General features: G+C 31.2%; 5 protein-coding genes across 12 annotated transcripts; 2 read left to right on the top strand and 3 right to left on the bottom strand.

The window, feature by feature from the left end:
• Window positions 1–8,186: 8,186 nt before the first annotated feature.
• Window positions 8,187–12,354, bottom strand: LOC133674751 (nucleosome assembly protein 1;2-like). Of its 4 annotated transcripts, none has more exons than XM_062095971.1 (13): window positions 12,116–12,354; window positions 11,944–11,987; window positions 11,545–11,640; window positions 10,242–10,334; window positions 10,053–10,137; window positions 9,906–9,967; window positions 9,630–9,814; window positions 9,329–9,506; window positions 9,179–9,222; window positions 8,888–9,014; window positions 8,798–8,836; window positions 8,662–8,679; window positions 8,187–8,560 (listed from the first exon to the last, which is right to left on the bottom strand). In XM_062095971.1, exons 1-13 carry the CDS (start codon window positions 12,159–12,161, stop codon window positions 8,489–8,491), a joined length of 1,089 nt encoding a protein of 362 aa, XP_061951955.1. In that variant the 5' UTR covers window positions 12,162–12,354; the 3' UTR covers window positions 8,187–8,488. The 4 variants fall into 4 exon arrangements, with proteins under 4 accessions (XP_061951955.1, XP_061951956.1, XP_061951953.1 ...); XM_062095972.1 differs by having other exon boundaries at window positions 8,187–8,557; XM_062095969.1 differs by having other exon boundaries at window positions 8,798–9,014.
• An 8,517-nt stretch (window positions 12,355–20,871) lies between these two features.
• LOC133673953 (protein NDL1-like) lies at window positions 20,872–24,750 on the bottom strand. Of its 4 annotated transcripts, none has more exons than XM_062094897.1 (11): window positions 24,309–24,750; window positions 23,300–23,399; window positions 22,993–23,090; window positions 22,761–22,849; window positions 22,556–22,625; window positions 22,393–22,479; window positions 22,228–22,305; window positions 22,066–22,122; window positions 21,869–21,942; window positions 21,640–21,775; window positions 20,872–21,384 (listed from the first exon to the last, which is right to left on the bottom strand). In XM_062094897.1, exons 1-11 carry the CDS (start codon window positions 24,366–24,368, stop codon window positions 21,163–21,165), a joined length of 1,071 nt encoding a protein of 356 aa, XP_061950881.1. In that variant the 5' UTR covers window positions 24,369–24,750; the 3' UTR covers window positions 20,872–21,162. The 4 variants fall into 4 exon arrangements, with proteins under 4 accessions (XP_061950881.1, XP_061950883.1, XP_061950882.1 ...); XM_062094899.1 differs by having other exon boundaries at window positions 21,887–21,942; window positions 24,309–24,748; XM_062094898.1 differs by having other exon boundaries at window positions 22,556–22,616; window positions 24,309–24,748.
• Window positions 24,751–34,121: 9,371 nt separating this feature from the next.
• Window positions 34,122–38,446, top strand: LOC133673822 (pentatricopeptide repeat-containing protein At2g03880, mitochondrial-like). Its single transcript, XM_062094723.1, has 3 exons — window positions 34,122–37,437; window positions 37,533–37,642; window positions 37,777–38,446. The coding sequence occupies exon 1, from the start codon at window positions 34,314–34,316 to the stop codon at window positions 37,368–37,370; it is 3,057 nt and encodes a 1,018-aa protein (XP_061950707.1). The 5' UTR covers window positions 34,122–34,313; the 3' UTR covers window positions 37,371–37,437; window positions 37,533–37,642; window positions 37,777–38,446.
• Window positions 38,447–43,967: 5,521 nt separating this feature from the next.
• LOC133674868 (uncharacterized) lies at window positions 43,968–47,560 on the top strand. Its single transcript, XM_062096152.1, has 7 exons — window positions 43,968–44,322; window positions 44,451–44,561; window positions 44,768–44,836; window positions 45,031–45,162; window positions 46,713–46,790; window positions 46,867–46,989; window positions 47,075–47,560. Exons 1-7 carry the CDS (start codon window positions 44,110–44,112, stop codon window positions 47,264–47,266), a joined length of 918 nt encoding a protein of 305 aa, XP_061952136.1. The 5' UTR covers window positions 43,968–44,109; the 3' UTR covers window positions 47,267–47,560.
• A 5,427-nt stretch (window positions 47,561–52,987) lies between these two features.
• On the bottom strand, window positions 52,988–56,770 carry LOC133673716 (probable protein arginine N-methyltransferase 1). Of its 2 annotated transcripts, XM_062094589.1 has the most exons (9): window positions 56,423–56,770; window positions 56,186–56,196; window positions 55,661–55,816; window positions 55,499–55,562; window positions 55,260–55,402; window positions 54,520–54,607; window positions 54,161–54,276; window positions 53,868–54,018; window positions 52,988–53,451 (listed from the first exon to the last, which is right to left on the bottom strand). In XM_062094589.1, the coding sequence occupies exons 1-9, from the start codon at window positions 56,640–56,642 to the stop codon at window positions 53,246–53,248; spliced, it is 1,155 nt and encodes a 384-aa protein (XP_061950573.1). In that variant the 5' UTR covers window positions 56,643–56,770; the 3' UTR covers window positions 52,988–53,245. The 2 variants fall into 2 exon arrangements, with proteins under 2 accessions (XP_061950573.1, XP_061950574.1); XM_062094590.1 differs by lacking the exon at window positions 56,186–56,196 and having other exon boundaries at window positions 56,423–56,766.
• Window positions 56,771–72,089: the final 15,319 nt, after the last annotated feature.

The raw sequence follows: 72,089 nt of genomic DNA, 5'->3' as shown, positions 1-72,089 counted from the left end.
CATCCATAATTCCTTAGATTTCGACTATTAAGGTGGCTGGAAAAACAGGGTTCTTGTTTTCTTCACCCCGAAACCATTTTTAATCTATTATTTTACCCTAAACACCTAGAAAACACCTTTGAAATCTTGTTCAACCAATTCTTAGTCTCAAAAAACACAAAAAACTCACCCAAAAACCAACAATAAACTTGAAATAAAAAATCTTTTCAAGCTCAAATATGATTTTTAAGCGCTTTCAAGGTAAAAAAAAAACATTTAATCTTAACTCTCATTATCATATGGAGTTATTTGATACAAAAGTTAATCGTTTTAGTGGCTGAAATCATCACCAGTGGAAAATTTCTCTATCTACACCAGAATTCGATAACCCCCTCTCTCTCCTCTACCAAAAAAGGAATGAAAAAAAAAATAAAGTGTGATACCAAAATTAAATTTTTGAAATTTAGGGGGACCAGTTACCTAATAGCTAAAAAAGATAGGGGTGTAAAGTGTACTTTTAAAATAAATTTCAAAGCAACCATCTATTTTACCCATCCTTTTCATTTAAATCATTTATCTTTCAACTCAACCTTCCCTCCAAATAAAACATGCAATTCGATGCTAATTTGGGTTCAAAAGAGCTCAATTATCCAAAATAAAATTTCAAGGATCAAATTGAATTTTTTAAAAGAATTAACTATTGAAATTCAGTGTGATATATGAGAGGATAAATAGTAAAATAACCACAGTAAAACCTCTATCTCTTTTAGGTTATATTATAACTAGATATGGGTATGCATGCTATGTTGCTAGTTTGTATTTTTCTTTGAAAAAAAAAACAATGTCTAAATACTGGAAGCGGGCTTTAAAAAAATAAAAAAAAATAAATGACTCAAGTTATAGGCCCCACTAGCTTTAATAGGTACATTTTATTTTAATTTGATGAAAAACAATTTGACAATGATAGTAAAGAAGAAGAAGCATGATAAACTAGAAAAAACCATTAAAAGTATGTAATTGGATTAGTCTGCAAAACTCATGGTCCAAGTTATGAGATCAAGTTAACCCAATAGAAAAGAAATTAAAGAAAACCACAAAACCTATTTTTATTTAAAAAAAAAACTAATGTTGAACGATGAAATTGCAAAAAAAATAATAAGGAAAAAAAGAAGAGAATGTCAGGCCACATCAACTTTTCAAACTCATAACACGGGTCATTAAACCAAGTTATTCGATCCAATAAAGGGTTAAATAAGGAGATTCAAATTCTAGCGTAATTAAATCGAGCTTTACAACAATAATCATAGTGCTCAATACGATAATTGGATACGACTAAAAATTTACCCAGAGTTTCCCATAATATTATTCTATATTGGGGTAAGATTTCAAGTCAATCAAAGTTCGGGAAGAACTTGCGATATAGGTCAGAACATGCTATATTAATTGTAGCTTTCCTGAACTCCGGTTGACCTAAAATTTTACCTCAACATAGAAAACTATATTGGAAAAGTCTGGGTAAGTTTTCAGCCTGATCGAATAGGTAGATTGAGAATTATTATTGTTGATTTAAAATTGGACAATAGGCATAATTACACTAGAATTCAAATTTTCTTATTTAACCATTTCTTAGATCGTATCACCAGAAGTATCATAAATGAAACAATAGTGAAATTCAATCCACAACAAATCTAACACTGAAGGATGAACTGTTGTTGTTGTTGTTATTGTTGTTGTTGTTGTTATTGTTGTTACTGCTATTAGCACCGCCACCATCATCATCACATGTGTGGCAACTGTTGATTTATCTATTTTATAAGGATTTCAAGTCAAATAAGGAGATGTTATTACCACCACCACCACCACCACATGTGTGGCAACTATTTCTTTACCTATTTTACAAGGATTCCATGTCAAACAAAGAGATATTTATGGCAATAACTATTATCTATAGTTTGCAAGAATTTGTTTTATGATTTGTTTAATTTATTTTAGTGTTGAATAGTATTAGCTTTGGACTTTATTCTAAATTGGGTTTGGTTTGGCCTATTAAACATTGTATTAGGGTTTGTTTCAGCACTAGACATGTAATAGGAGGTTACTATATATGGCTCATTCGCTTGAAACCCAAAAGAGGTTCATTATAGTTATTTAGAATGGACTAATATCACTTTTATGACTGTAATTTTCGGCAACTATGATGATTTAAATAAACAAGATTTTCCTTTTATTTTGCATGTTGCAAAAAAAAAAATTTCCAGGGATAAAAATTGTACACCAACTCATTAAAGATTAACTACTTTTGTGACATCATTTATATACTTCAGGTTCTTAAGTACAAGGTTATCTTTAGGTCCAAGTTTTTTTTTCCAATACCTTTGGTTTGCAGGTATAGGATTTCTAATTTCATTGTGGGTTGCATGACCACTTGATGACGAGGTTTGCATAAAAAACTATCATCACTAATACCATCATTACTATTTTTATAATTATTACCATTAATATCACAACTATTACTACTACTACTACTACTACTATTAAAATTATTATCAATAAAGAATAACAAACAAACATATATTAGGTATTATAACTTGAACTATATAAAGATATTTGAGTAATCAAGAGATGGTTCATCACCCCAAGTAAATTAGAAAAAACTCTTTACATATTCTCAAATAGTAGTGATTGTGAAATTCTTACACAAAGTGAAATGAGATTTGAAAAAAGTTTCAAAATTTACCTAAAGGATTAATGACTATATTGTTGAGAACAAACATGATTCAACAAAGTAGATACACTTCATGTTATAATATCTAAATCAAAACATTCTTGATGAATGAATAATAACTACATTGAGAAACTACTCATTAAAAGGTTAAGTCAAACTACAGATGACTTTTCTAATATTTAAGGGATCATGATACGTTGCTAGAAGGTACATTTTATCTTCAAATATAGATCAATTAAATGTTAAATTAATAATAAATTAAATTGTTTAATTTATTTAATCCTAGTTTATTTAGGATTATGATTTATATTTTGGTCAACTTATTAGAAACTCAATGGGTCACACACATTAAAAATCATTGGTAAAAATTTAAATTAGGATAATTAATCAAATGTGAGTTGATTGTGAATAAGTTTTAGAAATTGAAGAATAAAATGTAATTAATACAAGGGATTACAATTCTAGACCTAGAAAAATCAAGTAGGAACTTGATTGAATAAATTTTTAAAATTATTCTGAAATAATATATATGATATTATTCAGGTGGCAAATTGATATTTTATTTTTTACAGAGTTATTAGATTGTTTTATAAATAGGATGTTATGAATAATATTTTTTGTATAGAAAAAAAATTATTTGAGTTATAGAACATAACACAAAAGAAAGAGCTAATACTCAAATATAAAATGACCTTTCTCTTCTAAAATGGGTTTTAAGAGATTTTTCACTATTGATTCATGTGGATTACTATTAAAGGCTATACACATAGACGACTTGTAATTTGCAACAACCCAGCTTTAAAGAAGCTGATTAGACATTAAGAAGATCTAATATTCAATAATCTACATTTAAACATTGAACAATCCTAGATTGTGTAATAGGATCCTTAGAACTACCAAAAAGATTTTTAAATTATCATTTTTTTTGTGTTTACATGTTTAAAAAAACTCATTAGTAGAAAAGTCCAAATCCAATTTGAGGTTTTTTCAACTTCATTAGTAACACTATCTATGGGTACCTAAATAGAAGATAGTTCAATCTCATTTCTTACATCATTAAAAGTGTTTTTTTTTTATAGCTAACAACTTAGAAATGCTAAGACACGGGAGAGTAACCAACCTTTTCATAATAAGTATACTAGCTCCTCTAGATTTTTAACAAATCGTACATTAAATGAAAGTGTTAACTAAAGTTTTTCTTGTTACACAAGAAACGAGTGACACAATAACTAGCTCTAATGCATGCACTTTAAGTACATGTAAACAACTCTATTTTCTTGAAAAAAATAAGGTACAACAACATACAGGAAAGCAAACATGGGAACACTTGTACTCTAACCCTCTGAATAAGTTCCTTTTTTCAATAAAGAGCTTTCTCAAATTGGATGCTTTATACTTGAACTTTAAAGATCTAAAAGTAAAGCGGCAATAAGTCTTATCTACAAGAATGGTTACCATTATCAATCTCCCTTCAAATCTTGCTCTTGTACCTTTTATGTATGAAACAACTTGGAGCTTGTAACATAAAACAATGATGATATAAGTAAAATCCTTGACTTTAACGATTTGCTTAGGCATGACACCATAGCTTAAAGCCTAACTCTATCCTTGACTTTAACAATATCTGAGCCAAACTCATATCTCACTTCAACACAAATGTATTATCTAAAAAGAAAACAATTAAGCTCTTTGTCATCATATAATGAGAAGATGATAGCCCAAATCATATATTTAAAAGCTTAATGAGAAAATGATAAATGTGGAAAGTCTACTTAAACTTATTACCACTAAAACCCTAATTAGTAGAGTTTACAACTATTCTCTATAGAAATAACTATACATTTTTCCTAACCAAACTCTCCTCAAAGTGAAATAGGCAATGAAAAACATTATTTGAGTAGAATAAGAGAGCCTGACCAAGCAAAGACACCTTCAATTCTCCCCCAAACATCATCGATTTTCTAGCAGTTCTAATATATCTAAAAACAACACAAATGAATATGTTCTTGATCAACTGGTGTTTCTTGAGCTCGTGACTATAACTTTGATCATCACTTGCACCGAGGTGTTGGCTTTCAATGGAATTTATACAATATCTGCCTCCCATAAAAAAACATTGTAAGCACACAAAACCCTAATAAAATTTGTTTCTTTCATCATAACAATTATCATGATATATTATGCCCTAAAAAAAGATAAAAAGGTTGATCACCGAGGGTTACCTCCAACAATTTATAAAAAAAGAAATGCAACCTGAACAAAAAAGAAAATAAGTTGGTATATCTTATAATGTGCTACCCGGGATAAAAAAAATATTTAAACTTTTCAATTAAAAAAGGAATATTTTCTATTTAAATAGTCTTTGTATATTCTTTTTCAATGGTATTGCTTATCTCCATGTCTCCAAGTAAAATCTCCATGTCTCCAAGTAAAATTTTCATGTCTTTCTAAATAAAATCTTCAAGCAAAATCTTCATGTCTCTAATAAGATCTTCACGTCTTTTTATAATGATCTCCACAAACATTCATCATGTAAATTTCTATATTGATTCTTCATTGTCATTTGCACAATCATTATGACTTTTGTGATCATGAAACATTTTTTACCTCACCTGAAAATGGTCTTCTCTACCTAAATAAACTCTTTATTCAGCTTAAATGTTAAAACTAGTTGTGGCAACCCGAAAGTTCTCCACTTTCATAAGCATTCTTTTAGCTACCTTTTAAAACAAGGAGGGCCAATTAAAGAAGTGTATTATATCCTATACTATCTTGACTTGACTCTTACAACATATGTTTTTATGTGCCTAGTTGTTATAACATGCTACATTGTTAAGCTTGATGAAAAAATTCATGAGTCATTAGATTTACATATAATTTCAAAGACTAAATAGGGAAATAAATGGGCCAAAAGGCTCGAAACCCTTTTTAAAAAAGACCGAATAATATTGTTCGGTCAATCTAATAGCTAAAGACCATGCAACTATTGTCTGGACTTCTAGTTTGGGCCAAAGGCCCAACTACCTAATTGACTAAAAAAAGCATGGTCAATAAGGGAGAAGAGTTAGCTAAAATAGCCCAATGAAGAATGGCTCGCTACAGTAATAGAAAAAAAAGAAAAAAAAGAAGATCTCTTAGCAAAAAAGACCAAGTAGATGAAGGAAAAATAAGATCGACTTATTTTTCAATGAGGAGAGAGGAAAAAAAAGAAAAAAAGAGAGAGAAAGAAGCCATTAAAACACCGTCATACCTCTACCATGTACACGTGCCCTACCACCAGAAAGAGCTCGAAGAATAAGTCCAATGACACCAAAGAACACCACCATCAAAGGTGGAAAGAAGCCACATACGTCTTCTAAAGACAACAAGTTATCCCGCGTGCTAGCTCATATAATAGACATGCTAGACAATTTTCCCTTCTCCTATAGTTCAATCCTTAGTTCTTCTAAAATTTTTCATTTCAATCCTCTAAGTTATTTTTCCGAACAACATGCAAATGAAGGGGGAAGAAAGGAAAAGAACAAAAAATAATGAGCTCAAAAGCCAAACAACTACTCATGCACTTGTAGAAGTTACGGGTGCACACCATGTTAGTATAATGTCATACCGCCACCTATGAATGCTTGCTTGTCTCGCCAATAGATGCCTATCTTTCTCACTAATACCCAGTACGACATTACCATATCCAGTACATCCCTTACACCTAATGACTTGTTTTACAAGTTACTTACACGTTAAAGGGTATTATTTTTCATGATCACTCTTACATAGTATGTCTAAAACTCCATGCTCCATTAGGTAATTTCATGTGAACAAAGTATATAAATACCTTATGTCACCAAGTAATAATAAACGCATGGGGCCACATGACATATAACAACACACGACAATCATAACATAAACTCTCTCATGCTCTCATTTTAGTCCTCTTAACTAGACATTATTTTCTTCAAATGATTTACTTAAACATCAAAGGGTCTTCTATTATGATAAGAAGTTTGTTTTGGCAGGAGTTTATGGACTAGCCTGGTCCAACTTAATAAAAATACCTTCAAAACCCCATCATATTAGGCGTGGAAATACCCAATTCAATTTAAAGTTTTTTCTAACTTCACTATCCAAACTAAAAGAACACTATCCCATTTCTAAAAGTTGTATTGGGTAAAAAAAAAACTAATCTTGTACTTGCATAAAAAAAAAACTAATCTTGCACTTGCATTACAGGGATATGTTAAGAGCTAATGCAAAATGGAGAGGCTCAAGCCAACACAGTGCAATATCATACTTGAATCCCTAAATCGATCAGATGAGACTAATTTATTTGTCTGCACTTTCATTGTGAGTTAGACACAAATTTCTTAAATTGTAAAAAAAAAAAAAAAACACATTTAGATTGCTAAAAACTTTCTGGCATTGTCATTAAACTTGGTACAACAGTTAAACTTGAAAAATCTCAACCCAACTTTTTTATTTATATTTAGGTAGTCTGTTAACCCTGCAACCTGGAACCCAACTTTTTTATTTATATTTAGTTAGTATGTTAACCCTGCAACCTGTGTTATGGAATCCACTAGGTCAAATTATTTTTTTTATTTTATTATATGATAGAAAACACCAAGATTAATTATCATTAACTCAATATTAAATTATAAAAATCAATAAAAATCTCATATTAAATGATAGAATTGGCAAAAAAAACATATAAAATAAAGTTTGAAAAAATCTCAATCTAACTCTTTGATTAATATTTTATCTACTCGTCAAATTCATGATTCAGGTTATAAACTCCACTTGATCGATTTAATTTTTTTTATTATATAATAAAAAAATATAAAGAGTAATTCATCATGGATCTAATATAAAAAGATAGAATTTAATAAAAATCTCACTTTTAAGTGATAGTCTGAAAAACAAAATTAAAAAAAAATTATAGCTTAGAAAAAAAGCTTAGTCGCATTGTGCCAGCAAACCAAACACAAGAGGCCAACGTGCTTTACTTTTTTTAATTTTTGCTTTGTATAATGGTCATCCACCCTTTTTTTTTCAATAATAATAATAATAATAATAATAAAACAAAATATAGGTCACCTATGCAAATTACACAGCTGTAAGGGACTTAAAGTTGCGACCTTTCTTTTAACCCATGCTGCAACATGGTTTTAATATAAAATGTATAAAATAATATATTAACTTATTTCACTATATATATATATACTCGACGCAATTCACGGGTTATTTTTAATTGATCGTATATTTACATGTTAAAATGATAATATAAATATAAATGACGCATGCAAGTCCCAGCATGACTTGAAAAATAACAGAAAAAATAAAAATAAAACATCCAGACCACCGGCCTTCTCAGGATAGTGAATCAATAAAAAGCCCCGCCTGCTGCCAAAAATGGCTTTGGGCTGGGAAGAGGGCTCGCAATAACGGATCAACGAGAAAGGGCACCAAACAAATTGCAAAATTCAGAAAATAAAAGCAAGGGGAGAAGAGTTCATTTAATAGTAGAAGGAAATCCCACTAGGAAAACAAAATCAAAAGCATAAAAACCTCTTATAACCTATTTCACCACATTCCCCTCCAAACCACCAGGGGATAAATAGAAGTCCAGACCATTCGTTCAGAATATGGCATACTAATGTAAAAGTGAAAAAAAAAAAGAAATAAAAAAAAAAGAAAAGAAATGAATGAACATCCAAAAATTCAACGCCCCTTCCTATCTCCTCTTCCAAACATGGCATCAACACTTGACAAGTATGCTGCAGCAATCAAACTTCACTGCTGCTTGCATTCTGGAGGCCGCTCACCCTGCTGACCATCCCCAACTTGTCCCTTTCCACTTTTCTGCTGTAAAATCATAGGTGAAAAAATAAGTTAAATTCACCTAACTTGCAATTGGAAAAGTGAGATGATCGAATGCGAAAGAGTCTATTGAATAGAAGCAATACCTTGTTCCCAGCAGATGACTGCCGCAAAATTTCAGCCCAAATAAAAAAAAAAATTAGTATCGTACCACACTTCAAACAGATGAACAGGAGAAAAAAAATACAATGTGAACTCAAATTTCAAGACAATCAATCAAACCTTATTTTTGGTCTTGCTTTCATCAACCTCATCCTCATCCTCATCAATATCATCATCATCCTCGTCCTCGTCCTCCTCCTCATCCTCATCAATATCATCATCATCCTCGTCCTCCTCGTCCTCCTCATCATCATCCAATCCAAGCTCATCCCCCTGAACTGCCTCCCCAGTAAACCATGACACAGCATGGGGGATGATCTTATCTCGAATGGTTGACCTTGATCATAGACATGTATGAAAAAAGTTCAAGTAAAAATGAAAGGGAAACCGTGGCTAGCAGATTTGGGACTCTTTAACATTTAAAAATAAAGTTTAGCTGATTGCCACTTGGAAACCCAGTTCATGACGTGAAGTGAATAGTTGAAAAAAAAAAACCCTCACCCAATGTCATAATCTTGCTCCATCTGATTTTGAAGTTCCTCAGCCTGTTCAAGAAGATAACAAAAAAAACAACCAGAAACCAGAATTAAAAACAAGAAGCAATGAGTTATCATTAATCATTTCAATAGATGTAATAAAACTTGTCATTACAGTATCTTCATCAATATCTTCATCATCCTCAGGAACTTGTGGTGGACTGAAGAAGTTGAAAAAACTTTCACATTCTTCAGTTTTGGTAATTGGCTTGGCATTCTTCGATCCTTTCTTGGGCTTCTTCTTAAGAAGCTTCTGGGTCAAGCATTTCCCTGGATACCATTCAATCTCAGTCCTACAACACACCAGGTAACAAAAATATTTCAGTTCGAGACCAAGCCTTCTCCAATGTTGGTATTACAACAAAAGAAAATGGTCAGAGCTTGTCAGCATAATCATGAGACAAAATAGAACTTACCCTATTGCTTTCTCAAGAATGGGCTCATCTTCATCAATCATGTGGTATGTCTTTGTCAAAACATAGTTCTTGAAATAAGGGTTGGAATCAAAGAAAAACTCAAGCTTAAATCCCTTGGGATCCTCTATCCTATGCCACTTAATATCTTTAAGGTACTTGAGAGCTCCTTCATCACGCTCAGTAATCTGATGACAATACCATAAAAAAAAATTGAAACCATATCATCAGAAGCATTGAAATCAAGACATATGATACAAGCAAACAAAAAACACAAACCTCCTCAGCTAGCACTTCATTGTTCTTCATTGCGACAAGCCAAAAATCAGGAACGCCTTTCTCTACATCAGATGTATTTAAATATCAAGCTACACATACTTGTCAGTAAAAGAAATGACCAATGAAAAATAAGCAGAATGCCAGTACCTTCAGCAGCCTTTTCCCCCTCTTGGTCCATTGCCGCTTCATTTTTAGTTTCAAATTCAGCAACACCATTCACAATCTCATATCGCTGTAAGTAGGCAGAGAAGCAGAATTAAAAACATCCTTTCATAGGATAATTTAGATGACAAGTGTATTAGAACAAAACAATAATGGGCTCCAATTATATCTTACCTTAGTGTATAATGGTTGGTACAATTTCTGATACTTCGCTTCAAGGGTTGCTCTCTCCTCAAAGAATTTTGCCTCTAACTCATCATGTTGACTCTGAACATTGAAAAACTTCATAAATAAAAGACTAAAGCCACCAGTTAATCATGCAAGAATGAGAACAAAGATGAACATTAAGTAATTTAATGCAAAGACATGAAATAGAGAAAAACCACAGCTAACAAACTTTCCTCAACTACCCAAAATATTAAGGGGTGTTTGGCACAACTTCTACTTTCAGATGCTTTTCAAAATTGCTTTTGGTTTGAAAAGGCATTAAATTGATGCTTTTTTTAATTGTTTTTTATGGTTTTGATATGCTGATGTCAAAAATGAAAAACAAATCTGAAAAAAAAATTCATTTTGATGCATTTTCAAGCGAAAAGCTATTTTAAAAAGCACCTTGCACCACAATCCCAAACACCTCCTAAGCAGCATATTCAATTTTCCAAAGACTGAGAATGAAGCAAACACAAGGGCAAATTCAAGTCTCGAAAGTTGCAATTTCATGCCAAAATTGTTAAAAAGGGATGGGCTGCCTCAAAATTCTTCCATCCACAACCTCAAAGGTAGCTTTACAGAAAAATAACCTTTACGAGATGGTACAACTTCTGCTAGTCATCAAACCTCTCTGCATTCTTGCCATCTTACAGAAAGAAAATCTTAAAATATACCATCCAAAAGTTCTGTTTTAAGTATTTAATTTAACTCAATTAAATTCTATTTGGTCCAGTTACCATGTTTGGAAACCTCAGTGAAATAGAGCTCAACACATTCTCCCAAAGCTGACCTCATCCTCCGTTTCTTGTTTGCATAGAATTATCAAAGACGAGTAATGATATGGGAAAAAATAACTCAATTCCACACAGTAACTTCAACATAATTCTATCTTTTCAAATTTTATTCCAAGCACATAAATTTGAATTAAGTAAATCATCGTACAAATGAAAATTAATTCAATAAATTTCATTCCAATATAAAATTAATTCTGAACAGCTATCAGAAGAAACTATATCAAAGCTGGATTGATGGTAAGATTATTTACATTCCAATTCACGCAATCTAAAGTACAAAAACTGCATTATCACACAATGGCAACTTTCTGGAACAATAACAGAGACTTAGAAACAACACAACCTCATAAACAAAATCAATAAACTGCAAGCTGCCAACACACGAATATAGAAAATCAATAAACCACAGGCTAGAAGAGCACAGCTCTCTATTACACCACATAAAATCAGGTTTGACAACAAAAAGAACATGCCTGGATCCCTCTGAGATCCTCAACACGCTTCCTAACAGTTGGAGACAGGTTCTCGAGCAATTCAGAGTGCTGTCCAGTCAAACTCTGTAGCTTATTCTGGACAAAGAGCAAAAAAACTTCATCCAGTCAGCCATTACAATATCCTAAATCATAATAGGAAAAGTAAAACAGAAACAACATTGAGAGAGACAAAAACAAAAAGAAAGCATAGTCAAAGAGTGACCAGATAGAGGTTAATCAAAGTCCAACCACCAATCACAAACATAAAATTTAACGAGTGGCTACTCAAGGAAGAGAAACATCAAATATCCTTTTTTCATATTCTCCATAGTCGAACCATAAAAAGAACCCAACAAAATACAAGCCAACACAGAAATACAAAGTCAGTTACAAAACAACCTTGAGAGCATTAACAAGGCCAGCTCGATCCCCGTCATTAAGAGCTGCAGGAAAAAAAAAGAAAACGCAAAACAACTTTTATTATAAGAAGTCGAAAGCAATAGTGACGAAAATCAAAATCGAAAGAGAGTGGAAAGTGACAGAGAGGAAGAATTAGGGTTTTGGTAACCACCGGCGCTGAGATCAGCCATGTTGAAGTTATCCTTGTCGTTGCTCATGTTGAAAGAGTAAACAGAAAAGAGTGAGGGGTTTGAGAGAAGCGAAGAGCTAAAACCCTAGATGGGTTATGAGAAAGAGAGGGAAGAGGGTAAAGAAAAAAAAAAGAAAAAAAAAAGAAGCTGGTTGAGGCTTGAGAGAGAGTGGCGTGGCCTTGCGTTTCTAATCCTCTCTCTCCCTCTACTTGGAAAAACCTAATCGTGGGCTCGCTTTTTATATGTCGCCATGAGACCGTGAAGCTTAATTTATTGCCTGGACCAGCCCTATATTTTCAAAAACAATTTAAAAAAAAAATTTAAATTTTAAATTTTTTTATTTAAAATTAATATTTTTTATATTATTTTAATACATTGATGTTAAAAATAATTTTAAAAAAATAAAAAATATATTATTTTGATATATTTTTCAAGTGAAAAATATTTTAAAAAACAATCACAACAATACTTCCAAACACCCCCTAAGGATCTATTTGAGAATGTAGTTGGGTTGTTTTTTAAAGTGCTGCCGAAATGCATCAAAATGATATTTTTTTATTTTTAAAAAATTATTTTTGAGATCAGCACATCAAAACGATTCAAAACGTATAAAAAAATTAATTTTTAACAAAAAAAAATTTTGAATTTTTTAAAAACACTTCATAAATCACCAATAATCATTGTCCTCGATTTAAAAATAAACTAGGAAAAAGATTTAGGTCATCGAATTCAACTCTTAGTTTTTAATCAAATCAAGCTATTATTTTTATTAAAATAACAATGGTTTTTTCTTTTTATGTTAACTCACTCGAGTCATCACTGAGAAATTTAACCAAGCCAATTAAATTTTACCAAGTTAATTTTTTGCATGGTTTAACTAGAAACCTAACATAGATCGGGCTCTAGGTCTCAGTTTTTTTAGTTAATTTGTCAAGCAGAACTAGATTCTATAATTATATATGAGACCCTAATACAATTATTCATATGTAGTTATATTTGGTAACATATAGAAACGATAGTTTCACTTGAACCTGATGGATACCCGCTCAAACCGATTTGAATGAGTTAGATATTTTATAAATAATTATTTTTTAGGTTAGGTTCGGGTGAAAACTTGAAAGGATAAAGTCAAGTTCCAAATCGGTAATGAAAATCACTTTACCCAATCTGAAAATCATCCTATGTTCAATCTTAAATTTATTTGTTTACTATATATTTACGTTCATAAAGTTGACGAAAACTACAATCTTCTTTTAACTCATATGCAAAGTTTGTAAGAGACTGATTAGGTTAAAAAGAATATATTATCACCCTAAACATCCTATCTAAAATAAGTTGTGTTGCTATTATTGTCTTTTATTTCTAACAATTTATTATGTCTATCTATATGCAGTGGTCTATCTATATGGATAATAATGATTTTACTGCTATGAGTTAAACCTTGGGTGATTGGTTTAAGCCTAACCGTCCTAAGATCTAATTTATCTTTGCCACTCCCAGTTAAATAATAGTAGTATAGCAAGCTATGTCAATAAATAATCAATGAGTTTATGTTGGGCTCATTGAACCTAACCTAGATCCTAAGAAGGGTCAATGGATAATGCATTGTTTAGGTTAATTATTCTTATAGCACTCAAGATTCGCTCACAATATTTGCTAAATAAACAAAGATTGTATGCCCTAGTCCTACCCAAATAGTAACCATTATGAGTTTTGAAATAGGATATAATAACATGAGGGTCTCTTATGGATTAAATTTTGACAAATGACTATTTTGGGGTTCATTTGTGTTTAAGGTGTGTTATTTAATAATCACCTTCTTATGATTTAGTTTTTTATTGGTTGCCCCTCATTAGTGTTTGCACACATCAGTCTATGACTTGCGTATATACATTTATAGCAAGTGAACAATTTATTATCAACAGACATATATGAGAATTTATTAAAAAGATCAATACTCTCAATTGTTTAATGAATATTGGACTTAAACATTTCTAAAATTTATTTTTAAAATAAAAGAAATGAGCCATTCCTTTTATATGTAAAGCAATAGTTTATGTTGAGTCCATTTACCCTAAACACTAAGAGTGAATAGCAAAACATTTTGGATGTGATTTATGATTTTTTAAAATAAAAATGGATTTTTTTAAAAATTTTGAATGTCAGCTCATTAGGTCTTTTAATGTCGGTCAAAACCTAATGGACCTTGCCAATTTGTTCCAATGCCTAATGATGCAAGAATGAGTTACTTTGATATGTTTTTGAACTGAAACTAATAGCAAACAAATCAAAAAATTGGCACTATTTTTATGAAAATTCCATTTTAAATAGAAGCTTAATGTAGTAACAATATATAAATGACCAAAGACACACTAAATGCAATATGAAAAAAAATTTAATGAGTCCTGATGAAAAAATTGTCTTCAAAAAGCAAAAGAAAGCAATTTATAAAACATAGGACTCGAGAAATATATAGATCTTTTTAAAGATCTTGGTTGGCTTATACTAACTCTAAAGAATAAGAATAAAACTAGATTGAATCTACAATGTAAGAAATATCAATAGAAAAACCACAAGCTCCTCCACAATTGCATATAGTTAAAAACAAGAGATAAACAAACACAAAATAATCTTTCCAAGCAATATGTAATTCCAAGATACTTTTGAGCTCTTATTTTTTATTGTCGATAGACTTTATCATTCAATAGTTGTTCATCACAAGCAACTATTAAAACTAACATATACTTAATTCAAAATTTCTATTGTTATAAGTATGCACAAGGTGAATGAAACCATCCACATCAAAATAATAACTCATAATAGCTTAGAATCCAACTCAATAGTCCAAAAGTTTATAAACATTCTCTTCCAATCATATCGATGACATCTTTAGGATTCACAAACAAGGACAATCTCATATTATAATTTCAATGACATTATAAGATTCATGAACACAAATAACTTCACATCATAGTAGGCCACACAAACAATTATATATTACATTAGACATTATTACAAACATGCAAACTAAAACATTTAGAAAAAAGTAAATAAAAAAAAAGAGAAACACAAAGGAAATATACCTAAACTAGACGCAATTAATGGTTGAATCAAACTGAAATGTGAATTAGGACTCCTAGGTTTCTTGCTTTGAAACCTAAATTTCTCAATTTCCCACACTAAAATCTTCAAAACTCTCTAACCCCTAGAATCCTAGATTCACAAAGACCCAATCTTTTTTTTTAATTTAGTTTTTCATGTATTTCTCTATAAGAATTCCTCTCATATTGTCCTCTCTTAATTCTTAATCTCACTATGAATTCATCTATTTTTCTCTTCCACTATAAAAACTCTAGTCTATTTATTGTGTGATAAGGAGTAACTTAACCTAGGAGTCATAGAAAAAACACAACCCTATAGGATTATCCACAACCAAATATGGTCGTCCATAAAATAAAGATAAGAAAAGAACATACAAAGTTAACTAGGTCAATATGTGAGCAAAATACTCTTGGCCAAAACTAAAGTATAGCGATAAATCGTGACAAGGACACTAAAACCATAAACAGATGCACAACTTAGAGACTCACTCAATGTAAGAATAAACGATGCCATAGTTTAGAGAGGACAAATTTTAAATTGATCAAGGTGACATTTAAATTGAGAAAAATGATGCTAGCGATAAGGCTAGGTTCGGAATTAGATAAAAGGCGTAACTAGGGTTATACATGTTTTATTGAAAGAAGGCAAATAGATTAAGAGGCAGTTATATATGAGCTACCAAAAATAGCATTGTATAGGCATGATAAACTTCAAAACAAACCTTATTAATTAATGCCTTTTTAAAGTTAATATTCTTAAATTTGTATTTTTTTTAATGAGCCTATAATTGAAACCAAACAAAGAAAACATTTTGATTGGGTCCCTAATCTAATTTAAAAATAATGCTTTAATTTTTCTCACCTTTCAAAAAGGCCATTGGATTCCAAAACCATTTTAATTGAAGTCAGAACCAGTTATAAAGTAAAATGTTTATTCAATTAAGCCATTGATTGGATTAATAGAACCTCCTAAATCATGCCAAATTGAAAATCATAGTCATTAATCCTTTAATTCATTGATTGGTTATAATAATTGCCCTCTCATTATAATGCTTACAACATAAAGTGCTATGAAAAAAAGTACTTTCATAGGCTTTATGTAGTAAATTTGTAAATAAAGATCCAATTTGGTCCCTTCATCTCTTATTTATGCATGTAGATCATTCTTTAATATGTTATAGTTAACCAAGTCGCTTGTCATCCTGTTTTTTTTTCCAACCCTTTTCCCCTTTTGTTTTTTATTTTTATTTTTATTTAAAAGAAAATGATAGTTTCTAGGGAATCCAAATTTAGGTTATGACACCGACCATCCACACAAGGACTTATCACCATTATTAGGAGTGATTCATATATACAAAGCATCTTTCAATATACTATTCAATTTTCTCTTTTATTTCTTTTCCTTTTCTTTTCATTCAAACGATCTCTCCATTTCACAATTGATCATTAATCCAATCATTTCAAAAATCAATTCAAACTAAACCATCATTTATGGATATTCTCATCTCAAATTAATCCTTATGGATACCTATAAATCTAGTAATCCCTCATTGATGCCAATAACTCTAACTTACTCCTTTAGTTTCCAATTAATTTAGCAATTCCCTTACATAATGCTAATAACTCAGGCTACCCTTTTAATTTCCTTAATCTATCAATTTCCTTATGGAATGTTAATAACTTTGACTACCCTATTAGTTGCTAATCATTTTGGAATTTTCTTTACGGAATGTCAACAACTCAAGCTACTTTTTTGGTTGCCAATCTTTCTGGGAATTTCCTTACGGATTGCCAACAACTCTGACTACCCTTTAGGTTACCAATATTCCGTCCAATATTTAATTTCATTATTTTCTTGCTTTTTTTCCTTTTTACAATATTTTTATTATCCAAAATCAAACCATGCATAAAAAGACATTACAATTATAATATTTAAGACTTTAAATATGCAATGAGGTATTAAACACCTACCTGAAGCTTGTATGTCTGATGCTCATTGCTATTGTCTTATCCTGACTGGCATTCCAATGCCAACATGAATATATTCATTATAAGATATCAACTACCATAAGAATCTCATTCTAATTTCTATTCCATTCATATTTTTAAGTTAATTAACAAATAGATTGTTAGAGTTTCTTGAAAAATCAAACATATCAAAGTATTAATCATTTCTTAAGTTCCACCCCATCTTTCATTTAAGAATCTATTTGTCATGCTTACTCACATAATACTTTGCCCCTTTAAACACACAATTTTACCCAATTTCAAGCAAAGGATTAGAAATGGCAAAACTGGACGGTACTGGAATTACAACCCAAATTTGATTCCAGACCCAATTTCAAACACGTCATTTTTTCTTGCATGAATGAATTATTGAGCCTACCATATATTACTAGAAATGTACAAATGTCTACTTTCCAACCAAACTAGAAATGAAATGAAACTCCCTCTAAAGCTCGAGATATAAACCAAACAACATCCAAAGGTTCAATGTGATAGATTTGCCCATTTTTAACCCAAACCTTTGAACTTAGCCCATTTACTTCTTATTGGGTCCTCAACAATTTAGACCTTTTATTAAGCCCAATCAATGGTGTAAGTATAATCATATCATATCATTTATTTTATGTACAGACTTATTATCGTCTTCCAATATCATTATTTTTATTCCTCATTTTAACTTTAATATACCCTTAAATTTATTTATATAGTTTGTCCCTCCCATTATACATCACATTTATTTTTATTTCCCTCTTTTTTCTATCTCTTTTTATTTCGAGTTTTCCCTTACTTGTCGAGATCTTACTATCTTCAGTCCTATATTTATGTGGGGGTTTACAATAGTAGCCTTCTAGGATGATGTAATAACATATATATGTGTATGGGTGATGGATAAAAGTGACTCAATTGTAGTATAAGTCTTTTAACTATTTCATTTGGCGTAAGTATGTGGGAAATAAATACAAGTTGGTCCATGGTAATATATGCCCCTCATTTATTTCACTTCAATCATAATTAACCATAAGGTCCCAAGAACTCAATTGTTTCTTTAGACTATAGAGATTACAAGATTTGTTGTTCATGCTTCATCATGGTACTTGATCTTAGTTGTTTAATGGCTTACATTTAAGTAAAAGAGAATAGTTTTTATTTATTTATTTTCTTACTTGCAATTCTAGTGATGATGTGATCTATTTAGGAAAGATTTTAGTCTACATTGAATTGTTTTAAGTACTAACGCAATATAAACGGCCATGTAGTGTGCATTGGCTTAATACAATAAACCTAATAGAATAGAAATCTATATTCAAAATATTTACAATTCAAAAAACAAAATTCATTGTAAGAATGCCACCTAAAAATCTAAAAAGAGTTGCTAAGATGGACACAAAAATGTTGCAACAAGTAAAGGAACCAATCTTGTTGCAGCAACTACAAATCAAAATGCATAAATTTCTTGCATAGAAACTTGTTGAATGAACTAACATTCTGGTGGGGACATCAAACCTGAAACATTGTTTACGCAAGCATATAATCATAAACAATAGAGGATTATCTAAATTATTAAGAGATTGAGCTTTAGCTTATGTTTTAGGTTAATTTAAATGAACTATTAATTATACTTTATTTGTTGGGTTTAATTTAATTATTGTTCGGTATTTTATTTAATGGGTCATAAGTCCAATCACTTGTTCTAGTTAGAGTTTTAGTATTTATATCCTATTTTTCTAAATGTTATGTAGCTTTTGATGAATGAAATATGAATTGTAAAGTTACATATTTTTCAATCCCTCATTCTTTTCTCTCTTTGCTTTTAATTCTTAGCTTCTTCTCTAAAAGTTTTTTTATTTTCTTGCTTTAATTCTTTTTATTCATTGTTCCGCATTGCATTATATTCTTTTTGGACATACTTTGTCTTGATTTATTATTCATATCAGTAAAATATTTGGTAAAAAAAAAGAAATTAAATGTTTCTGCTCTAAGATAAACCTCTAGAAATCATCTTATAGATTTTAATAAAACCCATTAGTATACATGAAACGAAGCAACAGAGAGTGAGGATTAAGAAATACATGACAATTTAAAGGTGCAATTGTAAGACCTAGAATCTAACATGAAGATCTAGTTGTGTTTTTAGTGTTAAGATAGAGTTCAAAGATATTTTTGGGCTGGTACAGTGAGACTGTATAAACATGCAGATCTATAATCCATAGGACAAGAAGTGAGGATTAAGAATTAGTTCTAAGAATGCAAAATCCATAACAGCCACAAAACATGTCAGAAAACCAAAAGAAAGGTCTTTAAACCATGTGGTTACAATTGGAAAAAACCTTAAAAACCTGCTCTCGGCATAGTAAACTCTATCACCATGCAACTCAGAGTCAGATTATAAGTTCCCTCAAGTGGGAGATAGCTCGAAGCGTAGAAGACAAGAACTCCAACACAAACAAATAGAAAGAATATAAACCTTACGGTTGTGCACTTGTAATACGTTAAAAACCAGAAGCATAAACAAAGTAATTGAGTGTGTAAATGTAGTTATAGACTGGAATTTTACCTGTTCTTACGATGATGATGTTGTTAATTGCCTTTTTACTACTAGAGAATCTTCACTTAAAACTGTTGCAGAACCATGCAGTTAAGCTGGACTGTCTATGTTTGTCATGTCAAACAGGTCAGCAAAAGGGGGCACTAAGCCTATATAGATTCAAAAGAAGAAGAAAGGGGGTTATGTTGTTTGTTTGTGTAGGAATGCTAAGCGCAAATGTTACCAAAATTTAATTAATATATGATTCCCTCTTTCTTCTGAAGCTACATATTCTTGTCTTTAATTAGGATTGAAATTTAATAAAATAAAAGGAACTTGACCAACTTTTTTGTAGGTTTGTTTATAAGTTTGATAGTAATTTAGAACGATAAGGAAGAAAAAAAACGTGAACTCGTCCTGGACTATTACACCTGCAAAGGTTAGCCTTCATTATGTCGGAGTTTGATGGGCTATCAACTCTTTAGATAAAAACTATACATGTTTTTACGAGTAAAAACTTAATTAGAAGTGGCTATGCATGGTCTAGCAACGTCAGTGATATTGCTAAGAACATATATAAGACTGCTGGTAGAACCTATAATAACAGATGTGTTGGGCAAGAACTTCATGAGAACTATCTTCAAACACAGGATAATTTTAGAAAGCATGAATGTAATGATAATTTGTAAGGAGTTGGCTGAAATCACTTTCTAGGATATGATTATAGATGCTCTAAAGGTACTTTAAAAATCATTAAAAGCCCTCCTGCACCGGTATTGTCTTCAATTTGTTTATTCAAATCTATTCTGGGCATCACAAGAAAGCCATGCTTGCAGTCACTAGCAGGTGGAGCTCGAGAAAAATCTTGTTCGGTAGAGAATGAAAAGGAAGAACAAGTTCTGTCTCGTGAACAAACAGGCCGAGGATCTTCCCACGCTAGTTCTTGACCCTCTGAATTACCTGTTTGGTGATTGAAATTGAGTTTTGGAATGGAGGGAGTTTTTTTTCCATTTAAAATAAAAGGGAAAGTTTTCCATGGGATTTCTTAAAATTATAGATTAACAGATCATGGGATGGGCAAAAGGAAGAGAGGGGTGCTAAAATATGAGAGCATGTAACAGTCGAGTTTGTCTCTATTATTAAATCATCGTCAGCATAAAAAAAATGTCAGCCCTCTACAGAATTTACAGACAGCTCAAGGACTCTTTTATGACTGAAACCAAAAGAATGAATAAATGCAGGTCATCTTCCTATGCCATTGACAATTCTTCCTCTATCTACACCTCTTCCAACAGCTTCTACTCTTTAAGGAATATTCATAAAGAAACAAGAAATTATTGAGAAGCTTTTCAATCAAAAAGGTGAATAAATAAGTCGAATAATAATCCTCTCCAACTCAACCTTCAAGCGAAACACGGGTTTTTATTGGTTTAAGCTTCAAACCCATGCTTTCAGGAGAGAGAAGCTCTGGTGAGATACAAGAGGGGCTGAGTGGGCTCCTTGGACTGTCGCTGAGTTGGCATGGCCTGTACAACCCATACCCCATGAAGAAGTACTCCATAGGTATCAACATTGCATGTGGTTGTTCTTCTGTTACCATAGATCCACAAGCCTGGACCTGCGCAGCAAGCATGAAAACCATATTCACTTTCTTTCAAGCACCATCAAGTTTGTTTGTAACATGTAAAGCTAGTTTTGCACGTAGTGACTAGTTTCAAGCTCAACTGCTGCTGTCAACGCAATGACATGGAATGAAATTCACCAAATACTTGAGAAATATCATCGGTAGAATAGAGTAAACTTCTTTTGTTAGAGTAAACTTCTTTTGTCTACAAATTCTTATAGAACATTCTAAAGACTCTAAACCACGCACCTCGACCAATGCACTATATCTTCGATCCAACTTCGTGATCATGTGGAGAGCCTCGGAATGGAAAGGAGAGTTATCTCCGACAAATACAAGAGTGCGGCATCTTAGTTTCTTCAACCCACTAGTAATGTCGGGTCTCCTGCAGGTTTACAAACAAAGAATTTCAACTTCAAGTATCTAAATTGAAGTGCACAGGTAGAAAATTATGTGCAGAAGAAGAGCAGAGAATAACCACAAGACAATTTCATACTGATTAATTGCTTGAAGAAACCGCAAAACATTTATACCCTGCCTCTCATCAAGCAACTGAAGAAACAAACAAGTCACAAGAATCAAAACAGTGTGACCCTATTAAACGAAGCAAAGTGAGATTAAAGCTAATGTGATTCAGAGAAAAATAAATAAACAAATGAAAAGTTGAGCACTAACTCCTCTACATGCTTGAGCTATGTCGGACTCAGGAACTTCTGCACTACCGCGAACATCCTGTTACAATTAATAGCTATTCTCATCATTCAACCTAACTAATGATGGGATATGGACTGTAAAACATTTTTACAAAAATGGCTAGGACATGGAGCACTACAATACCTTGCTGAAGTACCGCTGAAGCAAAAACTCCTTAAGTAAACCACACATGCCATAGAAATATAGCAAATTTGACATCACCTGAAAAATATAAATGAACTCAAACATGCTTATAAAAATTATAGGAAATCTCTGTAAAAGAATTATGGAAGGATTTGCAGAAATAACCTTGTTATATAACCATTCAGTCCAAGAGGGTGTTTTGCATAAAGGGGACACGAGTATCAAACCAAGAACACGCTGTCTATATTTCATCTGTAGTTCAGAACCTTGATCAGTTAAAAAGGTGGGAGTGATTGAAAATGTTATAACATTCCAGAAGGGAACATACAGCAAATAGGGTTAGGATGTAGGCACCAGCTGTCACCCCCATGCACATCACTGCACCAAGCCTGAAAAAGCTAGAGACTAAATTAGCATCAACTGCATACAAGGATGATAAATTGCTTGCATTTCATTCTGAAAACCAATTGATGGAAGAGTTCAAAACACAATGAGTTAACTAACAAAGAAAACATTGAAGCATCAAACTTTACCCGAAATAGTTGAGAACCTCAATGATCTGATCTGCAAGGTCATCGACGGAAGGCAAAGGATCATCAGGACTAATTGGAGCAGCTCCCAACTGCAAGAACTCTTGTGAAAGTGCCAGAAAAGAAACTCTGTGAACAATTTGTTGGTAATGCAAAATGTTGGCTGAAAACAAAATGATTCATGGAAATAAGGGATACATTATGTAGATGCACTCAAGTCGACTAGCTAACTGACCTCATGACCTGGAGGAGTAATGTGGTAAATGCAGAAGTTGTGTACCAGTAAAGATGCCGCTTCAGGGCAAAAGAATAGGCCTTGGAAACAAGACATATCTGATAAACAAGTATAAACAAAAAGGAATCCAAACATTGTTAGAACGCTGAAATATGCTAACTGAGAAAAAACTGACAAATAAAACACATGATGATAAACCACTCAGTAAATATGAACTGAAATCCAAAGGCCTATGCCAGATACATTCTTAATAGTTATATAAATAACATGCAGAAACAGCACAAGAGATATGACATTATGCACTTACAGTTTAGAGCTAAATCAGGATAAGTAATTAGTGCTGGCTTGTCTTGGTCTCCATACACTATAACAGACACGGAACCACAACCAGTTCTTACATGATGTTCCTGAAATAGGTTCAAACAAGGCAAATCATGAACAGACGAAAGAAAGTTTTCAATGACCATCAATCCATCAACTTTAAGAGGATAAAATTAGACAGTGCTTCACTACCATGATATTCTAATAACTTGTGTGTTATTCACCAAGAATGATTGAAGAAACAAAACTGATTTATAAAATTGACAGCTACACATTAAAATAATAATTAAGTGTAAGACAAGCCAAAGTATAGCTAAGGTTTCTTCAATGAATTGCAACAGACTTTGACTCAAACACAAGCAATGAACATTGACATCAAAATCATCAAACAACAAGGAAGGAATATAAAAAGTATAAAAAAAGAAAAGAAAAAAGAAAGCCTGATTCTTTTACATATTGACAGCGTCAGCAGAATTTCAAATAACTTATTCCAATGAAATATAAACGATCCAAAAACAACTTCTCGACAGAACTTCAGATCCTGAAAACATTGAAAGCTACAACCTTGCACAAGAAAAGAAAACGATACCATTTTCAATAAGGAGGAGAAAAAAACAAGAAAATGTCAAGAACAGCTGCAGCACAACCAGTGGTTAAAAATTACAAAATTCCCATCAGTACATGAATGTAGTAAACAAACAAATGAATTTATGAAAACAATAAAAGCACAGATCTATAGACACACTCAAATCTCCAAATATGAAAAAAACAACAACAAGAAGAAGAATTTCTAGCCCATATTTGTCATTCCATTTGTGAAAAAAATGAAACACTATCCAAATGGGTCTCGTTATTTTCTTTTTAAAATATAAAACAAAACCAGAATCCCAAATGAAATCAAAACCAACCTTCATAGTGCCCATCGAAACAGAAGGCAAAACAACTCCAAATTGAACAAGGCAAAAAAAAACAAATACAAAGGAAAAGCAAAAAACCTTTCCACCGAGGTAGATCTTTTCCACATCGACGAAAACGGAATCGTTTGACTCAGCCATGGCCGTGGCTCTCTCGCTCTCTCTCTCTCTGATTCTCGCTCAATAATGCCCCATTCAACCCAGAAATCTCAAATTCTCTTGCTCTTTATCTCCCCTTCCCCCTCTCTTCTCTCTCTAAAATTTAGGCTTTGGCGTATGGCTTATTATATACCGGCCGATTTTTTCTCACTTTTAACTTCACTCTCGACTCCAAAAACGATCTGCACTTAACCTCCACCGACTATTTTTTAATGTAAGACATCCATCCTAACTGTCTTTTAACTGTCTGACCTCTTGGTCGAATGTACATTTGCCTTCCATATCAGTGTTCCTGTCGTCAAAACCGAACCATAAATTGAACAAGCGCTGGTTCAGTAGTTCTTTTGTTCAATTGATGGTTCACCGGTATGTTCCGGGTTACCTGACACCTGTAATATATATATATATATATATATATATATATATATTAGTTATCGCTGCGGATTATAAATATATTTTTAAAAATACTGGATATAACCTACTTTTTTTACATAAAAAAATCAAAATATAAATTGAAAATTTCTTGCAAGTATCAAATTAAATAAATCAATAATAATCTATATAAATAAAAAAATCATTAATAATAACCAAAAAAATTAAAAACATTTGAGAAATAAATATAGATTAAAATATTCAATTACACAAAATGAGATATTCAACTGATAAACTTGTTTATTTAAATTAATAAAAGATAAATTCATATTGTAAAAACTTTATGTCTTAAAAGATAAATACGAATGAAACTAACTGAATAAACTCACACGCTAAAACAAATATACATAAAGCCGAACACATCAGAAATATTATTTTAAAAAAAATTATTTTAAAAAATAAAGTTCATTTGTATAAAATAAAAAAGAAAATATAGATGAATTAGAATAATATCTTGAAAAATCAAACATAAACAAAACAATTAAAAAAACTTATATTCTAAAAAGATATGCAAAACCCGTGACGTAAGTTATAAGATCGGGATAAATTAATAGAAAAGAAATTAAAAAAAATCACAAAACTAATATTACAAAAAAACTAATTCAGAAAAATGAGATCATATGAAGCCAAATCCCTAACAAATCAAACGTTAAAAGATAAAACCAAGAAAAAATATAAATCACACAAAAAGATGTAAACAAATAAGAGAGAAAATAAAAAAAAATTATCAAAGAGCAAACAAAAAATTTTAATTGGAGGGTTAAACTGAATTGAAAATAGCTTTAACAAAAGAAAAATAAATCAAAAGAATGAGGGTCAAATTAGAAAAAAAATCAAAAAATTTTTTGATTCAAGAATGAAATTGAAAGCTAATAAAACTTTAATAAATGACAAAGAAAAAAAATCAAAAATTAAAATAATAAGGATCGAAACAAAAAACAAAACTTATGAAATATTGTAATTGAAGGATCAAAATGGAAAAAAAAAACTTCTACAAAAGGAATAAGAATAAAATAAGAAATTAAAATAATGAGAACTGAAATTGAAAAACCAAAAACAAGGACAATCATGCACTTTACTTGGCAAGAGAGAAAAAAATAGGGAAAAAAAAAGAAAAAATGATCATCGACGATAATCCGACCACCATATATCGTGACGCGCCACACCGTATAGGAGAGGACAAGATGACACGCGCTAACAACTTTTCTAATTAAAAAGTCAACATTAAAATATCAAAACGTCTCTCATGACTCCGGTAATTACCAAAAACAAACCATGTAAAAGTACAAGAATACCAAAAAAATACAAACCTAATTTTTTTTCCTTATCTAAGGCCAAAAACATAATTTTACTGTATATGAATAATAAAAAAACAAAAAAAAAACATATTTCATATTTTTTTGTAAATACTAGGGTCATAGAAGGCATTTTGATATTTTCTTCTTCCCTCTGGTGTTGCGTGTGGCAATGGATGATGGGTGGTTTATCGGCGATGGTTGTTATTTTTTTCTCTCTCCTACTCAAAAAAGTATATAGTTATCCTCTTTTTTTAAAATTTTTCAATTTCAGTCCTTATTCTAATTTTGTTCTTATCCTTTTTATAAAAGTTTTATTTGTTTTCAATTTAGTCCTTCAATTATAATTTGTCATATATTATTTTTTTCATTTAGATCCTTATTCTATGGATTTCTAAATTTTTTTCCTTGGTCCTTCTGTTAAAATATTATTAGTTTTCAATGTTATCCTTCAATCAAAGTTTATGTTATTTTATTTTTTTTCAATTTGGCCCTTATTCTTTTGATTTGTTTCTAATTTTTTAAAATTATTTTTCTTTTCAATTTAACCCTCTAAATGAAATTTTTTTGTTGTTCTCTAATTTATTTTTTATTTCATTTTTTACCCTCATTACTTTAATTATATATTTTTAAATCTTTTTGTGTAATTTATTTTTCTAGTTTTATCATTTGACGTTTGATTTATTAGGGGTTGAGTTTCGTGATTTTTTATTTATTTATAGTGATTTTGATCAAATGACTCGAGTTAGAGTTTTGAAAAGTTAATGTGGGTCAATTTTTTTTTCAATTTAATCATTCTACAATTGTGTTTTTTCAAATAAAATTGGTTTTGTTATTATCTTTAATTTTTTTCCCATCAGTTTATCTCGGTCTCATGATTTAAATCATAGGTTTTACATGCCTTTTTAATAAAGTTTTTTTTAAAAAAATTTTGTATTTATTTTTTGAAGATATTTTTTTATTTATACAAATGAAATTTATTTTTTAAAATAAAAATATTTATTTTTAAATAATAGTTCTAATGTGTTCGGCCTTACATAATATTTATTTCCTTTTATTTTATTCAATTAGTTTCATATGTGTTTTTATTTCTATTATTTTTATTGATTTAAAAATATAAATTAAGTATGCATAACATGGTAAATGTTTCATTTTGCATGATTAAATATCTTGATCTACATCCATCTTTTAATTTTTTCAATTTCTCTTTTAGTTATTATTAACAATTATTTTTTCATTTATTTACAAAGATAGTTATCGATTTATTTAATTAGATGCTTGCATAAGCTTTTTTATTTATAGTTTGAATTTTTTTTATGTAAAAAAACACATCAAAACAGCTTGCATACCCAATTTCTTTTTTTTTAAATAAGTTTTTATGTCCTGCTATGAAACACAAGTCAAATAGCCAGTATATATATATAAAAGTGTGTGCATCCATACATGCATATGAAAATTAAAAATACCTTTATTTTTACTTATAAGAACAAAGAGTGCTTTAAGCATAATATCAAAATCATTAATATAATATGGTTTTTTATTTGTTTAGTAGATACTAGATCGTTGTAATGAGCTATATCGTGGGTCGGATAAAAAGTTTTTTGAACATAAATAAATATTTATACCTTTTTAACAAGTTTACTACTAGAAAACAAATCGAAACTATTTATGTGTGTGAGGGGGGGTTAATCCAATATGATTCAGTTAACTTGACAAGTCTAGAAATAATTCAAATGATTTGTAAAAACATAGTTTAACTAAAAAGGATTTTAAGATAATAATTTTTTAAATATTGAGAAGACAATATATTTGATCAATCTAAATAAGCCCATATTAATCAATTGAATATGTGATTTGAGTCATGAGACCATGATAACCCTATAAAAAATAAATTGAAACAGGTTATAAAGTAAAATTCTCAATAAACTTAACATTGAATGATGAAATTGAAAAAAAATCAATTAAAAAGTGACCCTAAAATAAATGACATCGGTCAACCCAAGTTAATTTATCAAATTCGTGACTCGAGTCATGTGGTCAAGATAACCTTATAAAAAATAAATTATGAAACTCAATTTCTAATCAACCTAATGTTAAAAGCTGAAATTAAAAAAAAATCAATTAAAATAAAGACAAATAAAACTCAAGTCAATTTATATTAACACATCAAATTATAAACTAGATCATGAGATCAAGATAATTCAATACAAAATAAATAAAAACAGATCATAATAACCAATCTTCAATAAATATAATATTAAAAATATAATATAATAAAAACTAAATTAAAAGAAACAAATTATTGTTCGTTAAAGAATTAAATAGAAGAAAAACTAAATTAAAAAAATGAAAAAATGAAAAAAAAACACTTCTAATGAATATTACTCTTGCACAATGAATTCATCTCTTCTTTTAATTTTTTCTAATATATTATTTTATTTTAGAGTAAATTGTTATTTGAACCTTGTGTTCTTTATTTTAAAATATCTAATGTTAAGTCTTTATATTTTCATATTAGATCATAACTTACTCTTTAAGTTAGTTTTTTTATCTCAATTATTTCTTTTTATCTAAATTAATTTGAATTTTCAATTTATATCAAGCACAAATAGTCACATTCCAACACTAGCAATTAAAAACATACTCTCTTTTTAAAGCTAGCACAAGATTTCCAGCTCTTAATTGCCTTATTTTTCCTTTATAGTTCGTTGAAAGTTAAGAATTGGATATAAATGAAATCATTTTAACATCATTCACCCAATTTCAATGTTTAGAAATCTTTAAACAACAAAAATTAATTTCATAACAAATTAAAACCAGAGATTTTTATAAATGATGTATTTTCACTAACTTAGATAAAATGAATCCTATAATTTTAAAAATTACTTCAAACATAAGAATCAAATTAATTTAATCTACTTAATTAAAATAAATTCTAATATAGAATTGGTTTCAAACAAGTTTTAGTGATTTTTTCTTAAATATATATCTTAGATCTAGATGTTTATTATGAGTTTGATCTTTTGTTATTTACAAATATTGTTTTCGAAATAAGATACCATAACTTAAGTATATTGAGGTATTTTGATGGAGAAGAAGACAATAAATAAAATGCATCTAAATAGCTTCCTAAATAATTTGAGTTTTTGAAATTATTAGAGGAATTAAAAGTATTGTGTACCAACGAAGTGTTGGTTTAGCGGTTAAGACACCAGTATATTCCTACAAGGGTGAGAACACAAGTTTGATTTTCAGGAAGAGTGCTTGTTGGGAGGGGCAACCATGAACCCTGAACGAAACTAGTCTTACTCTTAGAAAGAATGTGAAAATATCCGGGTAAAAATAAAAAAAATATTGTGTGACAAAACTATAATCACTGTAGAAATTACATGATTTTATAGATCTAAGCTCATGTAAGTTGATTGATTTCAGTATAATATATTTTATGTGAATTTTTTTATGGATCATACAAAAATTAGTTTTTTATATCTATTTAATATTTTATCTTTATGTGTTAAACTAAATAATTGTAATGTTTTGTACTTGTAGTATACAGTTTAATATGAGTTTTTATCTATGATATGCTAATTCTTTTAATAAAAAAAAGCTAAATTGATGAAACCTTCCTTGAACTTAAAGTCATAGAATTAATCTCTATATTCTCAATTTTAGTTTTAATCTTCTTATAATTTATTAACGTAGTATATATCTGAAATCAAGTCTTCATGTTATTTTTTTTAGGATTTTGTCCATATTATACATTAAAATCTAATGAAATGATTTAATTATTCTCAATATTAATAATCTCCAGCTTAATTTCAGTTCTTTATCTAAAAGATTTCATTTAAAAGATTTTATATAACAAAACTAGTAGCCTAAATAACCTCTCTTTAATTTATAATAAAAATTTCTAGATAGAAAATTAAAAATTATGGTTTTATATTTTATTTTCAAAATCTAAAATTAATTCTATCAAAACAACTAAAATTGATCAATTAAGTTAAGAGTTATTGAAGTAAAAGATGCTTAAGTTTTAATTTATTAATAATTTTAAATAAAATATAGATGAAATTATGAAAAAGTCAATTCAAGAGATTTAGATTTTTAATATATCAACAGAAAATGTAAAACTAAATTTAAATTATAATTATGATATTGACCCGTGCTCTGCAATGGATCAATATTTTTTTTAAAAAAATATTAATAGTATCTTGTAGCCATGCCAGATCCAGGTGTCTTGAATTTGACAACCTTGTCAAGTCCATGTGATTGTTTAGGTTTGACAAACATGTCTACTTAGACCTTGAAACATGCCTAACTCATGTTTAATTCAACAACAACAATAATCATATTAACAATAACAACAACAACAACAACAATAATGTCAGACCCAAGGTGTTTAGGTTTGATATTCATGTCTGACCCAACAAAACTTGGACCAGACATCAACATGTCAGATTCACGTTACTTGGATCTGATAAAAATATTTGACCCAAGTTTACTTCAATAATTATAACAACAAGAAGAAGAATAATAAAAATAACAATAATCATACTAACAACAACTACTACAATTATAATCATACTAATTAAAAATAATAATAAAAACAAGTAACAGTAATAATCATAATCATAATCATAATCATAACAACAACAACGTCTGACAAATCATGCCAGATTCAAGGTATTTGAGTTTGACAACCATGTCTGATCGAAGGTTTAGTTGGGGCTGACAGCATGCCTGATCCAAGTTTAGTTGGGTCATGCATGGAACAACATGCCTGATCCAAGTTTAGTTGGGTCATGCATGGATGCATGACCCAACTAAACTTGGATCAGGCATGCTGTCAGACCCAACTAAACTTTGGGTGAGACATGATCGTCAGGCCCAACTAAATGTTATATTAAACATGGTTGTCACACCCAAGATATTTGGGTTTGACAACATGCCTGACCCAAGTTTAGTTGGGTCTGATAAAATCCCAAATTCAAGATGCTTCTATCTGAAAATATGGCAGACCCACCTTACTTTTATTTGACAAATATGCATGGCTCAAGTTTACTTCAATAATCTCAACAATAACAACAATAATAAAAATAATAATAATAATAATAATAAAACTAATAATAAGAATACTACTACTACTAACAACAACAACAACAACAACAACAACAACACTAATAATAATAATAATAATCATACTAATAATAAAAATAAGAATAACAATAATAAATAAGAATAAGAATAAGAATAAAAATAAAAATAAAAATAAGAATAATCATAATACAACAACAAAAACTATATCTGACCTAAAGTTTAGTTGAGTCTGGCAACCATGTCTAACCTAAAATAACTTTGGGTCAGACATGATTGCTAGACTCAATTAAATTTGAATTTGATATTCATGTGATGTTTGAATTTGACAAATATTATAGATTCACATTACTTGAATTTAATAAATAAACCAGATTCACATTATTTTGATTTGACAAACTGATGCAAATTCTGGAGTCCAAAGTGGCAGCACTCTAGTCCAAGGCAAACAGAAGTCCAAAATATTTGACAACAATCAAGCTAGTTCGTAAAGGAGTATATTTTATGGAGCTACAATTCCAATGGAACACGTTGGCAAAAAGGAAGAAGTTACAAACCATAATTGAAGAATAAATGAAGATAATCTTATAATTCCAAGTGGCAGGAAAAGTTAATTGTAATTGTCATTGTTCTTATCTTAGTTGGTTATTATCTAGTAAATAACTGTATTATATATTTCTATTTAATGTGGAATGTATGTCTGAATTGGATAGATTGTAATACAGTCATAGTCTTTGGTGTGATTCCAAATTGAGAGTGATTCTCTTGAGTGGTGTGAGGCTACTTGTTTTCTTTTCTTTGTAATCTTTAATTTTTTGCAATAAAATATCAGTTTTCTTTCCCTTTGTCAATTCTTTCTTCGGTTATCTTTTCTGCTGGAAACAACACTAGTGAATCTTGATTCTGTCTTGTTATCGTTCGACATTAATTAAAAGGGGCTGCTTGTGCATGGTGGGGAAATGTTGAAGAACAGCTTAGTCGGACACGCCAACCGCCTATTCAGGATTTGGTAGAGATGAAGGCTCGTCTGGAGACTAAATATCTTCCTGCAAATTATGAACAGTTGGTATATGAAGATATGCTTCGCTGGATGCAGGGTATGCATATGACAGTGGACCAGTATACTGAAAAATTCCACGATTTATCTGTAAGAAGTCAAGTCATGGAAACCGATCAACAAACCCTTGCCAGGTATTTGAGAGGACTGCGTGTTGATATTAGAAGAGATATGTTTACTGCCAAATTATTTTCTGTAGATGAGGCGTACCAGTTGGCTCTGCAATTGGAGAAACAACAAGCAATCGATAAAGGCAAATTGTCAAGAGAGTGGCTTGGAACTTCCAAACCAATATCCTTACAGAACACTGATAGGGGAAACATGAATGCTGTCAGAAATACACCTTCATATGGAGATCAGAGTACGACCAATACCTATACATCCGGACCACAATGCTACAAATGTAAGGGTTTTGGACACTTTGCAGCAGTGTGCCCTACAAAAGAAAAAAAGGTGATGTTTGCTTCTAAAATGAATTCTAAAACAATTCCTGAGTCCTCAACTGGAGATCAAGAAATTGGGGAAGCAGAAATTGAAGAATTTGAAGAAGAAAGGTTGCAAGCTTCTGAACTGCCTTTGTGTGTAGTCCACCGAATGTTATCCAATCAGGCGACTCCTACAGCACAATTAGAGGAGGAATGGAGAAGGACAAATATTTTTCATACCAGAGTAGCATGCAAGGGCAAAGCACTAAATGTGATTCTTGACAACGGAAGTGGCCTTAATGTAATTTCCACCGAAGCTGTGGAGAAATTAAACCTACAGAAAGAAAAACATCCTAGTCCATACAACATTAGTTGGATCCATGATAAACATCCTATCATGGTCCAAAATCGCTGCTTATTATCATTTTCTTTGGGAGGTCATTTTCAAGATGAGGTTTGGTGTGATATACTTCCCATGACAGTATGTCATGTGCTTCTAGGTCGACCATGGATGTATGACAGAAGGGTGAGTTACGATGGATTTAACAACACTTATTCGTTAATATTCAAGAATAAGAAGTTGATTTTGGAACCGCTCCCTATTATGGATTTTCCCTAGAAGTCCAACGTTTGAATCTTCAAATTACTTCACGATTATATTCAACATTACTTGCATGAGGCAAGTTGCTTGGGGAGTGAGAAAGTTGATGCAAATTCTGGAGTCCAAAGTGGCAGCACTCTAGTCCAAGGCAAACAGAAGTCCAGAATATTTGACAGCAATCAAGCTAGTTTGTAAAGGAGTATATTTTATGGAGCTACAATTCCAATGGAACACGTTGGCAAGAAGGAAGAAGTTACAAACCATAACTGAAGAATAAATGAAGATAATCTTATAATTCCAAGTGGCAGGAAAAGTTAATTGTAACTGTCATTGTTCTTATCTTAGTTGGTTATTATCTAGTAAATAACTGTATTATATATTTCTATTTAATGTGGAATGTATGTCTGAATTGGATAGATTGTAATACAGTCATAGTCTTTGGTGTGATTCCAAAATGAGAGTGATTCTCTTGAGTGGTGTGAGGCTACTTGTTCTATCTTTCTTGTAATCTTTATTTCCTGCAATAAAATATCAGCTTTCTTTTTCTTTGTGAATTATTTCTTCGGTTATCTTCTGCTGGAAACAACACTAGTGAATCTTGATTCTGTCTTGTTATCGTTCGACATTACAAACATATATTTTTAATGGTGTTTGTTGCCAACCAGTAGCTAGGGAATAAAAAAAAAACCAAAGAAACTTCTCACAAAAAATTAAAATAAAAATAAAAAATAAAACTATTATTATTGTTCATAATAATTTTTTTTTTTGGTGATATACAATTATTTTCTCATAATATTTAACTTTTGTTATAATAGGAATGATCGAACAGTTTAGCCGAAAAGGAAACCAACACGCACATCTATCAAAATCAGGTACCGAGTGCAAATAGAAAAAGCCTAAACAAAACCCGAACCCTACAGAAATTATGGCAATCATTCACCGACATGAAATATCAGGGGGTGTGAGATAATGCTTCTCCCAGTTGCCTAACATGATTCCTATGTTGTCTTGGTTCTGTTTTTGATGCATCTGACAGCGCCCAAAAACATACTTTGCAACAAGGCCATCTACGACTCTCTAGTGTTCAAATTCATGGAATGCGACTTCATTACCCTGAAAATGCGCTCCCCATCACTAAATTATCGATTCTGCCCTAGACATACTTCTTCTATGAAGTTACCCAACAAGCCCCGTTCAAGTTCAACTTCATTGTTGCTTTCTTTTGGGTCAAATTTTTCCGTTTCTGCTGCCGCTATCAGTACTATTGAACCCAGCCCCACAAGAGATTTCAATCCCACCAATCCTCAATACTCGCCGGCTCACCTCCCTGAGGCTAATACAAAGATATCCAGAAAGTTTTGGAGTCCGAATTTGCCTAATCTAAATGGTAAAAGTGAAAGTAACGTAACCAGCAGCCCTGTGAGGTTTGATGCAAAGGAGAGGCTAAAACGATATTCTGTTATGCTGCGTGAGTGTGCTTCAAAAGGGGATGTAAAAGAGGGGAAGGCTATTCATGGGAACTTGATTACAAGTGGAGTGGAGCTAGATTCACATTTGTGGGTTTCTTTGATTAATTTCTATGCAAAATGTAGGAGCCGATTCTTTGCACGCAAGGTGCTTGCTGAAATGCCCCAGCGAGACGTTGTATCATGGACTGCGCTGATTTCTGGATTTGTGAATGAAGGCTGTGGAAGTGAGGGCGTTAGTCTATATTGCGACATGAGAAAGGAGAATGTAAGGGCCAACGAGTTTGCATTGGCTACTGCATTGAAAGCTTGCTCTATGTGCTTGAATTTAGAGTTTGGAAAGCAGGTCCACGTGGAAGCAATTAAAGCTGGATTGCTATTGGATTTGTTTGTCGGGTGTGCGCTTGTTGACCTTTATGCTAGATGTGGAGAGATGGAACTTGCTGAGAGGTTGTTCTTTGGCATGCTTGAGAAGAATGTCGTGTCGTGGAATGCTCTGCTCAATGGTTATGCTCAACTGGGCGATGGGAAGAAGGTTTTGAAGTTGTTTTGTAAAATGAAAGAGTGTGAAACAAAATTTAGTAAATTTACTTTGTCTACTGTCTTAAAAGGCTGTGCTAACACAGGGAGTTTAAGAGAAGGCAAAGTACTGCATGCTCTGGCACTCAGAAGTGGGTGTGAGATTGATGAATTTCTGGGTTGCAGTCTTGTTGATATGTATTCAAAGTGTGGGACGGTTTATGATGCATTAAAAGTGTTTACAAAGATAAGAAATCCTGATGTAGTGGCCTGGAGTGCGATGATCACTGGCCTTGATCAGCAAGGCCATGGCCAAGAAGCGGCTGAGTTATTTCATCTGATGAGACGTAAAGGAGTTAGACCTAACCAGTTTACCCTTTCTAGTCTTGTTAGCACGGCTACTAATATGGGTGACCTGCGTTATGGTCAAAGCATTCATGGTTGTATATGCAAATACGGGTTTGAATCTGATAATTTAGTCAGCAATCCATTGATCATGATGTACATGAAAAGCAGGTGTGTGGAAGATGGTAACAAGGTGTTTGAGGCAATGACGAATCAAGATTTAGTTTCTTGGAATGCCCTTTTATCTGGATTCTATGACTCACAGACTTGCGGTAGAGGACCAAGAATCTTCTACCAGATGCTCTTGGAAGGTTTCAAGCCTAATATGTTCACATTTATTAGTGTTTTAAGGTCTTGTTCTAGTCTGTTGGATCCAGAGTTTGGAAAGCAAGTACATGCTCATATCATAAAAAACAGCAGTGATGGTGATGACTTTGTTGGGACAGCTCTTGTTGACATGTATGCAAAGGCCAGATGCTTGGAAGATGCAGGTGTAGCTTTTGATAGATTGGTTAATCGGGACATTTTCTCTTGGACAGTCATTATTTCTGGTTATGCACAAACTGATCAAGCAGAAAAGGCTGTTAAGTATTTTCGTCAAATGCAAAGAGAGGGTATAAAGCCAAATGAATACACTCTTGCCAGCTGTTTAAGTGGATGTTCCCATATGGCAACCTTGGAAAATGGGCGGCAACTCCACGCTGTGGCAGTTAAGGCTGGGCATTTTGGTGATATATTTGTTGGTAGTGCACTGGTCGATTTGTATGGGAAATGCGGTTGCATGGAACATGCCGAGGCAATTTTTAAAGGCTTGATTTCACGGGATATAGTCTCATGGAACACTATCATATCTGGGTACTCGCAACATGGTCAGGGGGAGAAGGCTCTTGAAGCCTTTAGGATGATGTTATCTGAAGGAATTATGCCTGATGAGGCCACTTTCATTGGTGTTCTTTCTGCATGCAGTTTCATGGGTTTGGTTGAAGAGGGGAAAAAGCGTTTTGACTCGATGAGTAAGATATATGGGATTAACCCTTCAATTGAGCATTATGCTTGCATGGTTGATATTCTTGGCCGAGCTGGAAAATTCAATGAGGTCAAGATCTTTATTGAGGAAATGAACCTAACCCCCTATTCCCTGATCTGGGAGACTGTTCTTGGGGCTTGCAAATTGCATGGAAATGTTGACTTTGGTGAAAAAGCTGCTAAGAAACTATTTGAAATGGAACCCATGATGGACTCCAGTTATATATTGCTATCAAACATTTTTGCAAGCAAAGGCAGGTGGGATGATGTAAGAAACATCAGAGCATTGATGACCCTGCGAGGCATTAAAAAAGAACCTGGGTGTAGCTGGGTAGAAGTTGATGGTCAAGTTCACGTCTTCTTGTCTCAAGATGGTTCACACCCCAAAATCAGAGAAATTTATGCCAAATTGGACAAGTTGGGGCAAAGTCTGATGTCAATAGGTTATGTGCCAAAAACAGAAGTTGTTCTTCATAATGTCTCTAACAAAGAAAAAATGGAGCATCTCTACTATCACAGTGAAAGATTGGCTCTTTCCTTTGCTCTTCTAAGCACCAATGCAGTGAAACCAATTCGGATTTTCAAAAATCTAAGAATCTGTGAGGATTGCCATGATTTTATGAAGCTTATCTCTGACATCACAAATCAGGAAATAGTTGTCCGTGACATTAGACGGTTCCACCATTTTAAGAGAGGCACCTGCTCTTGTCAGGATCGTTGGTAATTTTTCTGCAAAACCACAAAGCATGCATCAAGGACCAGAAGTTTGCATATCCGGAGTCAAATTTTTGGTAACGTGCTTGGGATATTTTATGTTCATTTTATCCCAGATAATTACATGTCATTGTTACGATGTTCCTCTGCACTCATTTTAGTATTTCTCCAGATTAAGTGTATGAAAACTCTGAAAGCAAAGGAGCATATGATTGTTGCTGCAAACAATATTTTGAAGAGATGCTTCAGGAAACAGGGTGGCTCTCCATCCTTGTATAGAAGGTACTTTTTTATTGCTTTCTTTTATTCAATAGAAAACCTCAAGGAAAATTATGTTCGCAGTTAGAAATAATTCATAGCATTCCTGCTGAAGTTTGTAATTTTTGTGCATGCCTCTCCCTCCATATCTTTGTTAGCTGCTGTTTATCTGGGCTCTAATATGGAGGCGGTGCGTATAGCATGTACCTCGGTGCTCAAGTAGAAGGACCTGCATCGGTGCATTCCACTGATTGAACCGTGCCTAGAGTTTCTGCACCTCACTTTTGCAATAAATTGAATTGTGCAAGTGCCACCACAGCGCTGAATTTGTGATTCTCTTGAGTGCTCTTTCCTTTGTGATGATGCTTTGTCTATAGTACCCATTAAATGACATTGGAAACTAATCGCCAAGTGAATGTACAGCTTAGCAATGTATTGTGGAACTGCCTCTCAAACTGAAACATCCCAGTTAAGCTCTTCTAACTCCTGGAAGAGTCCATATGCTGGCTGTTCTGTCAGTTGCAGAGTCTGCTGAGGTAGGAACTTCCAGGACTTTTCCTTATGACTTGTTGCTGAAACTACTTCGAAGAGAATCACAGTCAGAATGTACTTGCACCCCTGAGAAGAGGTTGGGTCTCTTCTCAAATCGCTGTATGACATGGAAAGAAGTTTGGCTCCTAATGCAATAACGTTGATTGAAGCCGTTCCTTCTACTTGTACACCGAGTTTGCAGACTTCTCTGTTAAAAGCTTTGGTGTTGAAAGACAAGTAGCTCAAGGAGAAGATGATCATCGAAATATTAAGTTAAATTAATTATGATTTTTCTAAGGATTATAATATATTACTAGATGGTATATTTGATATTTAAATATAAATTAATTAATTTGTTAAATTGATAATAAGTTAAATTATTTAATTTAATCAATTCTATTTTGGTTAAGATTAAAATTTATATTTAGACTAACATATTAGGAACCTAATGGGTTATATATATTTAAAACCATTGAGAAAAAAAATATTAAATCTGGATAATTAATTAAGTATAACTTAATTGTAAATAAGTTTTATAAATTAAAGATTATAATATAATCTAAACAGGGAATTACAAATCTATACCTAGAAAAATCTAGTAGGTATTTGAGTGAATAAATTTTTAAAATTATCTTAAAATAATATAAGTGATATTATTTATGGGATAAATTGATATTTGTCATTTAAAGAGTTATTAGGTTTTCTTATAAATAGATCCATATGCCTAATATTTTCTATATAGAAAATTAAATACACATATACAAATATATAGGGTAGATAAAAGAAAACGTTAATACTAAAAGCATAACAATCTTTTTGTCCTACAAAAGGTTTTAAGAGATTTTTAATTTTATGGTTTTTATAGATTATTATTAGATGCTAGACAATTGAAAAGCTTAATTTATGATAATTCAACCTTAAAGAGTTTATTAAATGAAGAAAAAAAATTGAATATTCAAGTAATTTTTATATAAATTCTAAATGTTTTTAAATTATTTAATAAAATTCTTGGAACTCCTAAAAGAGTTTATAATTACTGTTTTTTTTGTTTATATGTTTCAAGAAATCTAACAGAAAATTAGAGGTACCGTGAGATGATTAAGGTTGTTGAATATATATTTTAATTGTTATTATACTTAATTACAGATCAAATTTATGTGTAAAATAATTTTTCCAAATATTTTTTTTTATCTTATGATATTTTCAAAAGAAATCTAGTTATTGTTCTGTTGAGATTTGGTTGAATTTCTCCATGCTTGGGTCGAATCTACAGAAAAATAAAAAAAATGGGTTTTGGAGTGGCTATGACAACCACCAGTGGTGGCTTTTCAATGTTCCCATTCACCTCATCATTGGTGGCAAATGCAAGAGTCCATGGCTGCTACCTCACCATAGCAGCGCCAAGCGCTGTTGGGTAGCCATACGTGAGGCTAATGCCTCAAACATGGTGTTTACATTGTGCTACTTATAGCGTAGTGACAGCTATTACTACCAACAATGAGGGTAATGTGCCCGCACTAGCAGCAGCAAGGAAGAAGGAAATAGGGGGCAAAATTCCCCTAAAACCAATTTAGAGTTATTTGGGTCTGAACTATAATTCTACCATTGGAATCTATGCTTAATTAGAATTTGGTATTTAAATGGTAGAATTACAATTTTACCTCTAAATAAATAAAATATTGATTTTAAATTGAAATTGACATTTCAAATGAAATTAATTGCAAAATTAATTTTCTTAATTGGATTAAAATTGTTATATATAAGACGCTAATGATGAAGTCATGACTGAATATCGACGCAATATTGATGGCAATGAAAATGTTATACGTGTGATGTTAGCTAACATATTGCCTGAACTTCAAACGCAACATACAAACATGGATGCTTATACTATAATTATGAATTTCAAAGAGTAGTTTGATATAGCTAATATGATTGATAGGTATGTGATCTTTAGAGAATTATACTGCTACAAGATGACAAAAGGTTCATCTTTAAACTCTCATGTTTTGTTTATGATTGAGAACTATCTTTGTACTTTGCATGGTAATTCTCAGATATTGGATAACAGATGTGATTTTCTCAATTGCAAAAAAAATTACAAGAAGTAAAGAAAAGTAGATAATTATATAAAGACAAAGTTGACCCATATTTCGGTAACAGAGCAAAATTTGCTACAGTAGAACTTATTGTTTAACTTTTCCAATTGGGTTGATACTATAACTTGATAATTGTTATTTTATTTTAGTACTTTCTAGAAACATTAGTCCATTTCGTACTTAACTTTAAATGGATTTAAATTTATTATTAAGGGAAAATATTGTTCTTTTTATAATAATGATATTTATTATAGATCTGGTAATTATATAAATGGTCTGTATGTACTTAAAAATGCCCTTGTTCAATATAAACAACAAGAAGAATAAATTAGACAATCAATATTCATCTTATTTATTACATTGTGGATTAGGTCATATCAATAAAACATGAATTATTAAGTTACATAAATAAGGATGTTTTGATTCTTTTTATTATGAATCATAGAATCATATGAAATGTGTAAAGCTTGTTTATTGGATAAGATGATTAAAACACTCTTTACTAAAAAAATGGAAGATCTAATGAATTGTTAGGTATATTACATACAAATATATGTGGACCAATAATAATTCATGTATATATATCATCATATTTACAAATGATAATTCTAAATATGGTTATGTATATTTGATGAAGCACAAGTCTAAATTATTTGAATGGTTCAAAGAATTTAGAATTCAAGTAAAAAAAACAAACTTAAAAGAATACAAATATACTTTGATCAGATCAAAGTGATGAATACTTAAGCAAAAAATTTCAAGATTATAACGAAATTCTCTAACAATGAGTACTTCTTGGAACATCACATGATAATAAAGCTTATTAAATGAGAAATTGCATCTTATTAGATATGATGTGGTCTATATTGAGTTATACACAAATTTTTTTTTATAGGGTTATGCCCTACAAACTAAAACTTACCTTTTAAATTGAATTCCAATAAAACTGGTTGATAAGGTTCCATATGAGATTTGTAAAGGTAAAAGACCAAACTTATTATAGGATGTGATATTTATATGAAGTGTATTGTATCTATAAAGATAAAAGCTTAGTTAGATAAGTGTAAGGTTATGAGATATTCCAAAGAAACTATTGAATTTTATTTTTACCATCCTAATAAATAAAAAGATGTATGTTTCATAACATTTTATGTTCTTAGAAAAATATTTTGTTCTTGAAAAAGAAAAATAGAACTTAAAGAAATTCAAGAACCATAAACTAACATCTAGATAAAGCTTGAAGAACCATAAACTAACATCTAAATAAAGCCCAAACCCAAAGCTATAACATTAAATGTTCAAATTTGAGCTAAAAAACACAAGAACTTTATAGATTTGGTCGGATATATCATGCACCAATGAAATATGGATTTCTCATGGAAATTAAAAATGACAAGTTGCTTATAGTTGTTGAACCTACCAACTACTTGGAAATAATATTTAATATTAATTCCTAGAAATGGTACAAGTCTATGAAATCTGAGATAGATTTCATGTACACCAACCAAGCATGAACATTGGTTGATCTAGAAAAAAGAATAAAACCTATTGAATGGTAAGTAAACCTTTAAGAGAAAGGTTGACATGGATAACAATGTGCAAATATACAAAGTTAGACCAGTTGCAAAAGGTTACAAACAAAGACAAGGGGTTGACTTTGATAAAACCTTCTCACTGCTAGTTATGTTAAAATCCATAAGGATTTTGCTTGCTATAACAACATATCATGATTATAATATTTGGAAAATGGATGTTAAAACTGCATTACTGAATTAAAATCTTCATGAAGATGTGTATATAACATATAAGTTTTTGAATCTAATAAATTTTCCAATCAAGTATGGACTTAAACAAGCTTTAAGGAGTTGAAATATCTATTTTTATAAGATAATCAAATAGTTGATTTCATTACAAATATGGATAAGCCTTGTGTTTATAAAATGATTGGTAGAAGTGGAGTTAATTTCCTAATATTATATGTAAACGATATATTACTCCAGTTAGTAAAGATTTGGTTGTCTAAGAATTTCTCCATAAAAGATATGAGAGAAACAACCTTGTACTAGAAATAAATATCTACAAAGATAGATTTAGAATGTTACTTGGGTTATTCTAATCCATATATATAGACAATATGCTAATATTTTTCTTCTTATAGTGTCTTTTAGTAAAATGGATCTACACTCTTTATTTATGTTTCTTCATGCAGCCCTGGTAATGGATCATTAAGCAATTTGCATAATTTTAAAAGCGGGCAATAAATGTAGATTTGATAGAGTAAGGCTTAGGGTTATCATTTTGGTGTTTTTTGGAAGTTGGATGAGGTTTAGGGATCTTGATTCTTTTCTTGTTCTAAAAATTTTCTAAGTTTTTGAAAGAAGAATTAAGGGTTTTTGAGTGGAAGATAAAGATTGAAGAGTTAATACTGAAATTATGAAGCAATAAGTGAAAACCTAAATGTCATGTTCAAAATAGCTAAATCATGCTTGTCTAAAATAATTTGATTGGATGTCAATTGATAGTTAATAATTTATGGTAAATTATGCTTATTATCAAGGTCATGAATGGTTGATTTGTTAATCGATTCCAACATATACATGCTAGGGATTATTCCTTTATTCAATTCAAAAGTAATGTAATATGAGGGCATTGTTTATATAAAAAGTAAACATGTATGTGTTATCTATGTAAAAATACTAATTGTTCATTACTAAAAAAAATAAGAAATTCATATTACCAATTATTTGTTTATCATTCATTTAATTTTAATTTGGTAGACTAAAATTTGAACCCTTTCATTAAAAAGAATATTTACATGTAGAGATTAATTGCATTTTTTTCTTATTCAGAGACTAAACTATACATATATAAAATTAGAGGAGCAAAATCTTTTCAATAAGAACTAAAATGCACAAAAATAAAATATATAAACTAAAATAAATTTTAAATAATTTTGAAGGATCAAAATATTTTTTTCAAAAACTGTATTTAATATTAGCTTGTCAAGTGTCCACCAAACACAAGAAAATAATATGTAAAATCGAGTCCATTTCTATTCGTATGATGTCTAGTCTAGTATATCATACCGAAAAAAAATTTATGATGCACATATAATAATTAGTAACATATTACTCCACTAACTCATTTGTTTTTTTTAAAAAAACTAATACATATATTAATAAAGAAAATCAAATACAAGATTCATTAAAAGTAATTAGCATATCTTTACCTATGTCTTTTCTCTTCTATTTATATTTATTTATTTTTTTAAAATAAATAAAGTGAAGTAACTAATAAAATGCTATTAACTAAGTACCATAAAATTATTCAGCAAATACATTCTAAATTTAAAAGGCAATTAAATTTATAAGAATAAATTGAAAACTTACACTAAAATGTAATATAAATTCAGCTAATAACTAATTTTCTTTGAAAATGAAATTAAAACGTTAAAATTAAAAAAAAATATATCAGAGATGATTATCAATACAATTATGCTATTATTATCAATGTTTTCCCATTATAAATTTGAAAATACATCTATATTTATTAAAAAAAGTATGGTTGGATCATATTTTTTAAAACTAAATACTTTTAATAATAATTTTTAATATTTTTAATTATTTTAATACGCTAGTATTAGAAATATAAAAAATATTATTTTAATATATTTTTAAATAAAAAACATTAAAAGAAAAACTCTCGAAACTTCCATAGAGGCTCAGGGAAACCCCCACGCATGATTCCGAACATTTAAAGTTAAGATTCCACGCATCAATAGAAAATCTGCTTTTGAGGAGAGGTTCTCCCACAGAAATTCTTGTTATTTCAGATTAGAGATAGAGAGGAGAGAGGGGCGTTATGGCATTGATCAAGCAGACAGTGGTTGTCTTGGTGACACTGTCGGTGGTATCAACATGGATACCAGTCTCAGAGAGTGCTAAAACAGACAAACCTCTTATTGTTGCGAGAAAAGATGATATACCGTACATCAAATGCCAAGTTTGTGAAAAGGTTGCCTCACAGTTGTACCGGCAAGCTCAAAAGAAGCAGGATCAGATCTCTCCCCAGAAGGTGCCAAGTCTAACTAATTCTGCAATCTAGGTTTGCTTTGATTTTTTTTTTATGGGTTTTGTTGGATTTGATTGTAAAATAATTGTCTTGCTGTTTTTCTTTCATTTTTCTTTTGGGTACTATGATAGATCAGCGAGTATCAAGTGATTGAGATTGCGGAGAACGTATGCAATTTGAAGAAGGAAGAAGCTGACTGGATAATGAAATTGGATATAATGGAGCAAGGTGATAAGCTAGAGGTATGATATATATATATAATCTTCATATGCTCTCAATCGGATGTGTGTGTGTGTCTGGCTTCACAGGTCATAAACTAGAACCAAGTGATAATTAATCAATGGAGTAGGACTTGTGAGGACTCCAAGTACGGACAATTGGTCGAAATTGGCATGCTAATTCCTAAAAAGTTTATTTTTCTTCTCTCTTTTTTTTCTTAAATCTGTAGCTGATAGAACAAGATACTGAAGGTCAATGCAATTCAGAATGCAAGACAATCGAGCAAACTTGCCAACAGGTGAGTTTGGCACTGACATTATATTGATAGTTTTTATGGAAATCAGTTTAGTTGGTGACTTTGTCTGTTCTCTGGATTGTGGAGTTTAGAAATGTCTGCTGATGGTTTTCCTTAAATTACTACTGGTTATATGTTTGGACCATCCTCAATTGCTAGATGTCAAATAATTGCTTATTTGTTTGAGGGCTTTCCAGGTCATGGACTACGTCGACACTGATGTTGCTGAATATATATATACTACCAGGCCTCAGATTGATTTATTGGTGAAACATCTCTGCAAAGATCTGACTAATTCTTGTACTAAGAAACCACCTCCAGTCCCCAAGGTAGCTGCACTCATTTTTGACAGTCATAGGTGATTGATATAGCTTTTCTTAGGGACCATTTTGACTTGTCAATCTCAGTGCTTTCATTTTGTGATCTTCAAAGTCATGATTGTGCATGTCCTTGATATATGATGATAGAAAACTTAATAGATATGAAATTTTCGTGCTGCCTTCACTGATTCTTTGAAAGAATTTGAAAAGGCTTGGAAGCTTTGACATAGTTGTGCACTGCTGTATGGTAATTGTTCCACATCGATTGGAAATGGCATGCTTTTGCTAATAATCTGAATCTGACAGCAACAATTCTCTGCTTGTTGCATGTTCAACTTTATGCAAATGAAGGATCTCTGTCCTTTTCTCATTATATTGAACAGTCTCTGCTGTATATTGACTTTCCGGATTGACACTCAACCTCTGAATTTTAGAAATTGATTTTAACAATTCTCTACATCTATGAATTTCAATAACAAGAAGGCACATTAGAGGAAAATGCTTTACTGCCGCTAGTTTTTCTTGTGTTCTCAAAACACAAAAACCAATTTATATCTGAAAATCAGTGAAGCATAAATGGATTTGAAATTCAAAAGTTCCAGAACTTTTAATTTTTCTCTAGTTAATAGAGTTCTTGGGAAGAAAAGGAGTAATAAAGAGAATCTCTGATGTAGGAAGAAAAAGGCAAAAGATAGCTAATTTAGCCAAAGTCTGATTGTCTGGGTTGAACAGCCTGAAAAAGAGAACAAATTGTTTATAAAATCATTAATATATCAAAGTTGTTTTTAAGTCTTGTTTGGGTTGAAAAGCCAGAAAAAGAGAACAAACTATTTATAAAATTATCAAAATATCAAATTTGTTTTTAACTATACTCTAGTAGCAGGCCCTTTGATTTCTAGTAAACCTCAAGTAAAAAAAAAAAAAAAATCTCCCCTTAAAAATAACTAAATCCTAGTCATCCATCCAAACTACTACCGTAAATTATTAAAAGAAAAATCCTAATCATATGAAAGCTACTGCAGTTCTAGCTCTTGCATCAATCTCCCTATCCTAACCATGCTTCTCATCAAAGCACTTCTCCTGGCTAGAATGTTGTCTCTGAATTAGCTGCTTTTTTTTCCTATTTCATCATACTTGTGTCCAAGGCTTTAGCCAATAACTTTGCAGAATATATTAGTTCTATGAAGTGGGAACAATATACTCATTCTCAAGTCATTTTTGTTGTAGGTCTGTTGGGTGTTTGTTTTCCATTAAATTCAGTGAGAAACACGAGTCATGGCAATTTTTCTCTAATTAGAAAAACATAATGACAGATTTACTTTTTTAAGCACTGTTCTTTTTCTTTCCCTATACCTTCAACTGTTCGGCTCCTAATATTCTGCACTTGCATCTCATGTTGACCAATATTATTTCACTCGAGTTCTGTAATATTGTAAAATCCATGTCTATCTTTCCAGAGAGCAGAACAACTCATGACTTCACACCTCTTACTTTGTCTTGCACATTCCATTTCAGAACAAACAACTCAAGTTTAATCCTTGTTTTTTCATGTTTTTCAGAACAGGATGCCTGGGGAACCTTTTGTGCCTAAACCATCTAAAGAGGTTGAAATGGAAAAGATTATGAGATCTATGGAGGTAATTTGCTTAAAATTTCTGCATGTATGTTGTTATATGTTGATTTGGGTCTATAATTTGTTCCCCTTTGCTTTAGGGTATGCCTGGAGCTCCTGGCATGAAAATGTATTCAAGGGAAGATTTAATGGGAATGAACAATTTTGGTAATGAAGATGCTGAGGATGAAGACGATGAGGATGAACAGTTCCCCTCAAATATGGTAATTGACAAATTTCAGAGCTCATTAATACTTTTCTTCAATACTTGATTGTTTTACTGCAAGTGATGCATCTAATCTTTTGCAGGGAAAAGTTTTAAGAGAGAAGCAGGACAGGAAGGGTGACTGGAAACAGAAGATCTTCGAAGGGATAAAAAGCACAGTTGAGGCATCGAAGAGGCATACAAATATAGTGTCCAAGCAGATACAGAAATGGTGGAAAGGAATACGTGCAGCGCCTGCAAAGAAGAATTCAAAGACTGGCAAATCAGAGCTTTAGGACCACGAAATGGCTTTACAATGCAGTGAGAGAACTCTGAGCAAAAATGGACTTGTAAAGGAATTACTGCATACACAGCAAGGGCGTGCACATCCTTAGTTTATTATAGTGAACTGGTCTTTTGGTTTTTCGGTATAGATACCAGAAAACTTGAGCCAGTAGGAACTGATTAGAATATGAGCTAAACCAACTCTTCTTGAAACTTCTGTTTTCATCTTTTTGAGGCACGCATTTTTGTCTACACCATCTGATAATGATTTTATATCTGAATGAGTTGATTCGAAATTGATTTTATATGCTCACAAAGCTAGAATTCATTCAACAGGATCATATGAAGCTAATGAGTCCTCACCAAGCTCTGCATCTGTTATTGTGAATCTGGTAGCATTAAAATGATATTCTTTATATAGAGAGGAAAATGTAATTTCTTTGATACTGCAACTAATAATAGTAACGTCTCATACTATGTGAATTTAGAGTACAAACTAAAATAGTAATTATTGTTATTGAAACTTCAAAATGGCATCTTTCTTTTTTTTATGCTGGATTATACAAATAATTATTTCGTCTTTATGTTTTAAAAATTATATTCATCAATTTGTTTTATTTTGCTTTTACTAGATATTAGACACGACTTAGCCATTCTAAGATCTAGATTGTTTCGAGTTTAAAAAACAATGAAGGAAGGATTGATCTAACTTGATCCAGTCAAAAACTCGAGTCAACCTGTGACCCGGTCAATCCAAAATAAAATATGAGTAAAAAATCCATTGATTTTTTTTTTATCAAAACAAGATTGTTTTGAATTTTTTTGTTATTGATTTTTTTTATAATTTTTTGATCAAAACGAGGTCGTTTTAATTATTCTTTTGGTTAACTTGGGTTGATCCTTTCAAGTTGTGACTCAAGTTTTACCCCAAGTCGATCTTCAAATCGGGTTTTAAAACTATAATAATAATTATTTTTATTCTTTCTTTGTTTTGGGTCAACCCGGGTTGACCATCCCAACTCATGACTTGAGTCTTGCCCAGGTCGACCTTTTAGTTGGATTTTAAAACTATAATAATAATTATTTTTATCCTTGTATTGATTGAGGTCAATAGTCAACCTGGTTCATGACTTGACTCTAGCCTCGAGTAGATTCTTAAAACTATGATAATAACTATTTTTATCCTTATAGTAACCAGGTTACGGTCAACCCAGCTTGTGACTCGAGTCTGGCCCAAGCCGACTCATAAGTTGGATTTTAAAATTATTAATCTTTTTTTATCCTTATTTTAACTTGAGTTAATGGTTAACTCGAGCTATGATCTGAACCTAATCCCAAGTCGGCCATTGAGTTGAGTTTTAAAATAATAATAATAATAATAATCATTTTTATTTTTATTTTGACCTAGGTCAATGGTCAACTAGACCTATGACATGGGCCTGACCCCGAGTCAACCCTCGAGTCAAGTTTTAAAACTATGATAATAACCATTTTTATCCTTACGTTGACTCGGGTCAATGGTCAAATCGACCCGTAACCCGAGCCTAGCCCTAGATCAACATCTAAGTTGGGTTTTAAAACTATGATAATAACCATTTTTATCTTTACATTGACTTAGGTTAATGGTTAATCTAACCCATAAAGATCCCAAGTCGACCTCCAAGTCAGGTTTTAAAACTATGATAATAACGACTTTTATCTTTACGTTAACTTGAGTCAATGATCTCGACCCACAACCCCACCTTGACCCCGAGTTAAGTTTTAAAACTATAACAATAATAATTTTTATCCTTACATTGACCTGAGTCAATGGTCAACCTGACCAGTAGCCTAGGTTTGGCCTTGTTCAAACCTCAAATCATGTTTTAAAATTATGATAATAACTTTTTTTATCCTTACGTTGTTCTAGGTCGATGATCAACCCAGCCTGTGACCCAAGTCTTATCCTAGGTCGGCTCCTAGTCAAGTTTTAAAACTATGATAACAATCATTTTTATCCTTACATTGACCCAAATCAACTAGATTAACCCTTATACATAGAATTGGACAAGTTTGTCCTCTCTTTTAGAGAGACACAAATTTCTCCATTAGAACAACATTAGACAAGGATAAAAATTAATTTTTGTACCATCCAAAAATACACAAAACAACTTCATAAAACAATTATCTTGTCCAATCCATCTTACCAAACATTACCCTAACCTTTTCTTTTCGGTTGTCTATAGTTAATCTTTTTCAATATATCTTAATTCCAATAATTTCTTGCCATCATTTACTAATTCATAGGAACAAGCCACACAACTAACTAATTCCTGTTAATTGAAGAGTCAAGATACAGAAACCATTTTTTGACTAAAGATTCAATAACTTCATATAACTACAAATCTATTTTCCGAGCCATCATGAATTCTTGACAAACCCGTAATTGATGACAAATAACCTAAAGATTCAGGGCAAAAAATCAAAACAAAAAATTTTGATTATACAAATCTAAATTTGTAATTATTTAAATTATTAAAAATATCAGATCTAGGATCCGGTTAGGGAATATTAAAAAAAAAGAGTGAAGGTAGAGAGAGTGTAACACCCTTATTATCGAAAAACTAGTATGGAAAATACCGTGTAAATTTGTTTTTTTATATAAACATATAAATCTATCACTTCTCTCGACTTTCTTTTATGATGAATCTACCTCCTTATCATTTGCTAAACTAAACCCCATCTATTTTTAAAATTTTTCATTTAGGTTAAACAGGGGAGGAAATTCTCTGGGAACTGATTGCAGAGTTACAACAAAGAGATGTTTTGTATGCAAGCAGCTGGGTCATCGATGAAAAGAGTGTAAATATTTGGAGGGATATTTCTTATATAGGGGTGCTGGTCACTTAAGAAGAAATTGCCTTAACAGATTTCAGACCTAAAACTAGCAACAATCACATACTGTGGACAAACTTAGTGGAGAGTAGATGAGACCTGCTCAGTCAAGAGCTAGTGCTCCTAGGGGGAGAGGCCATGGCCAAGGAACTAGGACTCAAGGAAAAGTTTATCATCTCGATCAAGAAGCTACTAAGGCTTCAACAAATATGGTGGCCGATATGAGTACTGTAAATGCATAATTAGGGTATGTTTTATTTGACCCTGGAGCTACTCACTCCTTTACAAATTTGTAAATAAACTAAAAGAATCAAAAAGTAAGTTAGAAATGGGGTTAGCTATTATTACACCATTAGAAGAAATTGTAGAAATGAATGATGTTTATAAGGGGTGTAGGGTACTGATAGAAGATTATGAATTCAATGTAGATTTAATACCTTTGAAGATAGTTGATTTTGATGTAATTCTGGGGATTGATTGGATGAGTTCACATTATTATTATACTAAGGTTATTACTATTAAAGCAGCTGATAGGAAAATGGTAAATTTTTATGGTGAGAGGAGTGTGATACCTAATAGTTTAATATCGGTGATGAAGGCAAGGAAGTTACTTAACAAGGGATGTGTGGCATGGTTAGCGCATGTAATTGATAGAGCAAAACAAACTTAAGAATTAGATTGTATCCTTATAGTAAAGGAGTTTCGAGATATCTTTTTAGATGTGTTACCAGGGTTGCCACCTAGAACAGAGGTTAAAGTGTCAATTGATGTATTTTCTAGAACCATGCCTATATCTCAATCCCCTTATAGGATAGCTCATTCGGAGTTAACAGAATTGAAGGTGCAAATACAAAAGTTACTTGATAAAGGATTTATCTGACCCAACAACTCTTTAGGGAGCTCCTGTTTTATTTGTCAAGAAGAAAGATGACACCCCATGACTTTGCATTGATTATAGGCAATCAAATAGGGTAACCATCAAGAATGATATCCACTTCCGAGGATTGACAACTTGTTTGATCAATTAAAAGGAGTGCAAGTGTTCTCTAAGATTTATTTAAGATCCTGGTATCACCAGTTAAGAATACAGGAACAAGATTCGCAGAAGATGACCAATAAAAATTCATGAAAATCTAACCATAAAAATGAAGTTGATCAAGATAATTGACCAAAGCTTGAAGGAGTTAAGGAATAAAAAATTACCTTTGGTAAAAGTATTGTGGGGGAATTCTCATATCGAAGAAGAGACATGGAAAAGAGAATTACAAATGAGAAAGAAATATCCTGCATTATTTTTGGGAATAGGTGAGAAATTTTACATAGAAAGAGTGGGTTTCTAAAATTTCAAGGATGAAATTTTTGTTAGAAGGGAAAAATGTAAACCCCTAGATTTTTTAAAGATAAAAAATTTATTATATATTTATTTTAAAAATGATAAAATGGTCCCTAGGGTTTAGAGAACCAATTGATATGATTTATGTAAGGGTTAAATAAGAAATTTTGAATTTCCTTGCGTAAAATCACTTGTCGACTAGTTTTGTGCTATCGAGTATAACGTTTAATCCGACCGTCGGACCGGACTGAAACTTTACGATGAATCTCTTAACATTTAGTTTTATATACATTTAAACTTTTAGAGCAATCAGAGTTTGGTAATGACGTAAAACAAATAACATGAAATTCGTTAACGACAATTTTCTAAATACGCCTGATGAGCTGGAAATTTCCAGCAGCTCTTATATTCCTTACACCCATGGCTGAACAGAAAAAAAAATGAAGAGAAAATGAGAGAAAAGAGAGCTTGGGAGAGAAAGAGAGAAAATGCAAGAAGAAACCCTAAAATTGTGTAAGGAAAAATGATTTTAGCTAAAAATCAACAAGAAACAAGAGAGAGAGAAAAAAACAGGGAAACTTAGGAGACAAATAAAAGTTCTAGAGAGACAAAGTAGACTTTGAATAGGGAAGATAATAAATAGGAATCCAAGATAATGCAATGAGCCTTGATTCTTATTTAATACACTTAAGTAAATTGGTTTAAAGTAACAATTGCTTAATTTGTTATGTTTTTCATATGATTCTTTGAAATAACTAAATTTTGAAAAGTTAGAGTTACATTAATGTTGGTAGGATATACTTTGAAATTGACTTTTATGGTTTATATTGATGTTGTGAGATTAGAAGATGATTGGAAAAAAAAAAAAAGAGGAAAATTGGGCTTGAATGGCCAGCCTAGGGAGAAGAAAAATTTAGGGGGGGGGGGGGGGGGTTGTTGTGGAATAGAAAATAAAAGAAATGAAGTTATGTGTTTTTGTTTAGAAAAGTATATCATGAGTAATATTTATTAAGTTTAAGATTATTAATAGTAAAGTGTAAAAAAAAAAGGGATAAAATTATGTTGGGATTGTATTACTTGATTTGTTAAAAATTTTAAAAGAAAAATGAATATTTTTATATATGGTGAAAATAAAACTAATAGACTTGATGAAATGGAATGTAGGGATTAAATAATAAGAATCATGTAAATAAACATTATCATATAAATATTGTGAAAATATTATGCGAGAAGGTAAATATTATGTGAAAAATATCAGATCTAGAATCCAATTAGGATCCAATTAGGGAATATTGAGAAGAAAAGAGTGAAGGCAGAGAGAGGCAATGCTGGCAGAAGCATAGCTTGCACTCACACAAGATTAAATAAAAGCAGAGGTAATGGAAGGATACTGTTTGCAAGATTGAAGGAAAATAGATAAAGCAGGGAATCAGAGGTCACAAGTTGAAGACAGGCAACTATCACTAAAGCAAGGGGATAAAAGCTCACAGGCTGAAAAGGCTGAAGCTAAATATCAATAAGGGAATTATCACGAAATGGAATGATATTGCAAATGAAAATTTAGAAATTCCAGGACGATTGCAATCACCCATTGCATTTGCCAAATGGGAAGCGATTGAGATTACAAACAGGTGACATTTTGGCCAACCAAAACATTTCTCTCATTCCTGGAAATAAAAGAAATAGATGCATGTTTCCAAATACATCCTGCTAACAGGTAGCAGTTTAGAGCATCGATGTCAGCCCACCAACTGTTGCAAATTTGAAGATCCGTTCATGCAACTCATCGCATTTTATAATGTTGAGTTCTCGAGGCCACACAACGTCGACCATTCAATGAATATTTGATCATTATGTCAATGTCACGAGGATTCTTTTTGTTCGGTGCCACAGTCATACTTCCACTTAGTGCCTCCCCTTGACAAATGGTTAGCACATCTTCTAGGTACAAGACTGTTTGCTTCCAGTGCGTGGCTCGAGATCTGGGCCCTGCATCATACAAGTTCATCAGGAAGGTTATTTAGGCATTTCACTGGACTGTTAACTGGCAGGTTTGATTTCTGATTTCAGTGTTTACTTGTGCTTATTTTATGATAGTATTTCATTGAGAATACACTCTCAGAAACTTAAAAGCAGTACTCTCTACCTCATTGTTAGAGATAGTTACTTCTGAGCTTCACAAATATTAAAATTATTAGTGCATCACCACAATCAAGTGATGGAGCTTTAGAAGCTTATTTACCCATGACATGAGCCTATTCATGGAAAGGAGCAGTTGTAATGCTAGCCCATGATAAAATAGGTTCCCTTGACTCACTGGATTTCACTGTTTGTAGTAAAACAAAACTTTGTACTGGAAGATGAGAAAAACATAACAGAATAGGGCAAAGAAAAAAAAGCTTGACCTGTAGAGAAGCCCGTCAACTTGTGACATTTCGTAAATGATACATCAAAGTAGGCTACTAATGCATGGATGAAATCATCACGTTCTGCTACAAGCTTAAAAGGAGCTGTGAAGGATGTATCCCCAGATACCATCTTAGAGATGTCCATTGTCTGAAATGATGAATATCAAAATATCACACATTAGCCAGAAAAGCAAAGAACGGCCACCAAAAGCAGGCTGGAGAAATGAGCACAACCATACGCAAACATGCATGCGAGCGAGTGCACAAACACAGACAAATGCATATCTAACCTTGAGTTTCTGGCAATTTGTAACAATTTGATTCTGATCAACAGTGTCGACAAGAGGTTCCCCCATGGCCTGCTTCTTGATGCAGGTCATATCAAAGCCATAGACATTATTCCAAACTGGAGCAAACATGAAGGCCAAGGCAACGAAACAGAAATAAGAACTAAATAAATGCCACCCCACTAAATATTTTGTGTTGGAAAATGAACTCAAATAGCAGATGAAACCCAGCATGCAACTGGGGTGAATTCCCCACAGCTTTCATCTATCAAAGTCTGGGCTGTGCTGCCAAATTCCACACATATTGTGGATCTGCAGGAAAATGATTTCATCTACACACATTAGACAGATCATAGTCTTACATTCAATCTTATCTTCTTTGTATTCTGCATCCTCAATGGCTGTCAAATAGAGAGAGGTTTTGTCTGGCAGCACAATTCCATCATTGACCTGGAAAAGCAAATAATGAAAAATAAAGGCTGACATATTAGACGTTTTTCAGCATCTCCAATGATGATCCCATGGAGTATAATAATAGCTAAAAGAACTTTTGATCACTAAAAATTATAGTTGTTCCAGATTAATGAATGACCTAAAAGTTGGTTGGCATTTTTACCCTTCCTTCCAATGGTGCATGCATCCAGTTGACCGAAAGCCAAAGAGCACAGAGACTCTTGTTTTTTGTGAATATTAAAGTACCAGCAAACACCATTGCATTATTATCCCAAGAAAGCACTATTCTCATTCACAAGATTTTCATTCTAAAAATACTCCCTGATCAGTAAATTTTATGTGAATACAGTGAGCCTCCTTTATCCAGAAGGAAATTCCTTGAAATTGCCAATGAATGGTGCTATCAGAATTAATATTTTCTTCTTTTCTTCACATTAAATCCCAATCAGGAAACTAGAGAAAAAATAAAATCAAACAGGTATAGCCAAGAAACAGCCAAATCTACAAGTTTCAGAACCCTTCAGACACATGAATGCTTCAGGCATCAAACAAAACCATCATATTCAAACCAACTGGCTAGCATTTATCTTAACCTTGCATTTAAGAACCAAGTTATAAATCAGAAAAGAGAAGTGTAATTGCAACTTACAAGCCATTTATCACGCGTGTACAGGACTGAGTTTAACATGTTCTCAAACAACAGAAAATATCCCATCCACTCTGAAATAATTATGTCTACTTTAGCAACTGGTAGCTCAATCTCTTCAATCTTTCCCTTCAAAACTGTTATAACTGTAATATTGAAACATGACTAAGTAGTCAGAATTGCCCTTTTGAGGCAACGTAATGAGAGAAAATTAGCTGACTATATGAAGACAATAGCATTACCATTGGAATATCCATTTGATTCAACAATCTCTTTAGCCATGTTAGCCATGTGGGAGCACTCGACCTGGAAATAGAAATGTTGGCAAAAACCATATTTAGCATATAAAAATTCAGCTTAGTGGATGCAGGATGTGATAGGGAAAAAGAAAGGAAAACGCATACCGCATAAACATGGGCAGCCCCAGCTTTGGCACAGAATAAGGATAAAATTCCAGTCCCAGCACCAACATCAAGTACCACTTTATCCTTGAATAAAAATTTATTCTGGTAAATAACATTTTGGTATGTTTTAGTTCTCACAACATCCTTCAGCATTTCCTGCAGTGTAAGGATGGGTGGGGAAACATCAACAACAAGCAAAGTACATAAACATATCACCAGACAATCAACTCCATGATTTTTTTAGAATTCTAGATATCAAGATATATAAAAACAAAAGGAAAAAAAGAAAAATTGATCTCAACCAAAAGTGACAAAATAATATAGATACAAAAAGTTAAACAATAAACCTGCGGATACAAGAAGGTGATTAACAAAATCTTAACTGATAAAATGCAGAGAAAGCCGCAGAAAAAAATCCAAGTATATCATATAATAACAAGTGCTAGTGGGCATTGTGAGATAAAAAAAAATAACAAAACAGCAACATCAAGTTACAAAAACTTTATCCAGTTACGAGACACTTACTTCATGAATACCTGCAAAAAAGAAGAAGAAGAAGAAAAGAGGTTAAGACAGATACAAAAACTTTCTACGCCAAAGACCCCATTCATTACGAGTATAAAACATACAAACTTTTAAAGTCAACTGAACCTAGTATGCTATTACCAGGAGTCAAGCTCTAAACTTGAAGGGGGGGAAAAAGACAAAACACAAACGAAGGGAGGATAAAAAAGAAAAGCGAACCAAGGAGAGTAGTATTACCAAAGTGAGAGTAAGAATCGAAGTAATAATCGGCGCTGGTTTTATCATCATCGCAGCCGTCGACAAAGGAGACGTCGGGGTCTTGCATAGATACGTCATCAATAGCAATGGATTTTTCAGTGGCTACAATAGAGTCATCGAGATTGGAGCTCTCCTCTTCTTCTTCTTCGTCATTGAAGCGGATTTTGGTAGCATGGTGACGAGTGTTGTTGAAGCTCATTGAGGTCTGACTGTTCTTTCGACGGCCCTGCTTTCTTTTCGTTTTTAGGGTTTTTCTTGGTGCTTGGGGAGCGCGTTAGATAATTTGAGAATTTGATTGCTTCAAAATTTAAATGGCAAAGCTAACAATTTTTTCTCGGAAACCCGAGTTGGCGGTGGGTTGGTGTGCTATACTGCAATTAGGTTAAGCACATTAAAATATTTTAATAATTTACAGTGAAATTATTTTGAAAATTTATTTTTATGTTTTAAAATGTTAAAAAAAATAATTTTTTTTATTTTTTTAATTTGTTTTAAACTACTATGTCAAAAATAAATTTTAAAAAATAAAAAAAAATATTATTTTAATACATTTTCAAGTATAAAGTATTTTAATAAATATAGACTCTGAATCTATTTAATTAAAATAAAAATATTAAGGATTTTAAAAATTGATTTGAGCTTGAAAACTATTTTTTATAAAAACAATTTAAATTCTTACTTGACTCTACTTTTCTTATTTTTACTTCTTTGTTTTAAAACAAAGCAATGAAAAATATTTGGTTAGAAGTTACTCTCAACTTTGGAAATTGGAAGATGATTTTGATAAAAACATATTAAAGATATATTTAAAAAGATATAAATATTCTCAATATTGTAAAATTAACTAACATCAATTATTTTATTTTAAGTATATTACTTTTAAAATTTATGAATCTTAATTAAATTATTTAGTAGTTTTATTTATTAAAAACTTATATGATGTTTTTAATAATATTTAATAATATTTCACAGATTATATAAATATTTCACATTTTTTAACATTATTAGAGAAAAAGAATATCATTATTGAGAAATTAATATAATAATTAAAATATACATAATATAGAGAAATGAAAATTAGTCATGTTTTCAAAGAAATTCGATTTAATGATGAATAGGAGAGGATTGAATAATAACCAAAAATATGAATTTGTAGTGAAATTATTATTTTATGTTTTTAACTATACTAGATTTTAACTTTGTATTAGACACAAATATTTTGATTTACTATATGATTGGTTTAGTTATTTATTTTATAATTAAATATATTTTGAAAAATAATTTATTGATTGGATATAAATTAATTATATTGTCTTCTTAGCAATGATTTATCCTTTTATGATTAATGCAAATATTATTGCAAATATTTTTCAATATTATTTTGATGTGAGAAGAAATTACCATATTAAGTTAGTTAAAAACATTAATGCTCATTATAAATAAAAGTGAAAATAATAATTTATATATGTTCTAAATATTGTAAGTTTAATGGTTATACATATCAAAGATAAAACGTATTTTTTATACTAAAATATAATTTTTATAGAAGCAAGTTGAAGGTATATTAGCTTCCACTTTAAAAAGAATAGGAAAAAGAATAAGAAGTGATGTTTTTTGAGATAGAAGGATGCTCACTTTATTTAAAAGATAAAAATAATTTTAAGTATTTTAAAATTAACTAATATTTAATTATATATCTAATAATCTTAAATACTTGTAAATTAACTAACCTCTATCATTTTTATTTTATACATAGAAATAAACTATTATTTAGTCACATAGCTAGTAACCTTTAATATTTTTAATGATAATTTTAACTCAAATGGCACAATAATATATTATCAAACAATTAAGTAATTTTACTAACAAAATAGTACATAAATTCATTACTAAATTTTGTTTAATATCAAAACATAGTGGACACAATAGAGGCTAGACAAGTTCTAAATGGCTATTTTTGTCCCTCACCTATTACGTTTTTTACTTGATGGTTCCTAGAAAAACACAAGAAGTTCCTTATAATATTGTGTAACTATGGCAAGTAATGCTCTTCCATGCATCTTCTTTTTTTTTTTTTTATAAAGATTTGAATTTGAGTTATTTCATGGATCATAAATACATATGTTCTAATTTGATTAAGAGTTCATGGTTTTGTTACCATATCAACATTACATTTAGAATTCACATAAAAGTAAAATATTAATGTTAAATATAACAAAGATAAAATCTAAAAAATTTCAATTCAAAAAAAATTGATCTTTCGCTTAACAATAAAAGAAAAGAAAAGAGAATAATGAAAGCCATATTATATAATCAACAGCCAAACCTAGAGGGAGGGTGAATAGGTCATTAACAAAATAAAACAACACTTACAAAAATTAAAACAATTGAACAAAATTCAAGGAAGAGTAAAGATAATGCAATATGCAAGCACAAGACTAGAAAATAAAGTGTATAGAGAGATAAAAAAAAAGAAAAAACAAATATTTATCTTGGCTTACATTCAATCCTTGTATACTCCTTGCAATTTACTATTCTTCTATATATGTTTACTTACACAGTTACACACGTGAGGAACAACTCTTTCACAACCACTACTTTTTATGGGCTTAAGAGCTAACTTAATGATACGATGTCATTCACACCATGTTATGATGTTACTTTATTGATTAGTTATATAATTTTTTGGATTAATTAAATTATTTGATTTTTTACCTTTTCCTTTTAATAAAGAAAAACTACAAAACCAAACTCGAGTGGAGGCAGGTAACATCATTACAAATCAAACTAATAATAAAATTAATCTAGAAAATTATAAAAGCACGAAAAGTGATAAAATAAAGTATAAATTCCAAGAGGTAAATAGTAAAAGAAAGGTAAATTACATTGAGAAATTGTGTATATAGGGTTGGTCATCATTTCTAGTAACTAAATGGCCTTTATATCATGAAACCCTATATAAATTACAATTTCTAACCTTATATGACATGATCATAATAAATAAGGTGTTCACATCATAAATCATAATATAATTTATATCCCTGTCATCACTTATCCTTTTTTGTTATAATTTTCACTAGTGTACTATACTATTACAAACTTTATTTAGAGTAGGACTTGGTCTTCTAATCAATGACACGAACTCTTATATGATCGATCCAAACTTCACCGAAGTATCCATTAAAAGTTCCTCATGAGCCAATTGCAAAGTCAATGACAAAAAAGCTTAAATATGCATTCAATAGACTTATTCAGAGTATTTGGGTTAAGATGAATTTCAAGAAGGCTACATCTTTAACAAGTGATGATCATACCTTAGTCAATTTAATCTATGTATAATAGTGGCATGGCCTGATTCATTTGCTTTATAGGCTAATTAATTTTGGCAACCAAAGGCTTATTTTTTCCCAAGTGTTTTATGAATTCTAAGTTATGAGGAGATTCTTTATTATGGGTGGAAACATAGGAAGCTAAGGAAGAATTATTTCCTTATTTATTTTAGATCCTAAGCGGCGACCTCATGATTTATTAGGCCAATGGTCCTTTTTAAGAAAGGACTTCATTCAATAATTGTTTTTTTTTAGAATTATTATTCATATTTTCGGCTTTACTTGAGATACTTTGGGTCTTATTTTAATTTGGGTTGATGTTAGCCTATTAAATCAACTAGGGTTTACTTTATTCCAAGTATAAATATTATTTTGTAAGATATTATATTAGGTTTAATAATACATTATTGCCGCATCTATTATGTGTTTGTGAGATGAATTCTCTTAATTTGGTTCTTCATTAAACTACTCTGACTTATCGAAGAATTAACGAAACTTCGTAGTGTCTTCCATACTTCTTATTCATGTCTCTTTATAGTCTTGGTACCTCAATATATGTTATTGTTGTGTTAAGCTCAATTACAAGCCTGGATTTAGCTATCTTGGGAAAGGTCAATTTGACTGTGTATTTTTTTTTATCTTTATATTTATGGGGTTCACATTAGTTGATATAAGAGTAAAACTCTAAAATCAAATATATCCCTTTATCTTTTAGTTTTCATGTTATTTCATTGTTGTCATCATCTAACATCTAGTTGTAGAAAAAGTTTGAAAAAGGAAGATTATTTATGATTGGTTGTCTACAATAATAATAAAAAAGAATAAAGATAAAAGAAATCACAAAAGGGGAAAAAGTAGGGTATAGGCCACAAATTAGGGTATTTCATCAAATCTTGGATTTAACAATTCAAATTTAAAAATTCTTAATTATTGGGATATATTAGTTTCATATCTTGATTTTAAGATTATTTATACATAATTTGTTGGATATTTCTAAAAATTACAAAAAATTATAACGGGTAGTTTTTGTGTCAACAATTTCTTTCTTTGTTAGTTTTGACTAAGTACAAAAAAATATAGTGTCTTTACTTAATTTAGGTTATTTGAGTCTTATTTCATTACTTTTCTTATTCTCATTAATTTTTTTATGTCTTTATATTGTGCATATTTCACTCGAATTCGTTTTGTTATTCGTAATTTCATATATGTAGTTTTGTATTGATAGTTTTTGGTTTTTATTGCTTATTGAGTCTATATAGTTATTTTAGATTGTGCTACTAAGTTGTTAATTTTATGATTTGTTGTCAATTAGTTCCTTAAAGAACTTTATTTTTTTTATTGAGTGGTAAAAGATGAGCTTATTATAGTGAAAAGCCAAAATTTTATGTGAAACACAAGAAAGCTACATCTATTGAGTATAAACACATAAGGGAGTGTGTAAGGATATATTCCTCTTGTTATTAACATGATTGTCAGATCTTGATGATGTCAACCAAAAATGAATCATCACCTCCAAAGGATAAGAATAATGTAGAATAAGGTCATTTGACTATGCAATAACAAATAGAGATGATGAACTTGATGTATAGACATGTTATGAATGAAATGGCTGGATTGAGAACTAAAGGTTTGGGGGTAGAAAGTTGGTAAGGCGAGCTATTTCACCTCTAAAGGAGGCTATAATAGAAAATACAAATGAGAAGGTTAAGGATTTTGATAATGAATATGGTGTTAGGTTTCAACAACATACCACCTGCAAATATAGGGGTGTTTGACCACAAGACTATTTCACCCTTAGGAGAGTAGATAAGGAGGATGGTTTTTGTGATGGTTTGGGTAAAAATTTAGGGAGTGTTAAGATGAAGATTCCAACTTTTCAAGGCAAAAATGATTATAAAACATATTTGGAATGTGAGAAGAAGTAAAGTTGATTTTTTATTATCACCATTACTTTTAGAAAAATAAGGTAAAACTTGTTGTGTATTGAGTTTACTAATTATGCTACTATTTAGTGGGATTAAATTGTTTTAGGTAGAAAAAGAAATAGGGAAAGACTCTTTGAGACTTGAGATGATATGAAAACAATCATGAAAAAAAGGCTTGTTCCTAGACAGTATTATAGAGAATTATTTCAAAGATTGTAGAGTTTGACTCAAGAGTCTAAAAGTATGTAGGATTACCATAAGAAGATAAAAATTATCATGATTAGAGCTAATATTGTTAAGGATATAGAGGCTATTATGACAAGGTTTTTGAATGGTTTAAATAAAAAGATAACTAATATGGTTGAATTACAACATTATATTAAGCTAGAAGATATGGTTCACATGGCTACGAAAGAAGAGAGGTAGTTGAAAAGAAAGGGAAGTACACACCAAGAAAGTAATTTAGGTTTTTGTTTTTTTAGCTTGAAGATTGAATTATAGGAGAGGGAAGGCTACCCTATTAAAGACAAATACAATGGGGAACAAAGTTGAACCACCTAAAGCTATAAAGATGGATATGGCCATAATTATCCAATATAAAACCAAAACTCAAACTAATCATAATCATGATATTAAATGTTTTAAGTGTTTGGGTAATGAATATATAGCTTCATAATATCCAAACAAAAGAGTTATGATGAAGAGAGAACATGGAGAGATTGAATCCAAAAGTGACAAATCCGAGGAGGATTAGATGCTACCACTTGAGGATTGTAGTGATGTTAACTATCTAATTGATGAAGAGGCTTTGGTGATTAGAAGATCATTTAATATTTAGATTAAAGATGATGATATGGAGTAATAAGAGAGAACATCTTCCATACTATATGTCACATAAGTAACAATGTATGTACTATGATTATTGATAGTAAGAGTTGTGCTAATGTTGCTAACATTGCACTTGTTAAAAAATAGATTTTTATCATTTCCTTGTTGCTTTAACTTATTTATTAAATTAGACCCTCGTTTCCAAGTATTCACAAGAACCCTAAAATCATGACATTTAGGATTTTTTTTTTAAATCTCCCCCATCAATGTCTACTTAAAACATAATTTAAATAAGAAGAATTATCTTATCACATGAATTTGAGCTAAGTTTATGGGTTTTATATGTAACTTTTTTTTTAAGGTCCACTTAGTTCTCTCTCTACTTTTATCCTTTGTAACCGTCCCCCCCCTCTATTTTAATATCTTTTAGATCTTGTTTCCTTCTTCACACACACAATCTCACTTAAAAATCTTCATTGCGAGGACATGCAAATGGGGTTGGTGAAAGAAAAAGAAGAGAGGGGGGGTTGTTTTAGGGCTGTCTTGGCTGACGCATGTGAGGGGGGAAAGAGTGTGATTGTTGTCTTTATGTATTTATACCCCTCCATTAATGACCCTGAGCCTTGTTTGGATGCACCACAATTAAGTTTCCACTATTAATGTGCTATTTTGTGACCAAACTTTTAACATTTTCAATTTAACTCCCTAAAAAATTTCATCATCTATAATTATTTGTTCATGTACACTAATAGTTTATTTTATTTCTTATTATTTAATCTTTTTCAATGAAATTTTCAACATATTTCCTAAGCATTTATTCATAATATACTAGGATTTGACACCCTGTTTGTTAGTTTTTAAGAAAACTGGATGAGAAGCCTATTCTTGACTCATAGAGGGTGTTTAAGTTGTTCTTGGATGTAAAACCAAGGGAAGATATGAGCCACAATCACAACTAATTGTATATATACATATTCTGACATAAAAGAAAGAAGAAGTAAAAGACTCTAGGTGGCCTATCCATAAAGGTGATATGATTGCATTTCCTTTTCTATTTCTATAAAATCTTCTCATCCTTCCATTCATTTTCATTCAACCACTTACTCAGTTCTTATTCAAATTTAACTTTATATATTTTCTTCCTTTAAAAAAGATGAAGTAATGTTTCTTTTTAAATTTTGATTTCCTTTATTTATGTATAACCCCTAATCTGGTTGTCCTAACTAGGATGCCCATAATTAACTTTCAGTTATCCTTTCTTCCTGAATAATTCCTATTCGGGTTGTCCCAACTAAACACCCATAATTAACTTCTAGTTATCGTTCGTTCCTGACTAACCCTTAATCTGGTTGTCCTAACTGGATGCCTATAATTCCAATTAGCTCATTCGCTAGCCTCTCAATCAACAGTCCTTTCAGATTTTATCATATTGAGTAAATCTTTAAAATATCATCTAATCCGGTAATTTAAGAAAATTGTAATGATTTTGACTTTTTCTTTTGAAAACTACATCATTCTAGCATTTTCAATTATAAATTCTCATTTATTCAATATCTCATATAGATATCAAACACTCTAGGACTTCCATTTTAGTGCCAATCAATCTAATTATTATTCTCAAACTTCAACTATGAGTACATGTACCTCAAATTTAAATTCAATAATGTAACAACATATATTTGTAAAAAGATAAAACTTGATAAGGTGTTCACCACCTATCTAAGGCCTACTATCATGCGCCTACTCCTATTCCTCATGTAACACAGCAAGATTCAATTCACAATCAATAACTCTAGTTCATATTAAAGTTCCATCTGAAGTATTCATTTATCTCAATATTCCACATGCATGAACTTATGTATATTCGTTCATTTATTCATGTTTTTTTCATTTTCATCATCGTAATCCTTTATTTAAAGTTCTACACCAAGTTTAACCTCTCAAGCAAAATAATTGTCATTCACTCAAATCAATGTGACTCTCATATGTTGAACACTATTTAGTGTTTCTTTCATAACTTAACTTTTGAAATTTAGATTCAAGTGTGTTTTAATCCTTTTGAAAGTTAAGACACATATATTCAGTTATTAATAAGGAAGAGAAATCAACTTCATCCATTAGCATACTCAAAATTATTTATTTCACACACGCTTACAATCAGTTTTTCAAGTTGCCTTTGACCTGTTTATGGTTTTAGGCCCCTAGCTAGAGTTTTGTACCACCAAATCAAGTAAGGCTAGTTTATAATGAAAATTAATATCTTCAAGCACCACTTTCATGAAGGAATATACATAAATTGCTATCATTTACTAGTCTCAAATCTAGCTATATGCTAATCAACAAAATCTGACTTGTGGCATACAACCTGACCCTCTTTAGTATTTCATCTATATCTGGAGTTCCATAACTCCAAATAAAAGAAAACTTGTTTAAATTTAAATTTAACACATTTATTTACAATCTTCATGAAGAATCATACTACAAATTCTGTTGTTTTCCTTTTCTATTATTAATTGGAATTTAGTTATCAAAATTGTCCAGACTTGAATTTGTAGACTTAGCAAAAATGAAATATCTTATATGCATTCTTTCAACATTTAGATCAACCATTCCCATATAATATATCATAAGCTCCACTTAGCAAAAATGAAATATCTTATATGCATTCTTTCAACATTTAGATCAACCATTCCCATATAATATATCATAAGCTCCAACAAGCATAATATCAATCAATTATACTCTTCGTTTGTTTTAAAATTTAAATTTCTCATTTCCTTAACAACATATTCACTTAAAAAAAAATTCTAACTAATTAACACATTCTTCATACATTACACTTTCAACATATATCATTAGTAATGTTTTTCTATACTTATAACATTCAAAATTCACTCCCAAAGGTTAACTTTTTTGTCCTTAATTCATATAATTCTCACTTATCCAAACCTATTTCCATGTATATGAACAACATTCTAACACAAGAAAACAACATTTCATGTTTCGAGTTTATAAGATATGTTCTAATTCCTTAAGCATATAATAATAACGTAATCAATGTTTTCTCTTATTCTATTCTAATAACACACAATACTTAAGAAAATTCTATTTTTACTCGTATATTTCTTGTGAGAGTGTTAGTTCAAGCCCTAAACATTGAAGTTTACAATTTAATTTCTTTACCTCCTTCATGTTAAAAGGTGTTCAACCCTATGATTAGGTTTCCTTTTGGTATACTTGAATTTTCTTTGCTACTCCTTTGAGATTTTGTTCTTCCTTTGCTAATTACTTCTATTTGTTTCATTAGGTTCCAAAATCAACACATACAAAAACCCTAGTGCTTCACAATTAGGGGTTTCATCCCTTCTAACAATATTCATTCAAGACAAGGATGAAAACAAAGGAGATTTTCTTACCACACAAATTTAAACAAGATTAAAAGGTGTTCCTTAGTAATTTATTCTACTTCTTTTTCTTCTTAACTTGGTTCTCTTCTAATTCTTCCTTAACCGAACATCTCTCTCTATACTTGTAAATGATTTTTTCCATCCTCATACTCACTTATTACTCATTCAAGCATCATCTTTTAGGGACATGCAAGAGCTTTAATGGAGAAAATGTAAGAAAGAGGAAGGGTTGTGTTGTTGTTTCTAGCTTGCCCTAATAGGGAGGGGAAGAGTCATACTTTTTTGACTCAAAGCATTTATGCCCCTTTCTGTACTCTTTTTCTTGGTTGCAAGGACACAGAAACCTTCAGATTTCAAGAACTGTGAGATTTATTTTACATTTTCTTTTCAGTTTATATGATAAATAAATATGTTTGTTCTCCTATGCTTATTTCATATGATTGTTTATTTTAATTGCTAGAGTGGACTCTAAGTTATTATTGTAAATAATCACTTGCTAATTTGCTATCAAAACTGGAGTTGTGGTATATAAACTTGTGAAGCAACTGAGATTAATAATTGTGGTGGATCCATATTAGTAATCTTAGGGAGAACATTCAATAGATTTAATCAAACATGGACTGCGGATAATTATATTGTCTAGTTTAATCAACTCATCTAGTTCTTAAGGCTGTCATTAAATTAAATTACTATTATGGACACTGTGGTTGTTTGATGGTTAGGATTAGTTATACAACGGATTTGTTAACTAATCAACATAAAAAAAGATAGATATTCAAAGTATAAATTGACGTCTCGTTTTTATGATCAATTCTGATTTTCATAGGTGGATGTTTACTTAAAACCAATGTTTTTTCTCTTGATAATTTTCTGATTTTATTTAATTTCACCAGAGAGTTTTCTGTTTTCTTTTGCTTTAGCCTAGATAACCTCCAAACCCCCCCAAATTGTCATCTAGCATAAAAATCTGACTTGAACCTTGGTCGTGGGATTGACCCCTTGCTTGTTCTATACTATCTTGTGTGTTGTGTTTTAAGCTAGGGTAATAAATTTGTGCGACCGCGACATCGCAACAGAGGGTTCCATATTTCTTCTTCACAAATAACACCGGAGCTCCCATAGTGAGTTACTGGGCCATATAAACCTATTATGCAATAATTCCTTTAGTTGTATATTCAGTTCCATTAACTCAGTCGGTGCCATCCTATAAAGAGATTGTGTTATAAGAGTAGTTCCAGGTATTACATATATTGGTACCTTTGCTTCCCTTTTAGGTGGTAACTTGAGTAATTCTTCTGGAAATACATCCGAGAATTATATAACTATAGGAATATCTTTCAATTCTAGTCCCCCTTTCTTTATCTCTAATACGTAAGCTAAATAGGCTGGATATCCATTCTTTAATAATCTCAAACCAAAATTAAACAATTTGGTATGCTATTTTTTTCTCCTCTAAATATTATTTGTCTTGTATCTGCCATTTATAGTGTTACTATGTTTAGAAAAATAGTGTATCCGAGTCTGTTGGGTGCTTAACCAGTCCGTTCCTAGGATTCCATCAAAATCTTGTAATTTCAAAGCCATCAAATCTACCCTAGTTCCATACCCTATCAACTAGTACCCCCTAGAAACAAAATCTATGTCTATTGTTTCGCCCAAAGGTGTACTAATCACTAACCTCTTTTCTAACTAGTCATGTTGTACATTCAATTTCTTTCCAATTCTATCTAACACAAATGAATGGAAAGTGTGGATAGAGTGTGAAGGGGATAGCAACAACAGATTTAAGGAAGAAAAAAAGAGAGGGCTAGCAGCAGTAGAAGGGAGATGAAAAGAGACCAAAAGATTTGAGGGAGAAGGAACTTTGAGAGGCAAAAAACATAACCAGGAATAACCTCACATCCTCTTAGATCATTTTCAAATACTTTGGGTAAGTTTTATATGAAAATACTAGCTTTTAGATTAGGATTCTTGAGGGATTTCTCTGGAGTAGATGGAAAGTGTGGATAAAGTGTGAAGGGGAGATGAAGAAGGCTTGATAATGTTTATTGAAGAACAAGATGACTAACAAAAGGTTTGAAAGCCTTCGGCCATACATGAGCAAAATAATGGGGGAAAACCTTTTTGATGCTGAATTATGTTTGCATGTTAAAAAAACAAGTGTAGGATTATACCAAAAAACTATGGTATGAAAAAACTTAAACATATAAAGAAATTCTTGTGGTGCATGTTCTTGTGAAGTTTAAATTTTGAATGTTTAAAATTTCATGTATGATTATTGATGTGGAAAGGACATATTTTGTATGTAATGGTGATAAAAGAGTGGAAGAAATGCATGAAAATGATTGTTTGTGTGTTAGGCATAGAAAACTGAAATTCTGGACAGTGTTGCTAGCTAACTTATGACCAAAAATTAGTCTAGTTAAAGGAAGAATTTGGGATTTTATCCTTCATAAAAGTTGTAGAATTGGGTGTTAGCTATCCAATAGGACCGAATTTACCCAAATCGAAGTTATAGAACCCTAGATATAGGTAAAAACTCAAAGACAGGCCAAGTTGGAAATTTCCGGACATAATGTACACCAGACCTTAAACTGAAAATTGAAATTTACATCTGAAAGAATTTGGGGTAGATGTCTATATAAAACATGTGGTTAGTGAGGTTAGAGTTTACAGAAAGCAAACTTTACCCTATATGGAGTTATAAAACTCCAAATATGGATAAAACATTAGAGAAGGGTCAGGCTGTATGTTACAAGACAGACCAACATGTCATTATATTTCGATGAATTTAAATGTTTAAATGGAAAAAATAGGTTGAACCCTTTGCGTAAAAATTATGTATTTGTGTCTTAGCTTACTGAAGAAATAAACCCCAAATAAAACTGAGTTCTACAACTTTAGTGGGGAGAGAAACACTAAACAGTGTTTTAGTGCATTGTCATGTATTGTTGAACATAATGAGTTCTAATATGGAGTTTAAAAGAAGTGTTTCTTGTAAAAAGAATGACTATATAGACTTTTAAAGAATGTAATAACAAAAGGTATTTATATGGTCTAGGGGGAACACTGGGAACATGATCTTCTATTGGTGGAGCTCGCTCGATCTGAGAAGGAGGTAAGTAAAGTCTCACTTAAAAATTATGAGGTTAATTGAAACTTTTGGTTGAAATTATGAATGCTAAGCATGAAAAGAATATGGATGAATCGTACATATGATGTGAAATCAATGTAATTGAGTTGTTTTCATAATGAGCGAAAGCCAATGTTGGAATCATTTCCAAAGTTTTCGGAAACCAATGAAATTGAGTTGCTTTCACAATGAGTGAAAACCAATATTAGAATCGTTTATGAAGTTTTTGGAAACCAATGAAATTCTATTGCTTTCACAATGAATGAAAAGCCAATGTTGAGATCATTTCTGAAGTTTTTGAAAACCAATGTAATTGAGTTGCTTTTGTAATGAGCGAAAGCCAATGTTCGAATTGTTTATAAAGTTTTGAAAACCAATGAAATTGAATTGCTTTCACAATGAACAAAAGCCAATGTTGAGATTGTATTCGAAGTTTTCATAAACCAATGAAATTAAGTTGCTTTCACAATGAAAGAAAGCTAATGTTGGGATCATTTCTAAAGTTTTTAGGAAACCAATGTAATGAAGTCACTTTCGCAATAAGTACAAGCTAATGTTGGGACTGTTTCTGAAGTTTTTGAGAACCAATGTAATTGAGGTTGTTTTTGCAATATATGAAAGCTCAATGTTAAGAATGTTCTCTCTAAATTGTGTAGAAATCAATAGGAGTGAGATGGTTTGCCGAGATAAAACTATTATGGTGAGGTCTTCATAAATTATTAATGATTAAGTATGTTCTGGTTGTTGTATGAATGCATGAGTAAATGCTGTGTGGTATTATTGTGGAAGTGTAACTATTATTCATGAAATCTTCTATACGATTGGATAAGAATGATGAGTACCCTTACATCGTATATACTTAGAAGAAATGTTTTTTTTTTCAAATACGAGTTTATGCTTAATAAATCTTTATTGCAGGACCTTCACTTATTGGTAGACCAAGTAATTAGGTGGTAGGTGAACTCCAGGATTTCAAAACTTTTGTTGCAAATAAGTTTGCAAACTAAATTAAAAGCTCTTTCTATTATCTATTTTTCTTAATGACATTGTTCTATCTATATTAGATTTATGTAATAAAATTATTAAGTAAAATATTATTATATAAGATGATATTTGTGTATTTTTTGTATGAATTCCTATGGTGTGTATAAATAAATCACTAATGCTTTATACTAGTCATTAGATTAAATTCAAAGAAAATAAAACATATAAAGGTAGTAAAAGAAATTAACTCGAGACCTAGTAAGATAACATAACACGTGTATGATGAAATACAAACATGAGATATGTGTTTAGATTATGCTTCTCTTTCTATACATCTCAAGATTAATAGATATATGTGATTGAACATGTTTCTTTCTTAGCATCTGTTTGTAGTTAAAATCCTTGTGAATGGATATGATGTCATTATCGAAAGGTGATATATATATATATATATATATATATATATTGACTTGTGGTTCAGATGATATGGAATAAGTTCCAAGACGAATGGTCTATGTGGTTACAATAATTGTGCAATGAATGAGATAGTCGATAACTTGGTATATTAACTTATGAAGGAAACTATGCCAAATTTTCATTAGAATTGCTTATCAATATAAGAATATGATGATGTGTATAAATACAAAACAAAAATTTGCTATGATAAGAAGACACAAAGAAAATGCATACTCAGTTTAAAATGTGAAATTATTGTAGTATTTACATATTTAACATCCTTTAGAGGATAGGAGTGCTACAAATTGGTATCAGAGCCTAGTTAGGGTTCCATCTGCGACACCACTAGGGGCATCTCTTGTGTTGACATGCCCTATCTATTTTGAGCAACTGGTCAAAGCTATTTTATCGGGTATAATAGGGGTTACATATTTGACCAGTAGGGGAGACTACTCCTACCTTAGTCCATTGGGTTAAGAATATGAAGGATATAGGTTGTGTTATAACCTATTTTTGGGTCCCCACACAAAAATAACAATAAATATATTAGTCAGAAGAAATTAGAAAAATAATAGGAGGTTGGAGCGCTTAGAAAAGGATCGGAAAAATTGATTAACGAGGTTCAAAAATACAAGGATTGAAATTTTTTTCAGTATATACTTGATTGATGAGAGCCCTGTGGGAAAAGAAAATTTAATTTGAAGAGAAAAGTCCAAAATTGAATGTTTATGGACTTAATTGGATTTTATTGAAGGTTTAATTGAATTTATAGAAGGTTTGATTGCAATAAAAAATTGATTTGTAAGTCAATTTGAGCTTTAATTGGAAGAAATTAAAGTTCGGGGGTCAAATTATAATTTTTAAGAGTTAATTTGGTCAAATCAGGGGCTTAATTGTATAAATATTGAAGCTTAATGACCAATTAGGGACTTAATTGAGGAAATCCGAAACCAAGGACCAAATTGAAAAAGGCACGTAAATAGAGGGGTTGTAATTAACCCAATCAGGGGCCAAATTGAAGAAATTAGAAGTTCATTAGTCAATTGAGGGTCAAATTGCAAAAATTAGAGACCAAGAACCGAAGTGAAAAAGGCGGCTAACTATAGGGGCGGCGGTTGAAGTTGGTAGGGATGCAATTGCATTAATTCTTAAAATCAAAATTACATTTGAGGACTTAATAGAGCAAAGGATAAATTGAGGGCTGCTTTGAAAATTGACGTGTTTTGGCGCCTTATTTGATTTAAATGAAACAGCGCATTTTGTTTAAAATGATGTCGTTTCATGTTTTTTTTTAAAAAAAAGATCAGAACAGTGTCGTTTTGAACGACACTGTTCCTCTTTCTTCTTCCCCTAGACGTGCAGCAGGGGAAGAAAGAAAAGGTTTTGTTTTTTTCTTCTTTAATTTTGTTGCATCTCTCTCTTCCCGCTTGCTCTGCCAAGACTCGAAGCCCCACGCCCTTTGATGATGAGGAACCAGGGGAGCCGCGCCATGCCAGCCGCGCCTACTTGCCAATCGACTGACGCTACCCTGCTCCCCATGCGCAACAATAATGAGCCCCGCTCCTTTGGCTCCATAAATAGAGG

Source organism: Populus nigra, chromosome 15 (genome assembly GCF_951802175.1).
Source record: "Populus nigra chromosome 15, ddPopNigr1.1, whole genome shotgun sequence".
In the NCBI taxonomy this organism is placed as follows: domain Eukaryota; kingdom Viridiplantae; phylum Streptophyta; class Magnoliopsida; order Malpighiales; family Salicaceae; genus Populus; species Populus nigra.
The sequence above is the reverse complement of the archived record's forward strand: the minus strand, read 5'-3'. Positions and strand labels throughout refer to the sequence as shown.

Bases quoted from the DNA above. Each gene is read 5' to 3' on its own strand.
- LOC133673953 (XM_062094897.1), bottom strand. From the start codon at position 24,368: ATGGCTGAGTCAAACGATTCCGTTTTCGTCGATGTGGAAAAGATCTAC. The intron at 22,850-22,992 runs GTCAGTTAGCTA...GAGTTCTTGCAG, and splicing joins TTACTCCTCCAGGTCATGAG to TTGGGAGCTGCTCCAATTAG. The intron at 22,626-22,760 runs GTAAAGTTTGAT...TTTAGTCTCTAG, and splicing joins GAGGTTCTCAACTATTTCGG to CTTTTTCAGGCTTGGTGCAG.
- LOC133674751 (XM_062095969.1), bottom strand. From the start codon at position 12,161: ATGAGCAACGACAAGGATAACTTCAACATGGCTGATCTCAGCGCCG. The intron at 11,988-12,115 runs GTGGTTACCAAA...TTTTTCCTGCAG, and splicing joins CATGGCTGATCTCAGCGCCG to CTCTTAATGACGGGGATCGA. The intron at 9,223-9,328 runs GTAATGACAAGT...CTTCTTGAACAG, and splicing joins AAGATATTGATGAAGATACT to GCTGAGGAACTTCAAAATCA.
- LOC133673822 (XM_062094723.1), top strand. From the start codon at position 34,314: ATGCATCTGACAGCGCCCAAAAACATACTTTGCAACAAGGCCATCTAC.
- LOC133674868 (XM_062096152.1), top strand. From the start codon at position 44,110: ATGGCATTGATCAAGCAGACAGTGGTTGTCTTGGTGACACTGTCGGTG. The intron at 44,837-45,030 runs GTGAGTTTGGCA...AGGGCTTTCCAG, and splicing joins TCGAGCAAACTTGCCAACAG to GTCATGGACTACGTCGACAC. The intron at 46,791-46,866 runs GTAATTTGCTTA...CCTTTGCTTTAG, and splicing joins AGATTATGAGATCTATGGAG to GGTATGCCTGGAGCTCCTGG.
- LOC133673716 (XM_062094589.1), bottom strand. From the start codon at position 56,642: ATGAGCTTCAACAACACTCGTCACCATGCTACCAAAATCCGCTTCAAT. The intron at 54,608-55,259 runs GTAAGTTGCAAT...TTGCTTTTCCAG, and splicing joins ACACGCGTGATAAATGGCTT to GTCAATGATGGAATTGTGCT. The intron at 53,452-53,867 runs GTCAAGCTTTTT...TGTATGATGCAG, and splicing joins GTTGACGGGCTTCTCTACAG to GGCCCAGATCTCGAGCCACG.